Consider the following 72089-nt stretch of genomic DNA (forward strand, 5'->3'; position numbering starts at 1 on the left):
TTGAGGTTATTGGCAGCAGAAATTGTTTTCCTCTCCCTCCCGCCTGCCGCAGCCCTCCCCCGAGAGCCCCCCGAGAGCCCCGGGCCCCCCGTTTACCACCGCGCGACATATTGGCACTTGACGCCAGGCTAGCCGTGTACACTTGCCACTCACTCGCTCGCTCTTTATCGCCACCGACTACACGAGTACACAATTTTCTCTCGCTGGCTGCCATTGACGGGGGTGGACGATCAATTGCGGGATTTGAATTGATTTGTAAACTAGGAAAAATGTCCAATTGGAGCAAGGGTGTCAGACTCGGGTTGGTTCACGGGCCGCTTTAACGTCAACTTGATTTCATGTGGGCCGGACCATTTTAGATATATTATTTAGATTTTTTTTTAATAAATGGATTAAAAGAACTGGATCAAAAGCCCTGAATATTCCGTTTTTTAGACCATTTTAGATATAATATTTAGATTTTTTTTGTGTTAATGAATTAAAAGAACTGGATTAAAAGCCCTGAATATTCAGTTTTTTATAGATCTAAAACAATTTTTATTTGCGCTTTTTTAAAATATATTTTTAGATTTTACAAAATGATTTTCGAACTAAAAACAGAAAAAATGGATTAAAAAATGACAATGATTGATTTCAAAGGGGGAAAATCAGAATATTTAATATACATCTATACTCTTCATTTGAATTTGATCCTAAAACAGAAAGTCGCCACTCATCATTTACTTTCTCGGGCCGCACAAAATGATGCGGCGGGCCAGATTTGGCCCCCGGGCCGCCACTTTGACACATGTGGCGTAATGGTTTTTAAAGGCAAAAGCAGATTACCATAAATTCCAAACTATAGGTGGCTTTTTTTCATAGTTTGCAGATGATACTCAGGTGCGACTTGTGTTCAAAAATCATTTTGTAAAATCTAAAAATATATATAAAAAAAAGCTAAAATTAAACATTGTTTTATATCTATAAAAAACTGAATATTCAGGGCTTTTAATCCAGTTCTTTTAATCCATTTATATTTAAAAAATCTAAATATTATATCTAAAATGGTCCGGCCCACGTGAAATGGAGTTGACGTTAAAGCGACCCGCGAACCAACCCGAGTCTGACACCCTTGCAGTAGAGTATCATCTGCAAACTATGAAAAAAAAAACCTATAGTTCAGAATTTACGGTAATCTGCCTTTACCTTTAAAAACCATAACGCAGACTATGAAAAAAAAGCCACCTATCGTTCGGAATTTACGGTAATCTGCTTTTCCCTTTAAACCCCATAATGCAGTCTCATAATATTGTAAAATTGTGATTCCCAGTCATAGAACAGTCACATGATTAATACATGAGCCGAGTCGTCAAATCACGGAAGTCCCCCCCAAAAAATCGAGTGGACTATCAAAATAATGGTTAGTGGCGGAGCTGGCGGCCATCAAAAGCCACGCATCAGGTTTGTTTGGACAGACGTCCATAAACGCCTGCCTCTGGCGCTCTTTATCGCCGCCACGCACGCACGCACGCACGCACGCACGCACACACCGACGCTATACGTTAATCCCCCGCCGTGTGATGTTTCTCTGCCATCAGCATAATCTGCTTTTCAATTTGCGGGCCGGCTTTGTGTCGCCAAACACGGCCTCGCTTTTCAAAGCGGCGCCGTACGCTTAAATACGTTTCGTTGGCGCCCGCGCTTAAAATGACGAGGTGGGGGGGGGAGTTATACGAAAAAAAACTCATCACCTGTCACACGAGACGAACGCTTTCCGATTATACGGGAACGCTTTTGATTGGTCTGTGGACGGGTTTTCTTAAGCGTTTGGGGGAGAAAACCATTCGGCGTGGGTTTACGTGACAGCTTTTGTATTGTGGCGAGCACAATAGAGCAGCGGCCTTCATTTGCATGGCGATGGCGGGACGCCGCTACGCTAACCGCCGTGGAAATGGAAGATATTTGCACATTGATGTGTTCATAGCGTTGAAAAAGATCTCCGGACGGAAAGAACCGTATTGTGACGGGAAGTAGCGGATTTTCGGGAACTTTTACTTTCGTAAAAAACGAGGGTTGCGCCGATATCGGACGAAACGGCGTTGAGACAAGGGGGAGTGCGTCCTTTTTTTTAGATCTACCGTATTTGTGACTAAAAAGAATAAATGATGACTGAATCAAGGGTGCGGCTTGTATGCGTGCATGACTTGCTATACTCTTTTTCACCAGTAGATGTCAGCAAGGTAAGATTTACTATTTGTTGGTTGTTTTCCGTTTTGCAGTAGGAGGACAACCATTCATGGATGAATTATGATAATAATGTGCCGTGACCGGACGTTTGGTCGACGGACGTTTCGTGGATGGACGTTTCGTCGAACGGACGTTCCGGCGAACGGACGTTCCGGCGAACGGACGTTTCGTCGATCGAACGGACGTTTTATTAAGATTTTTTGTGGTGAGTGCGAGTGCGTGTGTTTTCTCCAGGTACTCTGGTTTCCTCCCCAAAACATGCATGCTAGGCTAATTGAAGGCTACAATGTCTCTAGGCATGAGCACCCTGAATTAGTGGCCAGCCAATTGCAGGGCAGGAGGAGACAAACAACCAATCACTTGTATGTAACTAGGCTAGAATTTGAAGCGTCCAATAAGCCTAGCGTGCACGTTTTTAGGACTTGGCAGTAAAGCGGAGAATACCCATCCAAATTCCAAACAGGAACTCACCGGGATTTGAACCCTCGATCTCCAAACTGCGAGGCGGACCTGCCCACTCAAACGCCCATCCACCGTACCTCCCTCGTAAACAAAAGTATTTTTCTTGTTGTTGTTTTTTTAATTGCTTGCGAAATAAAACAGTTATGACTTAATTTTAACGTCCTTCCATTAACTCTGATGGGATCGCCGCCCCTGCCAAGATGGCCGCCCCGGGGCCATTTTCCCCTAAGACCTCTCCATTCTTCCGCCACGAATGGTAACCAGCTCATTACCGGGGGAGGTCCAACCCGTCGGAAGCGGGAGATTTGGTAGCGAACGGATGAATGACGAATAGCGATCGCGGGACGGAATATGAATAAATTCATATCCATATAAGGCGGAGGGAGGGGAAGTGACTTTGTTCCAGGAGTGTTCTAAGTGTTTTTTATTTTCCTCCACGGCCCTGCAGGAGGTATTTGTGTCTAATGCGCTCTGCCAATGGTCTTATTAGAGCGCCTCTCCCGCGGAGGGGCCCATATATCAGGCGGAAAGTCGCCAAAGCCCGGCCGCCTCCTGATTGTTCTGGGGGCAACGGCGCTCATTACTCAGACGCTTCTTTCTTTTTTTCTTTTTCTTTTCATTGCCCCACCTGATCTCACCCTCGCCTCACCCTCGCCTCCTTCCTCTTCCTCCCCGTGAGTGAATCTTCAATGTAATGCAAGGGTGTCAAACTCGGGTTGGTTCGCGGGCCGCGTTAACGTCAACTCGATTTCATGTGGGCCGGACCATTTTAGATAGAATATTTAGATTTTTTTATTTATAAATGGATTAAAAGCCCTGAATATTCCGTTTTTATAGATCTAAAACAATGTTTATTTTAGCTTTTTAAATAATTTTTTATATATTTTTTGTTATTGGATTATAAGAACTGGATCAAATTTTTTATTTTTTATAGATATTAAACTGTTTATTTGAATTTTTTTCTTAGTAAGGGAAAACATCTAATAATCATTTGTTTTTCATTTCAAATGGAAATAATGTTTTTAAAAATTATATTCAATATTAAAGTGGAAAACTGAAAATATTTTTAGATATTTATTTTTAGATTTTACAAAATGCTTTTTGACCTAAAAACACCAAAAGAAAAAAACGCCGGACCATTTTAGATATAATATTTGTTTTAAAATTCTTAATTGGATTATAAGAACTGGATCAATTTTTGATCAGTTTTTTTATAGATATAAAACTGTTTATTGGAACTTTTTTTTCTTAGTAAGGGAAAACATCTAATAATCATTTTTTCCATATCAAATGGAAACATTTTTTAAAATTATATTCAATATTAAAGTGGAAAACCGAAAATATTTGTATATATTTATTTTTAAAATTTCCAAAATGCTTTTTGACCTAAACCAGGGGTCTCGAACTCAATTTACCTGGGGGCCGCTAGAGGCCGAGTCTGGGTGAGACTGGGCCGCATCAGGATTTCCACAAGAAAAGCACTGATAAAACTTTCCAACGTTATCAAATATCTTTATTTTTTAACAAAAAATAATGAATTAAATAAATTAACTTAAAGATGAATAAAAAATAAATCAATCAGTAATATAAAACCAAATAATACAAATGAGCATACAGTAGATATACACTGGCTGGCTAAGTAGAGAAAATGAATTATTTTTATTCCGTTTCAAATGTCTGTATTAACAGCTCTTTAACCTTTAACTTTCGGAACTTGAATGGAACATTGAACATGAAATATTCTGAACACGGCTTCTTTTGCCTACTCCTTGCTGCTAGAGACCTGGCAGCGCTTCTTCTCACATAGTCACATTTGGCTTGAGGGCGGAAGCAGTGGAGACCCTCAGTAGAGCTTGAAGATGCTCATCAGTAAGTCTGGACCTATACTTGGACTTATTGAAGTTCAAGGTGGAGAAGAGCTTCTCACACAAGTATGTGCTCCCAAAAAGGCACATGGTCCGCTTGAACCTTCGGGAAAGTTCAGGGAAGCTGGGGGTCAACTCTCTCAAAAATTGCCCAAGCTTGTCTGCTTCTCCACTCACCTCCCTGAACTTGGCTTTGAGTGCAGAGTTGCACTGCAGGTCAATGAGCTCCATTTGAAGCTCAGGAGGGGCATCTTGCACATCAAAGGAGAAGGGGTCCGCAAAAATTTGAAATGTGGCTTTGTGTGTCTTGAAGTCTGCAAATCTGTGATCAAATTCCTCCTGTAGCTTCGAAATGGCCTCAACATACTTCTCACCACTGAATGGTGTGCCTGCATCCACAAGAGCCTTGCATGCTGGGAAATGGCAAAGGTTTGTCTGAGAGAGCTGGGCTTTCCATAACACAAGTTTAGTGCAGAATGCTCTCACGTTGTCATAGGCAGCACTGACAAGTTGCCCCTGGCCTTGTAGCTTCTTGTTCAGTACATTAAGCTCATGTGTGATATCAACAAGAAAAGCCAAGTCCATGAGCCATTTGGGATCACTTAGCACAGGATCAATCAACTCACAAACGGCGTAGCTAGCTTTGACTGCTGCATTACTGTCTTTGGTAGCCTTCTTGAAGAGATCCTGTTGCCTCAGAAGACGTGTTTTAAGACTGGCAACCTGGTTGGCTCTCTCATCTCCCTGGTATTTTTCGTACTCCTCAGCATGTCTCGTAGTACAATTACGTTTCAAATTGTATTCCTTGTGCACCGCAACTTTTTCAGTGTAAATGAGACACGTCGGGGTGCCCCTGTGTTCAACAAAGAAATATTGCACTCCCCACTTTTCTTGAAACTGTCTGTGCTCATCACCGACCTTTCTCTTCACGGCAGGCTTTGAAAGAGACATCTCTGGGGCTCTGTAATATGTTTTTCCACTTGGAATGAGTCTCGGGTTGATCTTTCACATTCAGTCGCGCGGGTTTGTGGCGCATGTGCACTTTCGCTCTCCGTTTCAATCGCGGAGATGGCTACAGACACTGACACAGGCTGGATCACGGATCATAGCGCCTCATTCAGTTCTATGCTGAGAGCAGCGGAGGAGTGTGCGCGCCGAGCGGAGTGATCGGCCTCACGGCTTCTCCTCCGCCCAGCTGATTGGAGGAATGAATGAGTGAGTGAGCGAGGCACTGGACAGCCCGGCCGATGTCCCGCCCTCCAGAGCCGTATACCTCACCGTGATTGGTTCATTCAGCTCCGAACCAAAGTTCCCTCTAATTTTTTGTTGGTCTGAGCAGAAAGACAACCTCCCTGAGCGCACTGAGTACCAGTGTGAGCGACATCATCGGTACTCGGATGATTCGCTTAAAGACGTTTCGCCGACGGACGTTTGACAGACGGGCAGGTCGCCGAATGGACGTTCCACCGAACGTTCATTCGGCCGAACGGAGGTTTCGCCGAAACGGGATTCGAACGCTCGCCCCGCCGGATCGTGTGTGTACAAGTTTTTCAACCTCGGCCCGCGGGCCATATACGGCCCGTTAGGATTTTTAATCCGGCCCGCCGCCGGTGTTTTCCAAATTATAGTAAAAATCAATGTTCGTCTACCATCAATGGCAGTCCGGGAATAAGCACTCTTGGGCAGGCAGATGTAGCAGAACCGAGCCGTAAAATGACAGCAATCGGGTCAAATCCATCCTAAAACAGCATTTAATGATTAAATACAAATACTGGATGATATCGCGATGGAGGCAAAAAAACGTCTATAGACGTCCATTCGCCAAACGGCTCAAAATGCTCTCAAATTCGGTCAAATCCAGCTGAAAACAGCGTTTAATGATTAAATACAAATACTAGTATTTGTATTTAATCATTAAACTAACAAATACTAGTACGACCTGTCCGTCTGTCAAACGTCCGTCGGCGAAACGTCTTTAGGCGAATCATCCGGTCACGACATCATCATTGCTCGCTATCGGCACACCAGTATCACACCTGCCACAAGCAGGTGCATGTCAATGTTCCCTCTAATTTTTCATGTAAAACATGCTGTAAAACAAGAAAAACACGAGTGGACAGAGCTACTGCCATTGGCTGCCACTTAAACGGCGCCATCATGGGGAAAGGGGTAAAAAAAAAAAAAATAAAAAAAAAAATAAATAAAAAAAAAAAAAAAAAAAAAAATCGATATTTCATATTAAGACGGGGGCCGCAAATTATCGTCCCGCGGGCCGCAGTTGGCCCGCGGGCCGCACGTTTGAGACCCCTGACCTAAACACACCAAAAGAAAAAAATGGAGAAAAAATTGCAATGATTGCTTTAAAAAGGGTAAAATCAGGAAATATAATATACATCTATACTCTTCATTTTAATTTGATCCTAAAACAGAAAGTCGGCACTCATCATTTACGTACTCGGGCCGCACAAAATGATGTGGCGGGCCAGATTTGCCCCCCGGGCCGCCACTTTGACACCTGTGATGTAATGTTTATTTGAGGAGCCCGTGAGCGCCCAGGGATGATTGGCTCCAAGAAACAAAACAAAAAAAAACGGCCAGGATCCCGCGTTCTTCGGACCGCTGAACTCCGCTTGACCCCTGCGCCGGGTCAATGTTCCGCCGGAGGAGATGGATGGCGGAGGGAGACGGCACCCCTCCGGCCGGGAGCCTTGTTAGTGCGCTGATCAGTCTTTGTTACGGACCCCAGGCTTATCTGGCGCCGGTCGAAGCGCCACATTAGGTCCACCCGCGCAATCGCTCCGGATGAAAGCCCCGTAAAAACAACTCCGATGATCCGTCCGCCTGACTCGTCTACGGGGACGGAACACCTTGGCGGTCTTGGTCACGGTTTATCATCGATGTTTTGGCCACGCCCGCCGAAGCGACGGAACCGCGGGTAAAAAAAAAACGTTTGGCATCGTTGGCTGCGCTTACCTGAATAACAAGTCCATCGGGGAAGGTTTTAAGGACGCTAAACATCAGAATCAGATCAGGATTTTGGGGTCGCGCGCCTCACACTTTTGGCCAGAACATATGATTTGTAGCACGTGGGCCTCGCAGCTCTGGGGTCCTGGGTTCAAATCCAGGTCGGTCCACCTGTGTGGAGTTTGCTTGCTTCGAGTGGAAACGGGAAGACGTTTTTTTTTTCCGAAAAGTGTCAGACTCGGGTTGGTTCGCGGGCCGCGTTAACGTCAACATGATTTTATGTGGGCCGGACCATTTGAGATATAATATTTAGATTTTTTTTTGATAAATGGATTAAAAGAACTGCATTAAAAGCCCTGAATATTCCACTTTTTATAGATCTAAAACAATGTTTATTTTAGCTTTTTTATATATATTTTTAGATACAAAATGATTTTTGAACTAAAAGCAAAGAAAATATGGATTAAAAAAATAGCATTTATAGATTTAAGAGGGGGAAAATCAGGAAATTTAATATACAGCTATACCACGGCTGTCAAAGTGGCGGCCCGGGGGCCAAAACTGGCCCGCCGCCTCATTTTGTGCGGCCCGAGAAAGTAAATGAGTGCCAACTTTCTGTTTTCGGATCAAATTCAAATGAAGAGTATAGATATGTATATTATATTTCCTGATTTTCCCCTTTTTAAATAAATCATTGCAATTTTTTATCCATTTTTTACTTTGGTGTTTTTAGGTCAAAAATCATTTTGTAAAATCTAAAAATAAATATATAAAAATATTTTAGGTTTTCCACTTTAATATTGAATATAATTTTTTTTAAAAAAGTTTCCATTTGAAATAGAAAACAAATGAGTGTTAGATGTTTTCCCTTACTAAGAAAAAAAAGTTCAAATAAACAGTTTTATATCTATAAAAAAACTGAATATTTAGGGCTTCTGATCCAGTTATTATAATCTAATTTTAAAAAATCTAAATATTCTATCTAAAATGGTCCGGCCCACATGAAATCGAGTTGATGTTAACCCTATACTCTTCATTTGAATTTGATTCTTAAACAGAAAGTCGGCACTCATGATTTACTTTCCTGGGCCACACAAAATGATGCGGCGGGCCAGATTTGGCCCCCGGGCCGCCACTTTGACACACGTGCTCTAGCCAAAGAAACGGGCGGCGAGCGCGTCCCCATCTATCTGTGGGGTCACGCGACCCAGCCGGTGCTGCCACGTCCCGTGCGGCGTCAATCAATCACGGCACAGCCGGCGGGCGGCCGCTCGGCGCCCGATCGCGCGAGAAGGGCGTGCGGTCGCCGTAGACGCGCGGGAGTGTCAAGCGAATGTGAAAGCGGAACGTAGGAACAAATGCGCTGGCGTCACGGGAGCTTGCTCGCCATTGGGGGAACCGATCTGATTAGCGTTGTGGCAAATCGCTTCCGTCAAAAGCATCTTTACAGAGACGGTGGTGACGTGATCATCGCTTTGTTAGCCGAATAGAATTCTTGTCATATCTTGACATTTCGGGAAAAATGGAAAATTCACATTTTTAGAGTGTTGCGCTTTGTTTTCCACCCTCGCCAAGATGGCCGCCAACGGCGCACGCAGCCGTATAAAAAGCACTCGGCCTTGGCAGACGTCCAATCGTAAGGCGCCGTCTTTTTCTTCTTCTGTGAATTTTAATGAGTTTTTCGCTCGTAGATGTCCGATCCATTTCGATTATGTAACCAGTAAATGCTAAAAGTTTGTATTCAAGTCAAAAAATGTTTTGTTTACGATTTTATGCAACGATCTGATACTGTCATTTGTTCTAAAAAGAACCTCTATGTTAGCCTAGTGCACCGGTGTCTAAGTGCCGGCCCGGGGGCCAAATCTGGCCCGCTGCATCATTTTGTGCGGCCCGAGAAAGTAAGTCATGAGTGCTGACTTTCTGTTTTAGGATCAAATTCAAATGAAGATTATAGATGTATATTATATTTCCTGATTTTCCCCTTTTTACATCAATAATTGCAATTTTTTAATGCATTTTTTTTCTTTTGTGTTGTGTTTTTTGTTCAAAAAGCATTTTGTAAAACCTAAAAAAATATATACAAATATTTTCCGTTTTCCACTTTAAAAAATATTTTGTTTCCATTTGAAATAAACATGATTAAAAGACATTTTCCAATACTAAGGAAAAAAACCTCAAATTAACATTGCTTTAGATCTACAAAAATGGAATATTTAGGGCTTTTGATGCAGTTCTTTTAATCCAATTAAAAAAAAAAGAAAAAATCTAGATATTAGTTCTAAAATGGTCCGCCCCACATGAAATCGAGTTGACGTTAATGCAGCCCGCGAACCAACCCGATTTTGACACCCCTGGACTACAACATCGTTGTAGCATACGCAGGAATGCTATTCTTAAAAACTATGTAGCCTGCTCGACACAGCTATCGATTTAGCATATGGCTATGCTACTCTGATCAAATATGCTAGCCATAATAGAACTCCGGTCCGTAACCCTTAGTCGTAACTGACCTTTGACACTACCCAACCCCAAAGAAAACCCACACTAACTCCAGCGAGGACCCAACCTGGGCTCAAACCCTCGACCCCAGAACCGCGAGACCGACGCGCTAACCAGCCGTCTTCTCGGCGGAGTCGGTCGGCAATATAGGGCGCCGTATATTCCAATTAGCCGGCGATGTCCCGCCGCGGCGGATAGTGTATACAGAGAGAGTCACATTCAATTACGGCCGCTGTCCGCCATGGATTTGTGTGTTTTTTACCTGTCCTCGCGCATAAAGCAAGCGCGGCGGCGGCTCCTTCCGCGGGCGGGCGCCCGGCCAGCGTGTATTTATGTTCACGCGCGCCTTTAATGGCTTCCCATCACGGCAAACATCATTTACATTAAAAACAATGCGCGCGCGACGGCAGCGGCTTGTGAATGATGGTCAGCAAGCTGTCCTACATAACTCCAGCTTAAGGCAAATAAAAACACGCGGAATATGCTAATGCGCCGCCAAACAGAAAATAAAAACAAAAAAAACCCACCAACAAAACAATAAGTGCCATATTTGTGCCGATACATCATTATATGACTTCCCTTTTGATTCCCCCGCTTTACTCTTGACTTATTATCATATGAAAATAATCAGGAATTTATTTTTAAAGCCTACGCGCCGCCGTGGCGTTATTCTTTACATATCGCAATTCGTTTGATGTGTTGTTTTTCCTCCTTTTAAAAAAATGTGCTCCTTGAAGAAAACAAAGGCTCGCATAAATTAGCGGCGAGGACCGCAATTAGACAGTCACAGTGATTGCAAAGGAATAATTACTGAAGAGAAACAAGGCCAGTAAAAAAAAGGGAAAAAAAGAAATAGACGTATAAATAAAACATCCTTTTTTGGGCTGCGGTTGAACATAATTATCAATTACAAACGGCGCATTGTTTCAGCCGCTTCCTGTTGCATTGGGAGACAAATGAACACGTCTATAAAGGCTATAAATGTAATATGAGCGTATTAAAAAAAGAAAAAAAAGCTTACACATGACTGAGGGATGGCGGCAGAAGCACATTTTAATGAGGATAAGAGGCAGGACGTTCTTTTAAGATGATTTTATTGCCTTTTGTGGACGCCAAATGTACTCGCGCAAGTCGGAAGTGAAGAACAAAAGATGAGGGGAGATTCATAAAATACTTGGATCTGACACAGAACACTAAATATTGCGGCGCGTAAAATTTCTGAGGGGAATTTTATAAAAAAAACACCCGATGTCAGGCTTACGTTGCAGTTTTAAATTGACAGGCAACAAATCAAACCTCTTTGTCGTGTACTGTAGTTAGTGGAGAGACGTCAGGGCCTTCAAGGCCTTCTCTGCTGGCCTAAGAAATATCTGAATCATAAATTATATTTTTTTGTCCATCAATACTTATGAAATAATTCCAAATGGTCTGTTAGCTTCCTTTCATTGCCTTTCCCCCCCAAATGATGTCCACTTCTTGTTTTAACTCAGATTTTCTGCACTTTATTGGATATATTTCACTTTATTGGATATATTTCACTTGTTAATACTTTGGCTCAGGTTGATGGCGATAGATATCCACTCCATACAAAGTGGAACGTTCATACCCACTTAAAATGGACGTTTAACAGCCTAGAACTCATTTCAGTTCAGTTCCCTGATATTCTTGGAGGGAAAATCCGGCATTGCAATTGGCTGTCAGTGACAGGGCCAAACCATTTGACCCGGGGGGGAGGGGATGACAGCGAACTATTTGTTTTCTTGTTGCATGTCATCCCAGTTAAAATATTTTGAACATCTACTAGTGTTAAATTTTTATTGTTAGACATTTGTAGCCTAGCCAGGTTAGATTTAAGCAATCATATACACAGTTAGATATTCTTTTACTAAACTTTGGCACCTGCTAAGCAATCCGGTTACGCACGAAACCACGCCCCTTTAACATGACGGCCTTGGTGTATTCATACAAACAAAGATGTCCGGGAGCGATAAAACTGTGGCAAAAAAACAAGACGTAGCCCTTTTCAACAGTGTTCTGGACATTTGTTAGGTGAGTGAAAAACGTTCCTTCATTTTAAAAAGCGTTCATTATGTCGAAAAGTACTTACTTCGGGGGGTATGCTCAGCAGCCGTGCTAATCGCTAGGCCCAAACAATTGAAAACCAGCGTGTCTTATGCTAACATCGTTAGCAAAACGTCACCTTTCGAAAATGTAGGTATGTAATATATAGGCTGTGTTTTTTTCTATAGATTTCAGTTTTTCCTCCATGATGAAACTCGTACTTAAAATTGCCCCCCCATTCCCAGTCCTTTAATGACACCTCTGCTTAAGTTAGAGCAACAACAGTCTCTAATTCACCGGGCAAACTTTCCCTTTCTCCGATACGTTGATTTGATATACTCCGATAGAGCCGTTCTCTCAGACGCCATCAATTGTCTATGGATTTTCCTCAGCGCTTCTTGCCAGAGAAACAAAAGGCAAAGCCGAGAGGCTTTATTGATATGGATGTCGGCGGAATATTGTCTATTTTCAAGTGTAATCAATCACAACGTCAGCCTTTACGAGGGGTGGAAATTAGGGATGGTCCTGGGGGTTTCACCCGGGGTACATCCAGGACAGGTGTCGGGAACCTTTTTTTTTGACCGAGACAGCCATAATAAACTCATTCATTCATTTTTCTGACCTACCTATGCCCTGAGATCGAACCCTCGACCCTAGAACAGCGAGCCCGACGGGTTAACACTCGTTCGCTGGGCCCCCAAAGAGCCATAAACTATTCATATTTTTAAATGTAAATCCTTGAGAGGCCCAGTATTTCAATTGAATTGAATGCTTTTATTGTCATTATACATGTATAATGAGATTTTAAAGTAAAAATAAATGCGTGCATTGGTCATTTTTACACTTTTAAAGTATTCTAAGTCTCTAAATTTTTTTGATAACATTGTTACGCTGTTGCTAGTCAGAGTATATGCAAAGGAGTCTAATGAAAAGAAAATATGACTTCTTTTTATTCAATTTATTAAGTGATTTTTCTCATTTACTAGATTTAAAAAAAATCTGGGACTATTTGTTGATTTAAAGCAGATAAAAGCTACGCACGCTTTGGCTCTGATGCGCATAAAGTCCATTGTTATTTTTTCTTGCACATGCAAGGGATGCAGAATAATGCCCTCTCGCACACATACACGCACACACACCATTTTAATAACTATATTGTAACATATGAGCACATCCCATTCCTGTTTATTCATCCGGTTAAGCCTCCAACAAACACATGTTGTGTATCTCTGGCATTCAGGCTCACATGACACGTGCTATTCATTAAGCCTCGGTGTGTATTTCCATTATTCACACAAAAGGTGTGCGCTGGCTAATCACCCTCCGATCACCAGGTGTGCGTGTGTGCGCGGGTTGCCGCATCCATTACGTCAATTACGAATTAGAACTTCCACGCCATCACTCTGGCTGGCGGCCGCGTTCATTAGCCGGCAGAATGACGTTTTAGCGGGCGGCGACGTGAATCAAAACCAGGACGGGCCCTCGCTCGAGTGCTGCTCAAACACGGCCGCACATCACTTTTTACGGGCACGCCAAATTATCGCCAGTTTTGCTTAAAACGGCGTTCGCGTGGCATTTTTGTCACAATACTCGTACAGTTTTTGTCCCAGTACTGGTTGTGTATAAAGATTTATGCATACATTGCATATAAAAAGGCTGATATTGAAGAAAAGTACGGGAATAAAAAAACAAATAGTCAGCCAAAAGCACAGGTGTCAAAGTGGTGGCCCGGGGGCCAAATCTGGCCCGCCGCATCATTTTGTGTGGCCCGGGAAAGTCAATGATGAGTGCCGACTTTCTGTTTTAGGATCAAATTAAAAGGAAGAGTATAGATGTATATTACATTTCCGGATTTCCCCCTTTTAAATCCATAATTCTAATTTTATAATCCCTTTTTTCTGTGTTTTTAGTTTAAAAAAATCATGTTGTAAAATCTAAATATACATAAAAAAGCTAAAATAAACATTGTTTTAGATCTATAAAAAACGGAATATTCAGGGCTTTTGATCCAGTTCTTTTAATCCATTTTATAAAAAAAAATATCTAAATATTCTATCTAAAATGGTCCGGCCCACGTGAAATCAAGTTGACATTAAAGCGGCCCGCGAACCAACCCGAGTCTGACACCCTTGGCCTAAAGCTTTCCCCGATACGGCACTAAAATAACACCGTCGGTATCGGGGAGGACTAGAAAAATAGCGGGCCAAAAGTATGTTACAAGAAGCAGCTTTTAAGCGCTGCTCGCCCTACCCAAGATGTCCGCCAGCGACGCTCACCGCCATAAAAAAAGGGATTTGACTGCCTTTTCTGAGCCATTTAAGATGACGGGCAATAAATTCCACAAGGTTCAAATGCTGTTTATGTGTTTGCAGTCGCCCGTGGCGGAGGACGACTCCAAATGTCGAGGAGAACGGCGAGCGCCGTGGGCTACGTGAGACCACCTCGTCTCCATCGCGCCTTCCCGACATCATCGACACGCGGCTGGTGCAGACGCATGCACGCACGTACGTGCACGGACGCTTCATTGCAGGTAACAGTGATGATAGGAAATGAGTGGCGGTTAATAAGAGCAGCAGCTAAACGTCACATTTAATCTTTGCATGGCACAAATGTGGAAGTGCGTCCTGCTCACCCTCACGCTGCATTGCCTGATGTATAATAAATTCACTTAACGTGTCCCATGGAACACTTGGCGTACCGACCGGCCTTTGTAGGTATAAATATTTTTGCATGTGAGCTCGATTCGATACCCAGGAAATGCATTAAGTTGGGGGGAAAAAAGGATCGCAATATTCTAAGCCACGTGTCAAAGTGGCGGCGCGGGGGCCAAATCCGGCCCGCCGCATCATTTTGTGCGGCCCGGGAAAGTCAATGATGAGTGCCGACTTTCTGTTTTAGGATCAAATTCAAATGAAGAGTATAGATGTATATAAAATTTCCTGATTTTCCCCCTTTTAAATCAATAATTGTCATTTTAATCCATTTTTTTTGTTTTTAGTTCTGTTTTTAGTTCTCTTACTAAGAAAAAAGCTAAAATAAGCATTGTTTTAGGTCTATATAAAACTGAATATTGAGGGCTTTTAATCCAGTTCTTTTAATCGATTTATTAAAAAAAATCTAAATATTAGATCTAAAATGGTCCGGCCCACGTGAAATCAAGTTGACGTTAAAGCGGCGACCCAACCCGAGTCTGACACCCTTGTTCTAAGCATATAAAAGCATTATTTCAACGAGCAGAAAAAGGAAAAAATCATTTTTTTCAGTCACGCGGCAAATTATTTAATATATTTTACATAAACGTATACAGCGAATAAACCTGATCACCCAAAGCCAATTAATGTAACTATTTTAGTTGTTATTTGTTGGACATTGACTTTTTTTGTGTCAAAATAGTCTGTATTTCTAGATTTTTTTCATTTTCTGTCAATGACAGAATATTGCCATGAAGTATTTGTGAGGAAAAAAAACTGGAGAATCTCCATTGAAATGAAATGTATTTGAAATGGGAAGCCGGCTCGTGATGACCTCATTTCACAGCAGAAGGAGCAAAAGAGTCGCACGATTGGACATCTGAAATCCTCATTGGCAGTCGACCAGTCCAACTTTTACGTGGCTAACGTCGGCGAGTCCGTGTCGTGTCCTCCTTCCGTCAGTCCCGTTGCGGGAACTTTGATTGGCACTTTCCCCGTCTTCGGCGCTGTCACTTCTCATCCGATCGGAACATTCCGGGGCCGTGTAAATGAGCCGCCAGCCCCGGGCGTCGCCACCCCCGTTTGACTCGCCACCCTTTGGTCGCCACGGCGACGCCCAAACTCGGTCGGGGCCGCGAGCGGCGATCGATTTCCCTACGTCGAACTCGCCGCTCGTTTACCGTCGACCGAACCTGAGCAGGTGCTCCGATCGGCGCCCTTCCGAGAGTCCGTTTCCGAACGCTCGCCATTCGTGGACTCGGCGTGTCAAAACGTCAACGAGGGGAAGCGACAGGCGGGCCCGGCCCCGGGGGGACGGCGCCGTAGTCCGAGGCCGAGCGAGCCCGGCGAGCGTGCGCCCGCAAATTGATTTGGATTTTCCTCCAAATCACTCAAAGTGTTTAACGCTAATGGGAGGCGATCTCGGAGCGGCAGACGCAGACACGCCACGAAAAGTGACGTGCCGCCGTGCTGACACGCGGGACCAGAGAGGAAGAGCGCTTGTCAGTCGGCACGTCAGCGCACGTCACTGTCAAACGGAGAACTCACTTTCCTAATAAGCCGGAAGCGTCACCAGAAATACGACACCCCAGCGTGCCAGAATGACTTTTTTGTGCTCACCAAAGCGCTTTTGGGGATCGATTTGTAATTGTTTTTACGCCACCGATTCAGGTATGGCACCCCTCCTGGTGCCCCTGGTTAGCTGGGGTAGGCTCTAGCACACGGGTGTCAAAGTGGCGGCCCGGGGGCCAAATCTGGCCCGCTGCATCATTTTGTGCGGCCCGGGAAAGTAAATCATGAGTGCCGACTTTCCGTTTTAGGATCAAACTCAGATGAAATGGTATAGGCTCATACTCTATCGCACAGGTGTCAAAGTGGCGGCCCGGGGGCCAAATCTGGCCCACCGCATCATTTTCTGCGGCCCGGGAAAGTCAATCATGAGTGGCGACTTTCTGTTTTAGGATCAAATTCAAATGAAGAGTACAGATATATATTACATTTCCTGATGTTCCCCTTTTAAATCAATAATTGTCATTTTTTAATCCATTTTTTCTGTGTTTTTAGTTCAAAAATCATGTTGTAAAATCTAAAAATAGATTTAAACAGCTAAAATAAACATTGTTTTAGATCTATAAAAAACGGACTATTCAGGGCTTTTAATCCAGTTCTTTTAATCCATTTATATTAAAAAAATCTCAATATATCTAAAATGGTCCGGCCCACGTGAAATCAAGTTGACGTTAAAGCGGCCCGCGAACCAACCCGAGTATGACACCTGCTCTAGCACCCTCTACTACCCTTGTGAGGATAAGCGGTTTGGAAAACGAATGAATGAATATTTTCTCCCCTCCGGTAGATGGTTAAAAAAGAAGAGAAAAATCAAAGTAAACAAAACAATGAATCAAATCAAGTCAAAAAAATGATAATGTTACCGATAATAATCCGCTAAAAAGCAAAAAGGCTCAAGTGAATTTGAACACAATCTATATATGGTCATAGCATATCTCGAGAAAATGCTAGTCAAAGAATAATAGCAAGCTGATTTGAAAGGAAGCAAAATCCAATCAAAAGAAGTGTCTCCATATTTTAGGTCCACCCGAGCAGAATATTTGCATAAAAAGATCATATGTGGAGTATTTGCATACCAGGCCGCTGTGATGTCATCTTTGGCGTGAGCGATGACATCTTTCCTCCTCTACGCGCCCTCTGTGCACTTATCACTCCACACACTAACACACCCATCTCAAATAAGCATTAATAAGGGTTATTGTGGCTCAAATATCAACTTAATATTGAACTTGGGTCCCGTCATTGAGAACCATAGACATTAAATCCATTTCAGCTTTCTTTAATGGCTGGCGTCCAATCTGATTGGACTGTGGGGGCTGATCGTGGAATGTGTCAGTTATTTTCTATAGAGAGACCTAAAAAATCACTTCTTTCCCCTTTTTTTGTATTTTCTGTGAGTCTAAGTGGCGGCCCGAGGGCCAAATCTGGCCCGCCGCATCATTTTGTGCGGCCCGAGTAAGTAATCATAAGTGCCAACTTTCTTTTTTAGGATCAAATTCAAATGAAGATTATACATGTATATTATATTTCCTGATAGATGTATATTATATTTCCTGATTTTCCCCTTTTTAAATCAATAATTGCAATTTGTATCCATTTTTTTCTTTTGGTGTTTTTAGGTCAAAAAGCATTTTGTAAAATCTAAAAATAAATATAAAAATATTTTTGGTTTTCCACTTTAGTATTGAATATAATTTAAAAAAGTTTCCTATTAATCCCTGAATATTCCGTTTTTTATAGATCTAAAACAATGTTTATTTGAGCTTTTTTAAAATATATTTTTAGATTTTACAAAATGATTTTTGAACTAAAAACAGAGAAAAAATGGATTAAAAAATGACAATTATTGATGTCAAAGGGGCAAAATCAGGAAATTTAATATACATCTATACTCTTCATTTGAATTTGATCTTAAAACACAAAGTCGGCACTCATCATTTACTTTTCCGGGCCACACAAAATGATGCGGCGGGCCAGATTTGGCCCCCGGGCCGCTGATTTATTTTCATGTGATGTAAAGTTTGAAATTGCACCACACAAAGAAATGTTCCTGTCCTATTGTCGCCGCCGGCCACGAATCCACTTTCCTAAAACGTATTTATTTGTGTGTTTGCGCAGGTCCGCCGATTTGAAGACGACGCCTCCCGTCTTTGTGCGGCGTCTTGTACGGCTCGCCGTTATTTAGTCACGGCGGATGCTCCCATTGTGAGACGCCGCCTCGTATTCCCGCCGTGGCGCACCTGGGACGGAAAGCTATCTGGGTGAGCATATCGTCGGCCTTCTTTTTCCCACATCGCCATTGTGTGGCCACAAAGGCGAGCGCCGTCAAAAGCCAAAAAGAGACACCGTCACGATGTTCCTTCCGCATGTCCGTTAAACCCGACATTCTTCATCCCGTTTTTCCATGCTTTGGTCTGATTGGTTCGCCATTCCAAGTCGGAGTAGCACCAAATGAAGTACTTTCGTGTCATTTACGTTTATCGAATACAACTTTAGAGCTGCCAAGCGCCCAAAATCACATTTCTTGGTGGTTAAAGAGAATTTTCTGATTTTGTGAGCCTTTTTCCGACTACAAAAATGAAGCTAAATATGACCTAATGTTTTTCAAATATTTTCCTTTTTCAGTAGTTGATTCTTACAAGGAAATAATAACCACAAACAGAAAATCAACAAGTGCAGTAATCCCTCGATTATTGCGTCTTCACTTATCGCTAATGTATTACTTAGCGTTTTTTCCGCTATTCATTATTATTTTTTTTAATTGCTTTTTAAAATATTTTTTGGGGGGGAAGTTCCTAAAAATGCGAAAGCGTTAGCCACTTTGCCTAGTACGACTCAGCACCGAAAAAAAAGTTATAATACGGGTGACCCTACTTCACGATTTTTCGATTATTGCGGCCATATCTTGTCTACATTAACCACTTCATTTGAGCGATTACTGTTTTGGTTTTAGCTAATGCTACTTGAAACAACCGACGTGTCGTTGGACAGGAAGCGAGCGCGCTACTTTCAAAATAATGGAATGTTTTGTCAACAGAACGAAAATTATTTACGTTGCGTTTGGAAATGAATCGTAAGAGTAAGCTAATATAGTCAGCCAAAAATGGAAACTTGACATTAATATTTTTTTCGAGTAAATACATAAATATAAACAGATCTTTGAGATTGTGTCCTTTTTTTGCATTCATTTTCTGAGCCACACAGGAACGCACCGGGGATCGAACTCTCGATCTCAGGACTGCGAGGCGGATGTGCTGACCATGGTATCGCCTCACATGTGTCATTTTAGCATAATTGTTATTTTTTGAACCCAATAGAAGAGTACAGTAACAGATCATCGTGTCATAAAGGGATTTATCATTTACTGGTTCCAATATTTTTTGCATGATTTTTACTAGTCTAAAAAGTTGCCCATTAGATAGCTATGGGCAAAAGATATATTAAGAAAAATCGGAATTGATGGAAAGTCAAACAGTCTGTATCGGGACATCCCGACTATAAAAGTGCCAAATAAAAAGACCCACATAAATGGCATAAACCCTAAAATAGAATAAGTGAAAATGCTTGAAAGAATATGAATTCCGTTCTCAAAATGGATTGGACGTCTACTCACCATCAACTTCCACCTGCGTTTAACTCTTATTTGTTAAGACGCTCTCATTTTAGTGCTTGCTTTTTTAATTATTATTATTTTTCTAACATCGCCTTTCTTTTGACGTCCACAGCTTGAAAGGAAAAAGTGGGCTCCTCTTTTCTTTGAGGCTAACGAGAGCTTTAAATATGACGGCTGACATTTCCACGCACCGTGACACCTTGTCACCGCAAATGAAGTCCTCGCGCGCCGAGCGCCGCGGCGCCCGTCGACGACACGGGGAGGAGGCCCCGCCCCCACCGCTTGACGTTTGGGTCGAAGCACGGCACAAAAGCAAACGTCGCTGGAAAACACAGGTACCTTTTTTTCTTTTTTAATGTCGCAGTAAAAAACATGGTTATCATCGTAATAGTCGTGATCAGAAGAATAACAACAACATGAATGTTTTCATCGTCAAGTACAACAACATTAAGAGGGGGAAAAAGACAGCGCGTGTGCTCTTCACATGCTTCGTATTTTACACTTTATCATTTACACGTCACTTAACGAGGGGGGAGAAAAAAAAAACGTTGGGTAACCATGGTTACCGTTGAGACAGACCCCCCCAACACATAAAGATAAAGCTGCTTTGTGGCCGCATGGCCGAGTTTAAAACAAAAAAAATAGTGCTTATAAATAATAGGACATGTTTTTTATTTAAAATCATAAAAAAAATCTCTATTTATAATTTTCAACACTTTTTTTCTCGTTACCGCTTTTTCATATGATTAGATAACACGCATAGAAAAACAAAAAGTTGTGCAAAACAACGTCGTTAATGTCTCTGTGCACCAGCAGTCATTCTTCATTTTTAAATTAAAAAATATAGAAATGATGTATAATTTAGACAGGAATTATTTGTTGGTTTTTTTCACTTTACATATGATATGTACATATTTTACACAGACCTGAAGAAAAAGAGGCCCCTGAACAAACTTTTTTTTCCAGTCTTTTAACGGTAGAGACGAGAAATATGACACCATATGAAATATGAGGGGGGGAGGGGCTTGACTTATATTTTTTGCATTCAAAGAGCTTAAATGTTTGCATTTTAAGTGCTATCACTGACCTACGGCACCAGGGCAACACTGAAAACAAACAAACAAACAAACAAACTCCCCAAAAAGTTATATTTCATATCTGTTTTTTTGACATAATTTTACCTTGTTACTTTGTCTTTTTTTAACCCCCAAAATTCGAGAAAATATCAAAAGATCAATCAAGGTCATGTATATATTTCAAATAAATTATAACTACAATCGTAATCGGAATCATAATAGCATCTAAAAAAAAGTTTAAAGAAAAACATTTTAAAATATTCAAAAATTACTTCAAAATAATAATTGATGATGAATTTAAATAATAAGAATATACAACAACATACTAGTGTCACGTACTTTTTGAGATTTAGTTTCCAAACACTTGTTGCCCCACCCAAGATGGCCGCCAACTACGCGCACCCCTTTAAAAAAACAATGCCAGAGATTCACCAATGAGTTAATGACTATTGGACTAATTGTAGTGTTGCCAATGGCCGCCAGTAGGTGAACAGCACATTATCAGTTCGGAAATAAGCTCGTTATGACTTCATTTTAATGTCAATAGGAACGTCACCTCTATCAACATGGCTACTGTGAGGCCATATTGGTGTGGTCTTTTCATACTAGTTGATTCCTAGTAGCCATTTAAAGTGAGTGTGGCAGCGAATGAATGAATGAATGAATGAGTTCCTAAGCCTTGTCTGACTTAGCCATGTTAGCAATTACTTTACAGTCAAGTATACAGTCATTTAGTATTAAAAAATAACCAAACAAAACATAGGTGAAATAATAGGAACATTTTTTTTTCTTTCATTTGTATGTTTTTCAGTGCGGTCGTAAAGTGAGCGTTGATTTAAAAAAATAATAACAGAAAAACGGATGTAATTTTTTGGCGATGCATGCAGCTTTTCACGTGGTTCATGTCGAAAAAAAACTTCATTTACACGGAATCCCCAGCAGTTCGTTTGTAGTTTTTTTTTTCCTCTTTAAAACTTCGTCTTGCCCTCCGAAAAACTCGAGCGTCTTTTTTACTAGAGCTCTTTCGCGCTAATGCTAGTCCAGTTCGCAGACGTACAGGACGTGGTCCTCGGGGGATTTGCCGTGAGTCTTGCTCAGGTGCAGTTTGACGGCGTGCTTGCTGGCAAAAGTCCGGTTGCACAGTTTGCAGCGCCGGGCGGCCGCGCCGCCCCCCTCGTCCTCGTCGGGGGACGCGGCCGCCGAGTCCGGGGCGGGTAGGGACGAGGGCAGGGCCACGGGGAAGGACGGCAGCGACGAGGGTAGGGGACGCCCGGACGGGTGCAAGTGGGCCAGGAGTTTGTCGGACAGTCCTCGGTGGAGGCGCTGCTGGGACACGGGGCCCAGGAGACGCTCCCCCGATAGTTTGGCCAGGTCCCTCAGGCGGAAGCCCAGGTGGGCCTCCAGGTGGCCCACGTAGGTGGACGGGGAGCGGATCTGGGAAGCGCAATCGCTGCAGAAGAAGACCGGGTGTCCCGAGTCCAGGTTCTTGAGGAACTTGGTGCCGCCCGTCCGCCGCAGCTGATACTTGACGTTGGCCAGCCAGTGGGAGATGGTGGTCATGGAGAGGCCCGTGAAGCGCGAGACGTGCATGCGTTCCTGCGGGCTTAGGTCCGACATCATGAACTTGCCGTCCGCCGTCTGCCTCAGGCTGGAGGCGAACTGGGCCTGCAGGATCAGGAGGTGGCGCGGGTTCCAGTTGGACTGCCGGCCCTTGCGCTTCTGGGCCGGCGACACCTCTTCCGCCTCCTCCTGGGTGGCGCCCTCCACCTCTGAGCGCTCTGACAGGCCCCCGGTAGCGGGGGCCTTCTTGAGGGCCTGCTTCTCCGTCAGGTTCCTCAGCATGTCGGAGATGTCCGACAGGGCGTTCTCCTTGGGGGGCGACGAGGACATGAAGGAGGCCACGGCGGCCGAGGCTCTGGTCACGGCCACCGCCACGGCGGGCGGGGAGGAGGCGCTCTTCTCGCCGTGCTTGCCCTTGGTCAGATCCATGGGTTGGTCGTTCCCCATCAGGTTGGCCCGGTAGAAGTAGCGATCCGGGTGCTCGCTGCCGGCTTTCTTCAGGTGGGAGGAGGGCGGCGTGGAGGCTGCCACCGCCGCCTTCTCGGCCAGGCTGTTGCTCATCTTGAAGAGCATGCTCATGGGGTCCAGGGAGGGCAGGGCGGGCTTGGCCGCCTTGCCCAGGTGGGCGTTCATCACCGACTGCAAGGCGCTCAGAGGGTTGACGAAGGGCTGCTCCGGGGGCGGGTGGTCGGTGATGATGGCCGTGCCGCCGCCGAGGGAGCCGGACTGTGGCGACGCCGCCGATAACTCGGCGCCGCTCTCCGACGGTTCCTCTTCGGCGCCCCTGCCGTCCCCGTTGGCCCCGTCAGGAACGTCGGGGCTCCGCCGGTCCTTGCCGTCTTTGGGGGAATCCCCTCGCCTGGGGTCCCCCGCCTCGCTCGGGCACGGCGAGGGCGTGGTTCTGGCCGAGGACGGCCTGGCCCCGCCGCCCGGCTCCCTCATCTTCTCTTCCACTTTAGCCACCTTCTCTGTCACCTTCTTGACAAGCTCCTCCATGGCGTGGAAGTTGTTCTTGGACACGGGTGACGTTTGGCGACTGGGAGGGGACGCCAGCGTCTGGGTTTTGCCGCCGCCGGGCGACACCATCTCCGCCCCGGGGAAGGCGTACTTGAGGGTCGAGTTCTTTGCGGCATTCCCCAGGGAGAGCTTCATGATGTTGGGGAGCTGGTAGGCGGCGTGGATGCTGGGGTAGCCTCCCCAGCTGGGAGATCCGTTCTGGGCTTTGTGGATGGCAGAAGTCACCGTGTTCTCCAGGGACTTGAGGATGTCAAGACCTCCTTTGGGACTGGCGTCCAGATCCTCCTCGGTCAGATAGCTGTACTTGGACGAGACGTCAAACTTTTCCTCCGTCTCCTCTTCGCCGCCCGGCGTCCTGTTGCAGTTATTGTTGAGGAAGGATTCTTTCGTGCACTCCTCCTCCTTCTCCTCCTTTTTGATCTCCATCTCGCGGTGGCCGTCGGGCGAGACGCCGGTCGGGGGAGGGACGGGGGCAGGCGGCGGCGAGAAGGCGGTGGCGGCCAGGGGCACCGACTGGAACTTCTCCTCCATGCTGGGCGGGGGCGCCGGGCTGGGTGTCTCCACCATGGGTTTGCCCCTCTTGATGGCCGAGTTGGTGACCTTGATGAAGTGCCCGGTGACCATCATGTGGGCGGTGAGCTCCTGCAGCGTGTCGTGGGAGCTGCCGCACTCCATGCACTTGAGGATCTGCGACTTGCGCGACTCGAACTGCCAGGCGTAGCTGGCGCCGTTCTGGTGTCCGTAGCGGTTGTTGGGGGTGACGTACGGGTGGGCCGCCCTCTGCAGGAGCTCGTTGGCGTCGGCCGGGCACCCCGGCTTGGGCGTGGCCCCTCCGTTGGAGTCCGGCGAGCTGGGGACCTCCAGTTCCGCGGGGCCCCTCTTTCGAGCCGAGATGATCTTGGCCTCCACGGGGGTCACGGGTTCCTTCAGAGGCACTTTCTGGTAGTGTTTGGTCTTGATCATGTGTACGCTCAAGTCCTGCAGGGACTCGAAGGAGTGGCCACAGTACATGCACTTGAGGACCTTCTGGGCGTCCTCCTTGCCCTCCATCTCCAGCAGGGAGCGCTTCCTGGGCTTGGACCAGCGCCTGGCGCCCTCGCCGTCCACCTCGTGGTTGTCGTCCCGGTAGTGACCCGTCTCGTTCATGTGCACCGTCAGCTCCACCAGGGTGTCGTAGGCCCCGCTGCAGTCCTTGCAACGGAACTTGCTGGCGCCGGTGAAAATGGAGCCGTAGAGTTTGGAGCTCTGCCGGTAGAGCTGCACCGTGCTGAACAGGCCGGCCTCGCCCGACAGCGCCGGCGGGAGTCCGGCGGGGTGCTGGCCCAGGACCAGACGGTTCTGCGAGGCCTGCTGGAGGCTCTTGCTGACCGCCGTCTGGTGCCAGTCGTAGCCGGCGCTACCGCAGCTGCTGCTACTGCTACTGCTGCTGCTGCTACTACTGTGGCTGCGAGGGGGTTTCTCTTGAGGTGGCTGGCTTAGGTTCAGGTTCAACGTGGACCAGTAGGAGTTGCTCAAAAAGGAGGTGTAGATGGCCTTCATCTTCTCCAGGCTGTCGGCCACCGAGCCCGCGGGAAAGGCCGAGGCGGAGACCACCGCCTCGTCGCCGATCCCAGGGGTGGCCGCGTTGTCCCTGACCGCCCCGGACAGGGACAGACTGCCGTCGGGGTCCTTGAAAAGGAGAAGGTCCTCCTCCGCCTTGAGCGGGAGGCTCTCGAAATCCGACATTCTGTCGCTGGATTCGCTCAGGTGGGACTCGCTGTCCATCTCCTGGCCGGAGAAGTCGGCCACGTTGGGCGACTGGTGTAAGTCGGGAGCGGATCCTGACTCGTTTCCGTCCCGGCGGGGGAATTTGGTAGGTGTCTCCTCCCCTTCCTGCGCCGAGTCCTCGCCCTCCGGGTCCTCGTCCAGCAGCGCCGCGTCCTTCTCGTCTTCGGGGACGTACGCTAGGGGGGGAAAAAGAGAGGAACCGTTCTTAGAAGCCAAGCAAAGACCGTCAATAGATTTTCCGTACCGCTTAGACCACAGGTGTCAAAGTGGCGGCCCGGGGTTCAAATCTGGCCCGACGCATCATTTTGTGTGGCCCGGGAAAGTAAATGATGAGTGCCGACTTTCTGTTTTAGGATCAAATTAAAATGAAGATTATAGATTTATATTATATTTCCTGGTTTTCCCCCTTTTAAATCAATAATTGTCATTCTTTAATCATTTTTTCTGTGTTTTTAGTTCAAATATCATGTTGTAAAATCTAAAAATATATTTAAAAAAAGTTAAAATAAACATTGTTTTAGATCTATAAAAAAACTGAATATTCAGGGATTTTAATCGTTCTTTTAATCCATTTATATAAAAAAAATCTAATTTTTGTGTGTTTGTTTTTAATTCAAATATCATTTTGTAAAATCTAAAAATAGATAAAAATATTTCCTGTTTTCCACTGTAATATGGAACAAAATGATTAAGAGATTTTCCTTTACTAAGAAAAAAAAGCTCAAATAAACAGTTTTAGATCTATAAAAAATGGAATAGTTAAGGCTTTTGATCCAGTGCTTTTAATCCATTTATAAAAAAAAAAAAATCTAAATATTATATCTAATTACATCAAATCGAGTTGACGTTAATGCGGCCCGCGAACCAACATGAGTCTGACACCCTTGTCTTAGACCCATACACAAGGAGAGCCGTCAATCACGATACGAGAAACGACACGCCTTCTGGACGATTCTGACTCCTCCCCTTTATTTTTGCACATCCCACTTCCGCGTCCGCCACACTGTTTGTTCTGCGCCGGGGAACGTGAACGGCGGGGACGGATGGGGGTGCCGAAAGATAACTGGCCACCTTCTTCTTCCTCTCAAGGGGCAACAGCTTGAAATTAAAAGTAAATTTGAAATTAATGAAGCACGTTGCGGCGGCGCTTTCAGAAGTCATAAATTACTTGTATCAACCTCGGAGACGGCACTTCCTGTCTGTCAATTAATACGCCGGCCTCCTCTAATGCCTTCTCGAACAGACACCCTCGCCGTTTCAATTAAGCGTGCCTCCTCACTCATTACGCCGCTCAGCCCGCCTCGTAAATAAAAATGAATGTTACGTGCGACAAGTCTGCGCTGCCGCCACCGCCACCGCACGAAAAGCCATTTGCTTCAATTACCAGAGATTAGAAAAACTTTGCCGTTATTATTTACAGTTTAGCTAGCTTGCGCTCCGGGCTTTCAATTCAGATTCAAATCTCTCCCCCTCGCAGGCGGCGGCGTTACAAACCCGAGACCGAAGGGGATTCGAAATCACAACAGATGATGGTTTTTGGCCAAAAAGAACGATAAAAACCCCATTCTACGTGACGTTTTGTGGCGACGGGCCATCTGCCCGCGACAGCTGTTTACCCGAACGAGCGCGAAGCCGTCAAGGCCAAACGTGGCGACCGGTCGGCGCGCACCTGCCCACGGCTGGAATTAAATGACGAACGCGTGTCGTTTGACGGGGCGGCTTGTCGACAAACAGCTGCTCGGGTGTTGGGATAGGAAAAATCGGCGAGACGCGCGTTGACCTCTGTCCAAAAGTCAATGGGTCTTTTTTCCATTTTCGCTCACGCCGCACGATGGGTATCGATACTCTGTCATTTGGTTTTGTCGTGGGGTTATTTTGCTAGTAATTTTTCACTATTGAAAGTAATGGTAATGGCGGGTAACTCTAAAACGCATTTTCTGGTAACTCATATCATAACATAATTTTTACGTGTACCGTATTTTGCTGTTTAATATACCCGGGTATATGAAATGATTTTTGCTTTTTTGAGCCTCCCGTTTGTGCGCCATTTAATATACCCCTTCCGTTTAATATACCCGGGTATAGTAAACGGCAACTCCGCTTTTTTGACAAGATTTGTATGGTGTTCATGGGGGCATCATTATAGATACTTAAGTTCATTAAAATTCCAAATCAGACTTTATTCAGCAGTAGTTTTAGTCTGCAAAACATTGATGCACCCCGTCACGGCATAAAGACACCAAATAGTATCAATTCCCGAGTTGATTTCCAACTATTTTCTACGGGAAAAGTCCTTGAAAAGGAGAAAAACAGAGTGAGGAAGATACTAATGAAGACGGATGGCGGTCTTTGGAACAAAGTCAACTTTGAGGTCGACCGCAAACGTCCGCACAAAGTTGATCCCCGAGGCTGTTGGCCCGCTTCCACGTCGGAGCTTCGCCACGCCGTGACCTCGGACTCGGAGATAATGGCGCCCACCTCGGTCGGCGTGCCGGTTCGCTCTTAATTAATGGAAGGAAGTGCCACGCGGAGCTGAGGAGGACTCTCAGAGTTTAATCTACGCAAAAGGAGATCACTTTTTATGAAGTTGACCGAGTTCGGAAGCACGTTTCAAACAAGGAAATGATCAAAAATCTAATGGAAATGGCCAAAATGCACAGGAAGTGATCTAAAATGAACAGGAAACCACCTGGAAATACCTCAAAATATACGGGAATGGACAAATGGACAGAAAATGGTCTGAAGATGACCTGCCAGTACCCTCCAACAACGAGGAACTGACCCAAAACAAAAGTCAAACGACCCGGCCCTGGCGGGATTTCGTTCCCATTGTGGAGTTCCGCCAAACCAAATGAAACAGGAGGCCCCGCCCACCCTTATGTAATGGAAAAACCTCACCAAACGGGGTTCCCCACTGGACTTTTGGAGCACCTTAGCACCAAAACGCTTGAAGAGGAAGATAAACAGGAAGTGCAAGCGGAGTCCTCATCCGCGGTCGCCCTGATCCGTTTGGACGGCGCCCATCAAAAGATGTCACGGCACCAACAAGGTTTATTTCCCTGCCGACGCTCTCGTTTCAAACGGAGCTTGACTCTACTCCAAGGGTGTCAGACTCGGGTTGGTTCGCGGGCCGCGTTAACGTCAACTCGATTTTATGTGGGCCAGACCATTTTAGATAGAATATTTAGATTTTTTTATTTTAAAAATGGATTAAAAGAACTGGATTAAAAGCCCTGAATATTCCGTTTTTTATAGATCTAAAACAATGTTTATTTGAGCTTTTTTTCTTAGTAAGAGAAAATCATTTATTTAATAATTGGTTTTCATTTCAAAAGGAAACCATTTTCTTTAATTATGTTCAATATTAAAGTGGAAAACAGAAAATATTTTTATATATTTATTTTTAGATTTTATAAAATGATTTTTGAACTAAAAACACAGAAAAGATGGATTAAAAAATTACAACTATTGATTGAAAAAGGGGTAAATCAGGAAATATAATGTACATCTATAATCTTCATTTTAATTTATTTTTATATATTTTTAGATTTTATAAAATGATTTTTGAACTAAAAACACAGAAAAAATGGATTAAAAAAATTACAATTATTGATTTAAAAAGAGGAAAAATCGGGAAATATAATATACATCTATAATCTACATTGTAATTTATTTTTATATATTTATTTTTAGATTTTATAAAATGATTTTTGACCTAAAAACACAGAAAAAATGGATAAAAAAATTACAATTATTTAATTAAAAAGGGGAAAATCAGGAAATATAATATACATTTATAGTCCTCATTTTAATTTATTTTTAGATATTTATTTTTAGATTTTATAAAATGATTTTTGAACTAAAACACAGAAAAAAATGGATTACAAAATGACAATTATTGATTTCAAAAGGAGAAAATCAGGAAATATTAGTGACATCTATAATCTTCATTTTAATTTGATCCTAAAACACATGATTTACTTTCCCGGGCCGCACAAAATGATGCGGCGGGCCAGATTTGGCCCCGGGCCTCCCACTTTGACACCTGTGCTCTACTCCTTTCAATCCATCGCAAAATAACGATGGCTATCGTTGTCAATGGCACCGCGGGGGTTAATGAGGATTTGTGTTCCTCGCCAGAGATCTGAGATAGCCCCGCCCCCTTTTTTCTTTCTGCGTGCAATGAAGCCTCGCAGATGATCACCATCTAATCAAACATGCAATTACGTGCGTATATTACATTCATATATATGAATATATATATCGTAATGCGGCCATCGAGGCATCCGAGCGGAGATTGTGAGCAATAAAATGAGAAAAAAAGTGCAACGTTATGAAACGTTATAGGGGAAAAGAACCAAAAAAAAAAAGGCAATAAAGTCCGGGCGCTGGGAGGCAATTTAGAATGCAAAACACAAACCATTAAATTTGCGCATTATCTTTTAATTTAATCTGGAATGATTTATAATCCATCACGCCGGGCCTCAGCCGCATCCAATTATTCTCCGCCGCTTGATTGACAACAAAGGTGATTTATTAAGCTCATAAAAAAGACAAAAAAACTGCTAGCGTACCACACACACACACAAAAAGTGCTGTTTTGGGATCAATTTTGTCTTTTTTTAATGTGTTTGCCAGATTTTTACGTACAAGGTCGCCACCAACGACTCTTATCGCGTATCGTCTCAAACCTGGTAATTCAATAAAAAAATGAATACGCTTTCAATCAAACTAATAAAAAAGTTACGTGTGTTAAATTGGTAAAGAAAGAGTTCAATCAAAACTAATCGAATAAAAAGGCTCTAAATAAGACTTAAAAATTGGGTCAAGTTGGCGTAAATTGAGCTTTCATAAATAATAGAAATCCAAAGACATATAAAATCCATTCAAATGATAAAACATTAAAACAATAGATCATAAATAACGAAAATGGTCCAAACGCGTGTCCAAAAACGACACGAGGCCACACCGGTCGCCATGGCAACGCCCACGCGATTGACATTTAATACAGATCCCAACCTGACTAGCTTCATGCTAACACATCATGGGAAACACCATAGACAAGCTACCGAATAGCCACGACTATCAAAAGTAGGGCACAATTCAATTTGCCGTGAAACAACACATTTTAAAATAGTTTTACAGAGAAGAGAAAAAGAAAGTGGCATAAAATGTAGGCCTTGAACTCTATTAGAGATTATTTGAAATTATTCATGTTCTCTTTTGTAGCGTATTTATAGATGCTTTCATTTACATGTACCATAAATTAGCTCACAAGAGGAGTTCACAGTTTTTGCGATCAGTCATTGTTGTTTTTATTTCATTCTGACCGCTGACAGCTTAAGTTGTTTGTTTTGGAAAACTGCGATGCTAACAGATGCCTCTTCAGCCGGTTGTCCTCCGTTTGTCTATTGTTAACCATCTATCGCAAGGGTGTCAGACTCGGGTTGGTTCGCGGGCCGCTTTAACGTTAACTTGATTTCACGTGGGCCGGACCATTTTAGATATCATATTTAGATTTTTTTTAAATAAAAGAACTGGATTAAAAGCCCTGAATATACAGTTTTTTTATAGATCTAAAACAATGTTTATTTGAGCTTTTTTAAAATATATTTTTAGATTTTACAAAATGATTTTTGAACTAAAAACAAAAAAAAGATTAAAAAATGACAATGATTGATTTAAAAGGGGGAAAATCAGGAAATGTAATAGACATCTATACTCTTCATTTGAATTTGATCCTAAAACAGAACGTCGGCACTCATCATTTACTTTCCCGGGCCACACAACATGATGCGGCGGGCCAGATTTTTTTTTTTTTTTCATGATTTAATACTTTCTTTTATTTTCCCTGTCATGGTTTAGTCTCTTGTAAGCTAGCGCGCCTGTAAACTAGCGCGCATGTAAGCTAATGCGCCCAGTTTGAATCAGAATACGTGGCATGACATTGACTTGGAGCTTGAAGCCTTCAAAATAAAAAGAATGAAGTGGACGCACGCGCCAGTCCAAAAGCGAGAGCGGCACTTTGATGGAGTGGGCGGTCATCGGCGAACAAGCTCCGGCTCTTTTGCCCGCTTTTCTCTCTTGACGCGGCGCTAATGAAGGAGCGCCACCTTTTTTTCTTCTTTATCAGCTCGCGCCGTCCCCGCTCGCCGGCGTCTGCCGTCGTCAACATTTCCAGGCGCCAAGAGAGCGGCGACAGACCCAAACGTGGCCGCCTTAACCTGGCCCTATCTTTTTAATTATCTTCCTCCCGCCGTTTGATTAATTATCGGGTTGCAGGTGAAAAGCGCTGACTGACGGCCCCTTCCGTCGCCGTCAAAAAAAGCAAACAGCTGCCGCCGCCGCCGCCGCCATCGCCTAGCAACCCCCGGCTGATGGATGAGCGCCGGCCGACGGACCGGTCGCCGTAAATCAGAAGGGGGTTGGATATGTACGCAAAAAAAAGCGCCTAAACGCTATCTGCTGCGATATGCTAACGTGGCGCGGGCGTGTAATTGTAATATATGGCTAGCGTGCGTGCGTGCGTGCGTGCGTGCGTGCGTGCGTGCGTGCGTGCGTGCGTGCGTGCGTGCGTGCGTGCGTGCGTGCGTGCGTGCGTGCGTGCGCGAGTACCTCAATGTTTTATACTGGAATTGGAGCAACTTGCAGCCAAAACGCAAATTCCAGTTGGGATGCCATCATTAATCCGCTAATAATTGAAAAAAACACGTTTATCGATGTTGAACTAATAATTGCAGGATGTGGAAGAGGGGATTTAATTTTTTGGTGGGGGGTCATGAGGTCAAAGGTCACAGAGGTCAGAAGGCGATAGGTAGGTTGGATGTGTTTTTTATAAAAGCAGAACACAATGCATAACTGGATAAAGGGATAATGTTGATTAAATTTAATGTATACAGTAAGTGGAAAGGTCGCAGAGGTCAGAAAATGAACTTTTTAAGCTAAGCAACAAATGCATTGCTTCAATGCTACATTGAGTTCATATTTGCAGGACAGGTGATATGATTGATTTCAAGAGAAAAATTGATGATATTTTGGGACAGTTGGCTCGCATAAGGTCAAAGGTTATAAGGTCAAACTCAAAATCAGTGGAATCAAAACTGTTAGGCTAGGCTAGGATCAAGGGTGTCAGACTCGGGTTGGTTCGCGGGCCGCTTTAACGTTAACTTGATTTCACGTGGGCCGGACCATTTTAGATATAATATTTAGATTTTTTTAATTTTATAAATGGATTAAAAGAACTGGATTATAAGACCTAAATATTCCATTTTTTATAGATCTAAAACAATGTTTATTTGAGCTTTTTTTTCCTTAGTAAGGGAAAATCATTTATTCAATTTGTTTTTCATTGCAAAAGGAAACCAAATTTTAAGTGGAAAGCAGAAAATATTTTTATATATTTTTAGATTTTACAAAATTATTTTGAACTAAAAACAAAGAAAAAAAAGGGATTTAAAAAATTCAAATTATTGATTTAAAAAGGGGAAAATCAGGAAATGTAATATACATCTATACTCTTCATTTGAATTTTATCCTAAAACAGAAAGTCGGCACTCATCATTTACTTTCCCGGGCCGCACAAAATGATGCGGCGGGCCAGATTTGGCCCCCGGGCCGCCACTTTGACACCTGTGGGATAGATGGTTGACTGAAGCTGATTGGGCCAAGGTGTGCTTTTGCATAGACTTTTATAGTTTTAAAATTTCAAATCATTTTTTGTTTCAAGAACAAATTCTCAGTTTTTTATTCATTTATTTTCAGTGTATTTTAAACCATTGAAAAGTAGAATCCAGAACTTTTTTTGGCATTATCCCCGAGAGACATTTCCCGTTTTACCAGCCCGTCAAATCTATGGGATTTACAATCACGACCTGATTTACATACGTATCGCCATTTGACTTCTTGTAGTTTTTCCTCCGACCCGACCGAGTTCATCCCGAGCAGCCGTCAAATCTATAAATAAATCACGGCGGATAATAAATCGCCATCCACTTTTTGTAGCCGCCACGTAAATGTGCTGCCACCTGGGCTAAAAACATCGCTTGCTCTGTAAATCTTTTACTGAACGCCGTCAGTAAGATGCCGTTGCGCTCTCTCCTTAGAGCAAGGGTGTCAGACTCGGGTTGGTTCGCGGACCGCATTAATGTCCACTCGATTTTACGTGAGCCGGACCATTTTAAATAGATTATTTAGATTTATTTTTTTATAAATGAATTAAAAGAACTGGATTAAAAACCTTGAATATTCAGTTTTTTATAGATCGAAAACAATGTTCATTTTAGCTTTTTTAAATTATATTTTTAGATTTTACAAAATGATTTTTGAACTTAAAAACATAGAAAAAAATGATTAAAAAATGACTTGATTTCAAAGGTGGAAAATCAGGAAATTTAATATACATCTATACTCTTCATTTGAATTTGATCCTAAAACAGAAAGTCGCCACTCATCATTGACTTTCCCGGGCCGCACAAAATGATGCGGTGGGCCAGATTTGGCCCCCGGGCCGCCACTTTGACACCTGTGCCTTAGAATAACTGCAGCATGTCTTGCGTTCATAATTGGAGGAAAAGTTCCATTTGAAGCTTTATTCCGTCACCCTGGAAGTTGGCCTAGTGTTGGTCAAATGTCAAAATGGGTCAAAAACCCCTTATTTGTCTGAAAGTAGTCCCCCAAACGCCCGCCATTCGTTTATTGACCTTCACTTCCAAGTGACCGACTGAAGGAGAAGTTGGTCCCAGTGTTGCACGGGTGCCTCAATTGATCAAAATGTGAGGAAAACTTTGACATGGAGGTTCTGCGGTAGCGCTTTCCCTTGACTATTGGCGTGAGTCAGTCGCAATGACAAAGCTCCCCGATTCAAAAGGAGGCCTCACACAAGATGGATGCCCCAAAAAAATAAAAAAGCCTGTTGATGGATATGAATGTGGCCCTGCCATTCATCACCGAGCTATTATTTAGACTGGACGGCTACAGAGCTGTAACCCGAGCTAGCACACTTTGTGTGTGTGTGTGTGTGTGTATGTGTGTGTGTATGCAGAGGCAGGAAGCGTGGAAAGTCAGGGTCAGGACAAAGAGAGGAAATGAAAGATCAGAGTGGAGTGAGGAGAACAAGAAAAGCTAAAAAGTTAGCTTCCGGGCAGGCAAGCGGAGAAAAGAGTAAATCCGGATAAAATGGCCGCGTTCCAACAAGGTTTCCCCAAAAAGTGTCCCGTGTGTTCCCGTGCTCGTCTCCGATGTAGTCCGCATTGTTTTATGTCCGATGACGACCAATGAAAGCGCTTCCAGGTGAACAACGACCCCGACAAAATAGAGCAAAATGAAATCAATACGTAAAATGTATCATGTACACCACAGGTGTCAAAGTGGCGGCCCAGGGGCCAAATCTGCCCGCCGCATCATTTTGTATGGCCCGGGAAGGTAAATGATGAGTGCCGACTTTCTGTTTTAGGATCAAATTCAAATGATAGATATAGATGTATATTATATTTCCTGATTTTCCCCCTTTTTAAATCAATAATTGCAATTCTTTCATCATTTTTTTTCTGTATTTTTTGTTCAAAAATCATTTTGTAAAATCTAAAAAAAAAATATATAAAAAAAGCTTAAATAAACATTGTTTTAGATCTATAAAAAACTGAATATTCAGGGGTTTTAATCCAGTTCTTTTAATCCATTTATAAAAAAAAACAAATCTAAATGTTATAGCTAAAATGGTCCGATGTATATGAAATTTCCTGATTTCCCCCCTTTTAAATCAATAATTGCAATGTTTTTCTTTGTTTTTAGTTCAAAAATCATTTTGTAAAATCTAAAAATATATAAAAATATTTTCTGTTTTTCACTTTAATATTGAACATAATTAAAGAAAAATGTGGTTTCCTTTTGAAATGAAAAACAAATGACTAAATAAATGATTTTTCCCTTACTAAGAAAAAAAAGCTCAAATAAACATTGTTTTAGATCTATAAAAAATGGAATATTCAGGGCTTTTCATCCAGTTATTTTAATCTATTTATAAAAATAAAAAAAACTAAATATATCTAAAATGTCTGACACCCTTGATGTACACTAACTAGCAAAGAGTAGTCGTACTATGACAAGGTGTATACACATCACAAATTAGGGTGTTGGGCCTACACAAGTAGTATTAATTAAAAAAAAAAACAGATTAAATAGAAAAAAAATACAGGAAAAGTCTAAAACCAAATTAAAAAATAAGAAAGAAAGCTAAATGCCCTGTGATTGGGTGGTAAACAATTGCAGTGGTCCCCTGCCTATTGCCCAAAGTCAGCTGGGATAGACTCCAGCACCCCCCGCGACCCTTGTGACGATAAGCGATTCATAAAATGAAATTATTTAAGATTTTCCCCATTCTTAATTTTTTTCTTCCAATTCTATAGGTCTTTCCGTACTTACACATTCTCTCAATGCAAAAAAACTCAGGCATCAAGAGGTTAAAAATGCTCAAAATCCCTTCGAATCCGTTTAAAGCGAGACATCCGGCATGAAGTGATCATGTTTCAGCGCCCCAAGTCTAAATAAATTGGACGTCTACCGCCGTCAGTCCATCCAATAAGAGATTCCCGCAGTTTTGAAACATGCGCTTTAGCTCTGCGTCTTATTAGCCAGCTAGCTCGCTAGCTAGCTCGCTAGCACATGTTGTTAATAAAAGGTCCGTGGTGCAACGTGCTTAATTGTGTTACAATGTGACGGTCCAGAGGGGAAATGGAGCGCTGCCAACGGTGTAATCCCGCCTTTCCGTCTGCTTCACATCCTCTCACTCACACACACACACACACACACACACACACACACACACACACTCACACACACACGTGCATAATTACACACACTTTGATGAATGACACGTGTCAGCACGCGTCCGTGACGGACGACGGGAAGGAAACGGAGAGTTTTTGGCAACGTGGCGTTCGCCGCCGCCGCCCTCCCTTCTAAACTCGGGCCAATTGCGCCGAGTCATCCGGCTGGCCGACTTTGGCGCTCAGCGAGATTTCACGTGCGTCTTTTGCCATCGTTGCCACCCAAAAAAGACGTCTTTGGTCAACCAAAAACTGCCCCGTAAATCCCTTAACGCACCATTTCCACGCCTACAAAAATCTCAAAACAAGCGCGGACTTAACTTGTCGCCACGAAACCAACGGTCACCCCGCACTAACAGGAAGTGACCTGCCAATCCCCCAAAATCAACAGGAAGTGACCCGGGAAGTCCTCAAATTAACAAACGTATATCACCATTTGGAAACATCACCACATTGCCAATGATGATAAAAATGGTTAAACAGGACGCCAAAGGCTGGCGAGGGTGCTGGAGCCTACCCCCAATGGGCTTCCGGCCAATCATTAGCCGCAATGACGCATACCAACCAATCACGCTAGCCTGCCTATTGTTGGCGTGTAGCCCGAAAGCGGAGAACCCGAAGCAAAACCCACGCAGGAAGCGGAAGAGCGCAACCCGAAGCCATCCCTCCAAAGGCACACCCGCTAAAAGCCCCCCCGCTAAAAATCCCCCCGCCCCTGGTTTCCGAGAGCGCCCGTGGCTAATTAACGTAGCTCGGCGGGTGTGTGTGTGTGTGTGTGTGGAGGGCTGACTAATGTTTTTGATCTTTATGCCTGATAAGCGCATAGCTAATGAGCTTTCAAAGGCGGCGTCGGCGGCGTCGCCATTGCGCCTTCGCTCCCCCCCGCCCCGCCATTATTGACAGATGCCTTTTCCTCCTTTTCCTCCACCGCGCCATAAATCCTGGCCCGCTAATGAGCTTGAAAAGTGCCACCCTGCCAGTCAGCTAATGAAACTGAGCGGGGGGAAGGGAAGGGAAGGGAATGTGTGGTGTGGGTGGACTGGGGGGGGGACGCCACGTGTGTGTGTGTGTGCGTAAGTGTGAATGTGTGTGTCCTGACACCCCCCACCCCCCCCCCCCCCCCTTAACTGCTCACTGCAGATGTTAGCTTCGTCGACGAAAAAGTCCCAAAACGTGGGTCAACAATGGCGACCATTGGTCAATTATTTGGCTTTGCGGCTCATACGCCAGTGTAGAAATCAAATAGAAATATATTTAGTTGTGGTTACCATCACGTTAGAGCACAGGTGTCAAAGTGGCGGCCCGCGGGCCAAATCTGGCCCGCCGCATCATTTTGTGCGGCCCGAGAAAGTAAATGATGAGTGCCGATTTTCTGTTTTAGTATCAAATTAAAATGAAGAGTATAGATGTATATTATATTTCCTGATTTTCACTCTGATATCAATCATTATAATTTTTTTAATCATTTTTTCTGTGTTTTCAGTTCAAAAATCATTTTGTAAAATCTAAAAATATATAAATATTTTCTGTTTTCCACTTTAATATGGAACATAATGATTAATAGAGATTTTCCTTTACTAAGGAAAAAAAAGCTCAAATAAAATTGTTTTAGATGTATAAAAAACGGAATATTCAGGGCTTTTCATCCAGTTCCTTTAATCCATTTATTAAAAAAATCTTAATATATCTAAAATGGTCCGGCCCACATGAAATCAAGTTGACGTTAAAGCGACCCGAGTCTGACACCCTTTACCTCACTTCATTTTTATTGTATATGAATCTTTTTCAAACTACTTCTTTGCGTGTGTACTTTATGGTGAATCTTTAAATCTCATTTTACTTCTATTGTGACAATAAAGGCATTAAATTCAATTGAATAATTGGCGTATGGCAAAGGTGTCAGACTCGGGTTGGCTCGCGGGCTGCTTTAACGTCAACTTGATTTCACGTGGGCCGGACCATTTTAGATAATAAAATTTAGATTTTTTTAAATAAATTGATTAAAAGAACTGGATCAAAATTGCTGAATATTCCGTTTTTTATAGATCTAAAACAATGTTTATTTTAGCTTTTTTTATGTATCTTTAGATTTACAAAATGTTTTTTGAACTAAAAACACTGAAAAAATGGATTAAAAAATGACAATTTTTGATTTAAAAGGGGGAAAATCAAGAAAATTAAAATCTCTGAATATTCTGTTTTTATAGATCTAAAACAATGTTTATTTTAGCTTTTTTAAATATATGTTTAGATTTTACTAAATAATTTTTGAACTAAAAACACAGAAAATGGATTAAAAAATGACCATTATTGATTTAAAAGGGGGAACATCAGGAAATTTAATAGACATCTATACTCTTCATTTGAATTTGATCCTAAAGCAGAAAGTCGGCACTCATCATTGACTTTCCTGGGCCACACAAACTGATACTGCGGGCCAGATTTGGCCCCCAGGCCGCCACTTTGACACATGTGGTGTATGGTGAGCCTGGCAGCGTGAATGCTATCATACTGGGAGTTAGCCCAAGGTCCCCACCTTTTAATACCATCTAGATTTTCCGTCCAAATGTCAGGTGGCGTAATTTGCTAAATCCCCAAATAGCGCGTTGATGCAAAGGATCCGGCGGCGGCAATGTGACATTTTGCGAGGAAATCAAATGAGGACTTGAAAATGCTCCTCTCTCGTAGTACTAGAAAGTCCACTTCCTGCTGCTTAGTTTCCTCACAACAATATTGACGCTAGAAAGCATCTGAAAGTGATCACAACATAAAACCAGGAGGAGGCGGAGCTTTGTCAAGTGTGTGTGTGTGTGTGTGTGTGTGTGTGTGTGTGTGTGTGAGTAGGAAGCCGCTGTCATCTTGAGAAGGATGTCAGCCAAGGCGAGCTCTGATTACGCCATGTTATTCATCACAAAACACACACACACACACACACACACACACACACACACACACGGACGACGCAAACACACCCTAATCAACTCGTCGCCTGCTATTGACAGGGCTAGGCGTCCAAACCATTTGAAGTGAGAGGCTGGTAGCGATCAGTTTTTTTTTTTTTTTTTTTTTTTTTTTTTTTTTTAAATTCTTTTTTAATGATCACTTTTTTAAATATATAAGAATTTTTAGGTTGTTTCGCCCTTTGATGCCAGAATTTCTCTTTCACTAATTCACTGTTTTCGCTCATTTTGGACAGGGCAGTTTGTTCACAAAAGTCGAAATATTTTTAGAAAATTCATTTGAAAGATACAAAGCAATCCCCAAAAGATGAAATACATAGAAAAATTGGAAAATTATATTATTTAAAAATATATCAAAGGTAAACATTATTTTGAATGAATAATTAATTTCTTTTCAGGTCATAATATTTTTTGGAAACTTCATTGGAAAGATACAAAACAATCCCAAAAAGATGAAATACATAGAAAAATTGGAAAATTCTATTATTTAAAAATATATCACAAATGTAAACATTACTTTGAATTAATAATTAATTTCTCCTCAGGCTTTTCAGTTTTTTTTAAGGATTTAAAATTTTCTGGCCTCATCTTTCAATTGAATTTTCAAAACGTATTGCTACTATTTTTAATATACTTGTGTATTGCTCTTTTAATTACATTTGTAAAAAAAATACATGTAATAGTATCGTCTAATAGAACCGCATACCAGCCCTAATCACTATATCCAAAAATAAATATCATTAGTATTGATTAAAGCATCAACAGAAAGCAAAACAACTTTAACGTTATAATATTCAAACGACTCGTACATCAAGTCCTAAAAACCGTGGTGGCGCCCCCAACATGTTGGGGTGGTCAAACCACAAAGCATTTTTAATCAGGCACTTTAACGCACGCCCCTGTATTATCGATCCTAAGCCAATCATAGCGCCAATAGGGTGAAAACCCCAAATAGTTTGTTTACCTCCGACGCCATTTTCCAGTTTTCACTTGTTTACTCGACTATTCAATCCGTTCTTTTCACTTTCCTTATTTTACGGGTGGGTTAAGAGGGTTGGGGGTGGGGCGGGGGGTCCCCCAAGCCAATTTAAGGAATAAGTGCTGATGTGTCAGCTATTGACTTTTGGCAGAAGAGCAAATGACGGCATCAAGCGGCGGCGATAACGTGTAACCAAGGCGGACCCGGGCGCCTCTAATTGACAGCTGTCAACGTAATGGGTGCCGCCACGGAAGATTCCGCGCGGCGGGAGGGTGCGCGGGGGCGCCGGGGTGGGCGCGCTTCAAATTGGCAGCCACTTATCCTCCGGGAAAAAGAGAAGGGAAGACGGACGAGTACGGGGATGCGCCAAACGTGTCGGAGGCGCCCGTCATTCCCAAACCAAGCGGCCTCGTCCCGTTGGAAAGTTTCGCCTCGACTTGGGATGCTACGCTAACGCTGGGCGATATGAGTCAAAAAAAAGGAAATTGTCCTTATAGTATATGGGGCCTATCATATATCTGAGGAAAACATCCAATAACCTTTCACTTTACTTTGGAATTGACATTCAAGTAGCATCAAGTAGCGCTGCAAGCTAAAACTCTCCAGCGTACCGTACATCAAGGGTGTCAGACTCGGGTTGGTTCGCGGGCCGCTTTAACGTCAACTTGATTTCGCGTGGGCCGGACCATTTTAGATATTGTATTTAGATTTTTTTTTTTTTTTTACAAATGGATTAAAAGAACTGGATTAAAATCCCTGAATATTCCGTTTTTTATAGATCTAAAACACTGTTTATTTGAGCTTTTTTTAATATGTTTTTAGATTTTACTAAATGATTTTTGAACTAAAAACACAGAAAAAAATGATTAAAAAATGACTATTGATTTGAAAGGGGGAAAATCAGGAAATGTAATATACATTGGACCATTTTAGATATAATATTTAATTTTTTTTAAATAAATGGATTAAAAGAACTGGATTAAAAGCCCTGAATATTCCGTTTTTTTATAGATGTAAAACCAAGGTTTATTTGAGCTTTTTTAAAATATATTTTTAGATTTTACAAAATGATTTTTGAACTAAAAACACAGAAAAAATGGATTAAAAAATTACAATTATTGATTTCAAAGGTGGAAAATCTGGAAATTTAATATACATCTATACTCCATTTGAATTTGATCCTAAAACAGAAAGTCGGCACTCATGATTTACTTACTCGGGCCACACAAAATGATGCGGCGGGCCGCCACTTTGGCATTTTTGCTCCAATGTAAAGATGAGAGTTCAATTCCCTTTTTGTGTGGATTTACTGCTTGTGATGATATGAAGTGATAAAGATATCAAATGATCTATGAATACTAGCAGTTTTGACTTGTGTTGCATCGATACTATTTGTGTGTGATATAGGCTCATACTCTATTGCACAGGTGTCAAAGTGGCAGCCCGGGGGGCAAATCTGGCCCGCCGCATCATTTTGTGTGGCCCAGGAAAGTAAATGATGAGTGCCGACTTACTGTTTTAGGATCAAATTCAAATGAAGAGTATAGATATATATTTAATTTCCTGATTTTCCCCCTTTGAAATCAATAATTGTCATTTTTTTAATCCATATTTTCTTTGTTTTTAGTTCAAAAACAATTTTGTAAAATCTAAAAATATATATAAAAAGTTCAAATAAACATTGTTTTCGATCTATAAAAAACGGAATAATCAAGGTTTTTAATCCAGTTCTTTTAATCCATTTATTAAAAAAAAATCTAAATATTATATCTTAAATTGTCCGGCCCACATGAAATCGAGTTGCCGTTAAAGTCTGACACCCTTGCTCTATCGATACCGTATGTATTTATATATATATAATTTTAATGCTTTATAATATTGTTACCACAGTAGTATTAAACTCCAGCCTAAATATTCTTGGAAATCTAGTATGATGATATAGTTGCTTGACGAATATTAATCGCAATCGAAGCTACATTAGCACAAACGCACACACACACACACACACATGCGCACACGCAAAACATGCTTGTTATAATCAGAGGAAAATGACACGCGTGTGTTTTAATGACATCGCGGCGAATTGTAAAAGCGGCCGCGTTGCTCGTTAAACCAAAAAAAAAAAAAAGAAAAGAAAAAATAGGTGGTGCTTTTCAAGGCATTTTCACTCTGTTAATTAAGACAATAATTATCCCAAGCTGCTTTAAACAAGGTTAATTAGCTTCATTATGTTTACGTGTTTCATTAGCGGCCGCCGGCGCGGACGCGGGGCGCAAATTAAACAACACGTTGGCGCAACGGAGAGAGGGGAGGCCTTAATGTACTTCTACAAGGCACTATTTAAAGACAAACCGTGTGTGTGTGTGCGTGCATGTTTTTAAACGGGCCACTGCATTTCCGCTCCGATACGAGCGCTAACGCTAACGTGCATGCAGCGTGATTAATCTCTCGCTGCCGCGCTTTAGCGCACACGCAATCACAAATCACAGAAATCAGCTGCTTTCCCTTCGCCATCTATCTGGGCTCGGGACCGAACCCGAACCGGATCCGGCCGGTCGCCCACGTGGAAATTTGTGAGAAAAGTACTCTAGTTCAGTCGCTAACGTACGAGATATTCTGGTTCATTTTCAGTTAGAAAATCAAATTGTGAAAAATTCGAAATGTCCTCTTGTAGTATGCTGTATTTTATTTTGAAATTGCGGTCATGGAGTTGAGTTGCTCTTCGCCGGCCTCCCATTGGTTAGAACAAGGGTGTTCGTGAGCTGAACCATTTTAGATATAATATTTAGATTTTTTTTTTCATAAATGGATTAAAAGAACTGGATTAAAAGCCCTGAATATTCCGTTTTTATGGACCTAAAACAATGTTTATTTTAGATTTTTTAAATATATTTTTAGATTTTACAAAATGATTTTTGAACTAAAAACACAGAAAAATGATTAAAAAATGACAATGATTGATTTAAAAGGGGGAAAATCTGGAAATTTAATATACATATATACTCTTCATTTTAATTTGATCCTAAAACAGAAAGTCGACACTCATTTACTTTCTCGGGCCGCGCAAAATGATGCGGCGGGCCAGATTTGGCCCCCGGGCCACCACTTAGAAGGTGGGCTGCGTCTTGGTGACGCCTTAGCTTAAGGATGTCCTTGAACTCGGGAGCAAAAATATGTGATCGACTCATTTAAGAATACATAATAGACAAAAGATTTTCTAACCAAAAAAAAAAATATATGTACAGTAATCCCTCAAATATTGCGGTTAATGTAGACCAAACATGGCCGCGATCATTGAAAAACCGCCACGTAGGTTCACCCCTAGAAAAAAAAACTTATTTTTTCAGTGCTCAGTCCAAGTAAGAGTTTCAGAGTGGATTTTCACCTTTTTTGAACTTTAAAAAAAAATATATATATATATATATATATTTAATAGCTGAAAAAAATCACAAAAAAAGTGAATTTGCGATAATCGAGGGACGACTGTAATGGTGTGATATCAGCACCGATACTACACACCAGCCATCGAAATCCAAAAACGGCCGCACTAAAACGTCTCTTGAAAGTCCGAATCAAGCTAGGCTAACGTTTAGCTCGGCGTCTCTCTCCTTCTCCGACCACCGCTTGGACGGCGAGTTTGCTGATTTGTTTTGCGGTGACTAAGGGGAGGCGGCGGGGTTTCTGACGGTGTAGTTTTATGCCAACCTTTCACCTGATTTTCCAGCCCATCTCCATTTAAGCCGCTTGATGGTTGACTGGCGCCACACTGATCCTCCACAAGAGCGTTCAAATGCGCAATCAAGGACAATCACCTCGCCGTCCCTTCTCGTCCCGTCCCGTCCTGTCTTAACTCCTTTCCCTCGCAACGCAATCAACCTGTCGTCGCGCCGCACTTCCTGACCAAATATTTTTTTTTACCACCGCCAACTGCGGGACGGGAAAACCCAGGCGCACCAAAAAGAAAAAAAAAATGATATACTCAGAAATGGTCTAGTTCTACTTTGTAAACAAACACGAAGACGAAGACGAAGACGTCACCCATTCAATACTGGGTGTATACGGCTCTTTTGGGATTTTGTCACAAGATCGGGTATGACCCAATCATGGCATGTCTGACCCCTGACCCCGTCCATCTAGCCAACAGCCAATTATATCTTTGTAAACTGGTCATAGTCAGAGAGTATCGCGTCGTGTTTGTAAACGTAGCATTTCCAGCAGACTTCACTTGAAAATATGATTTGTCAATGAGTCATTCAACCGCTTATCCTCACCAGGGACATGGGGGGTGCTGGAGCCTATCCCAGCTAACTGTGAGCACTGAATTTGTAGCCAGCCAATGGCAGTTAATCACTCATCGCTAGGGCTAATTTACAATTAGCCTAGGAAGCATGTTTTGGGGATGTGAGGGGAAACCGTAGTATCAAGGACAATTTGGCATACAATTAGCCTAGCATGCATGTTTTTTGGGGATGTGAGAGGAAAGTGGAGTACCCGGAGAAAACCCACGCTAGCCCAGGGAGAACATGCTAACACCACATGGCAAGGCCTCGACCGCAGAACTTTGTTGACGTGCTAACCACTCGTCCGCCTCCATTATTTTTTTAAATTATTTTTACTTCTATCCTCACAAGGGTTGCCAAGGGTGCTGGAGCACATCTCAGCCAACTATGGGCACCAGGTGGGGAAGAGTGGCCAGCCAATCACGGGGCACGAGGAGTCAAAGGACAACCAATCATAGCTCACACTCACATCTAAGGTAAGGCAATTTATAGAGTTGTATTTTTACTGGTTTAAAAATCGGCCAAACGTATCGTAACATAAAAAAATTGTATCCTAAGTGACGAAATGGACATGGGGACATCCCTCAAAGCATACTTTATAAACGTAACTATTTAAATGGGTGCATATGGCTCTCCACTCACCCGCTAGCAACAACACCGAACTTGCAATGGCCGATAGAGGGCGCTGTTTACGCTAAAAGCGCATTTTAAACCGTAACAACCAACACACGAGAAACATTTTAGCCTAAGACTTTTTCCTCAACTGTTCAGAGAATCCTAATATGTCCGTCCGTCTGTCTCGCGGCGTCCATTAGCCCTAAAACGGCGCCATCGAGAGAGGCCAGCCCGGGGCTTTGCGTGCATGCGTGCGTGCGTGTGTACGTGAGTGCGTGCATGTGCGTGTGCGTGATTGACCATTAAGGCCACTGATGAATGTGGCTGTCAAAGGGCAGCCAATTAAATCAAAGATGAAACAAAGTCTCTCTAAAGCAAGCTTTAATACTCCATCCGCCGTCAAGTGCACGTCGTTCGCGTGTTTGTTTACGTTTGGCGTCAAGTCGCCGTCGTTGCGCATATGTAATGACGTGCGCCGTTGCGCGTGCGCTTCGAAGACGGGTGGAAAAAATATATGTATTTAAAAAAAAAAGAATGATGGCATTTTTCTATTGCAATCCGTGCATTCATTATTTTTAATTAACGGCAAAGCGTGAAAGCTACGGACAAAAAAAATGATTGGCGTGGTCGGAATAAAAGACAAAAATAGTGTGTTTGTGACCCAGTGATGATGTCATCACGCGGGTCCTTGTGAAATTGGAAATTGACATTTTTAAAAGATATAACGAGCGAGGATGCAAATGCTAGGAGAATTAGCAACTCGTTTTAAGAGTGAAATTGTGTGATACGTACACCCGCATTTTCCCAGCTTTACGACGGTGAGCCCCACTACGACGGCATCGCGTCTTTTACGAGCTCGGGGCTGACGTACGTGGGCCAAAGTTGACCGATCGGCGAGAACGTGAAAGATCTGCGTGATGTCAGCTTTAGGGGGAAATGGCATTTTTCAAATAAGGGACGCTACACTAAATCAGATGACGTGCTTTTATAGGCAATATGGCTCGCAAACCGGATTTTTTTTCTTGAGAAAAAGACCCTGAAAATGATGACTTCACCGGATTTGACCTTTCGTTTTGTCGCAAGTTGTCCAATGAATACAATATTTTATGAGGAAGACTTTAACTTTATTTTAAATGGCACGACTACCCACAGAAATACGCCTAACGCCGAAAAAAGAAGCCCGTTCAACTTCAAAACAAATAAGAAGGAAACCAAACTAAGTCATCTTTCATCTTTTTTGTGGAGCCACGACGCCTTATTCCTTTCCTCCGACATTTTGATCTTGTAAATCACACCAAAACCCTTAAGAAAATACACCAATGACCGCTCAATCTCAGACGAACGGTCACTGAGTCAATGGCAAAACGGCTCATCTTTGCGAACGGAGAAACTCCCCCCGTTAAAAGTCAAATTTGTCAACTTTTGGTGTTTTTTTTTTGGATGCTAAAGTTGGCCTGGAGGCTTTTTTTAACACGCCGCTGGAATTTGCAGCAAAAAGTTTGCCCCAAAAGTGAATCGTGTCGGCAAACGACGGCAGACGGCGTTCAGTGTTGCGAAGCCAATCGGATCATTTTTGGATCATTTGTCCGCTCCCAAATGCTCCTAAACTCCGAATCAGGGCTCGTTGTAGCGGAAACGGAAAGAAGACTCGACTCGCTCACTCGCTCGCTCCAATGAAGGAGATTTCAAGACAGATTCAAAGCCCTCGCTTGCTTTTTTTGTGTGTCGCCATCCCCGGACAGCCACGATTCCTCCGTCGTCTATTTAACGACATTCAAAGCTTTGCTCTTTGTGCCCCCATTTGGATTATTTTGAAGATGCTCACGTTTTCCCTTTTTCCGCCTGAACTGGACTCTTTCTTTGCCCGAGGCAAAAAGTTGAAGAAGCCAGGCTCCAAAATATAATATTCTCCTTCAAACAACATCCAAAACCTCTGGAAAAATGTCACTAAACAACAAAAAAAGAGCCGATTCTGGTAGAGGGAGACATCAAATCATCACATCATTTCAAATTCTCCTTCAAACAACACCTAAATGTTTCATTTTGCCACGCTACAATGCCGCTAAACTACGTCCCGGTCGACGGAGAAATCCAAACGGACGCAAGTTTTGTTCCGTCAACGCCAGCTTTCCCAAGAAATGACTAAAAAAAGTAGCGAAGAGGAAAATGAAGATCGTAAAGAAGAGAGAAAAGCCAAAGAGAGAGAGTGAGAGGCAGTTTGCCCGTTCGTACCTGCGGCGCGTCGCGGCGCTTGCTGCTTCCTCCGCGGCATGTCGGCGTCGGCGGCGGCGGCGGCGTTTCCTCTGCGGCCCCGCGGATGGGAGGCTTCCCGCGGGCAAACACCCCCAGGGCGTCGGCGCTCGCTCCCCGTTTCAGGACTCCCGCATCGGTGGAGCGTGTGCGTGTGTGTGTCGCCAAAAAAGAAGGAAAAAAAACACACACACGCTAGCGAAGAGACGCTGCCGCTGGAGGAGGAGGAGAACCGGCAGCGGCGTTGGCGAAATCGGCGTCCCCTTCCTTGGCTTCCCTTCCCCCGGACTGGCCGCGATGTCGCGGTCTCAGCGGCGGCGGTGGCGGCGGTGGCGGCGGCGAAGAAGCGCTTCCCCTCCCGCCCTTCCGCGATCTCCCGCAACAGGCCAAGCGTGCTTGAGGGGACACAATCAAAGGACGGGCGTCAGTCAAAAGTGCGCCAAAAAAGGGGAGAAAATAAACAGTAAACGGGGAGTAAAAAGGGGGGGAGGAGAGGGGGGAGGTGGAAGCGCCTCCACACTTGAACCTCCGCGAGGCTGATGATGGGCGGCACGTAACGCCGCTCTGTCTCTCCCCCCCCCCCCCCCTCTCGCTGTCACTCACCCCCCACCCCCCCACCTTTATCACAACGGCGCGCACGCGCACTTACTTGAAGCGAAGCCTTGAGCGTGCGCACGTGCGTGTGTGCGTCCGTCCAGGTGCGCCGATCCAACGCAACCCCGTAAAAATCCCAACGAGGAAGAAGAGGAGGAGGAAGAGGAGGGTTATGTGAGGAACGGGGGGTCCATCAAAGCACCCCCATGCGTGCCTATCTCTCCTTTTATTTCTTGATTTTTTTCAGTTCTTATGAATCGATGAGATGCGTGCTTGATCGGTTTGGATAGAAAGAAGGGAGGGAGGGGGGAGGCGGCGGGGTGACGCTTCTTCCAAGGGAATTCTTCTTCACTTTTTGGGGGGTGCAATTAGAGGAATATTAAAAAAAAAGTTTTTTTTGTCTTATGGCTCGCGATATTCCTGCTTTCCCCGCAGAGAGGAAAAAGTTGAGCGTGGTGGAAGTATAATCCGGTCAATGCGATGGCGAGTGGCGAGGTTCTCGCACTCGCTCGCTGGTCTTCTCCGGGAGCCTCCGCCGTTTTCCCCCCGCGGATCTCCGGGCGAGTGTGCATGCGGCGGCGTCTGCGGCGTTTAGATCCGCCCAAGCATCTGTCCGTCTCTCCATTGGCGCATCCATCATCGCTGCTTCACGTGCACGCGCATACACACACACACACACGCGCGCGCACACACACACACACCGGCGTGGGGCGGAGAGGACAATGCTCCCTCCCTCCCTCCCTTCCTCTCTCTCTCGCATCACGTGAACTCGCGCACGAACGCGTCCGCTTGCTCGTTGGCTCGTTGGGGCGCCGAGACTGACACGTCCACGCGCACCCGCACGCGCCCGCTTGCTCGTTCGCTCGCTCGTTTGCTCACCGTGACTGACACGTCCCACGCGCACGCGCAAGCGCAAGCGCGCCGGGAAAAGACTGGCTGATCAATGGGGAGGACAAGTTTTTGAGCGCTCGCAGGTAACATCGGAATGTCACGTTTTGACGCGGTTTTTTTTAGAAGGACGACTCACGTGACCCATCTTTGGTGGCATTTTACTCAGAAAGCGCTAAAGTAGACTGAAAACTGAGCTTTTTGTGCGGGTTAAAAATATACAGGTTCGTGCGTATTTTTGAATATTTAATTGAATCTTGCACGGCATTCTGAGGTGAGAAGGAACGTTACCTGACAAAAAATAAACAGACAGAAAAGTATGACATGGCGGACTTAAAGTTGCACACGGTTAAATCGGACCCAAGAAAAAGTTGATTAAATCTATTAAGCACTGCACTCTCACTTGTTCTTTATTTTCTATTTTCTGCTCTCCGACTGTCCGTTGCTTTTTTTAAGGAAGTGTGTGTGTGTGTGTGTTTGCTTTTTAAGAAAGTGTGTGTGTGTGTGTGTGTGTGTGTGTGTGTGTGTGTGTTTGGGAGGCGGCGATTTATTGGTACTAAACGCAAAGCTTTTGAAGGGACGGTGAAAATTAACATTTAAAATCCTGTGATCGCCGTTTTAGAATCTTTATCTTTTGACAATGACAGACAAAATGAAAATCATTTTGATCCAACATGATAAATATTCCACTTCAAAACAATGGCGCAAAGCCTTCTCATTTTTTTTCTTTCTGTTTGAGGAACATTAAATACAAAGTAACTGATTTGTTTTGCTAAAATGGCGTCAGTCTTTTGAATTTATCCTCTTGAGGAGGATTTTATTTTTTTGTATTGGTCAACTTTGAGCACGGTTTGCCGTTAAAATGAAGCACGGGGATTTTTGGGGTTGATGTTCGGCAGTCCGGAGAGGTCTTTTGGGGGGGGGGGGGGGGGGGGGGGGGGGGGCGGTCCGGTCTGTGTTTTTCTGGGGGTTCGAGGATGTCCACCCGGTAGTTTTACGAGAATAAAAAAGCTGCATTCACTTGCACTCTCCTCAGCGTCATCCCACTTTTGTGTGTGTGTGTCGTCAGTAATCAGATTGCTTTAAAAAGCCCCCCCCCCCCAAAGCAGTTTTTCTTAGAGATGGCATATTTTTGCATGTTAGTCCGAGCCACTTGATTTCAAGCACAGTCTCGATTGGATATCAATACTTCTTAAATGCATTAAGGGTGGAGGGGGGCGAGATGACATTCATTACTTTTCGAAGCACTTATCCTCACAAGGGTCACGGGGAAGATGATATGTCCTTTCTTCTGTTTGAACCAAAAGTACATTGTATCCGGATAAAAGATCATTATTACAGCAGTGGTTTTAACAAAGCGACAGAATGAACATAAAACTGTAGTATTTTTTTTAATTTTTTTTTGCAAATCAAATGCGCAGCACGAAACAAAACAAATTATTTTCTTTTACATGAACTTGTATATTAAAAAAAATCAAGTATAGTCATCCAATGGGATGAATTGAGCTATCTTGGTTGGGATTTTTTTGACGTTTTTAAAACGGTGGACATTTTTTATTCTCTTTAAAGCTTGTTTCAGTTGCGTCTTAGCATATACCTACATACTATATATTTATATATCATGTTATATATTATATAAAGCAACTGGAAGCAACCCAGAAATGATTCCGAATTTTCAGGAAGTGACCTTTGAGCGTGACCGGACGTTTCGCCGAAACGGGATTCGTGCGCTCGCCCCGCCCCCGGATCGTGTGTGTATGTTTTTCAACCTTGGCACAAAAAACAACACAATGAGAAACATCCCCACTTTTATTTGCTTAATAAAATAATAAATTAAACACAATTTTTTTCGGCGAAACGTCCGTTCGGCGAACTGTCCGTTCGGCGAACTGTCCGTTCGGCGAACTGTCCGTTCGGCGAAACGTTCATTCGGCGAACTGTCTGTTCAGCGAAACATCCATTCGGCGAAACGTCCGAGTTCCACCTTTGAGTACCCTAAAATGACAAGGAAATGACGCCTGAGGAACTCATTGCCTGCCATGGACAGAAATAGAAGTCCAATTGGCTTTTAATGCTCATCTTTGAGTGAAAATCAGCATTTGAAATCTATTGACGCCCCACAGACCAAACTGAGTTTGTCACATGCCATTTTTTGAGCCAGAAAATATGTCACCCGCAAAACATGTCCCCGTTTGGTGTCCCGCTGGCGACGGATGGCATTGATAAAAAAAAGGAGGCTCACTGGAGAAGATGGCGTCGCCGGGCGGGTCGCCGGGCCAAGTGCTGAGCGGACCGGCCCCCTTTCTTTCTTTCTCCTCCCGCTATTACTGGGTCATCACGCCGGCGCTTTTGATGCGGTCAGTGTTGCCACCGGGGAGCCGGGGGTCATTTAAGCCCTCCTTCCACGCGGCACATTCATCACTGTCTTGCCCGCCTCAAAATTAAAGGAGCATCTGCAAAGTTGGAGTGAAGGCCGAAAAATGTCGGCAGAGGTCGGCCCGGAGAGAGAGAAAAAAATGTTTTTGGGATGTGGGAGGAAAGCGGTGTACCCAGAGAAAATCCACGCAAGCCCAGGAGAACCTGCAGACTCCACATAGTCAGGACCCAGGTGGGATCGAACCCAGGACCCCAGAAGTGTGGGGCGGAGGTCGGCCCGGAGAGAGAGAGAGAGAAAAAAATTGTTTTTGGAATGTGGGAGGAAAGTGGACTGCCCAGAGAAAACCCACTTAAGCCCAGGAGAACATGCAAATTCCACGCAGTGAGGACCCAGGCGGGATCGAACCCAGGACCCCAGAAGTGTGGGGCGGAGGTCGGCCCGGAGAGAGAGAAAAAAAATGTTTTTGGAATTTGGGAGGAAAGCGGGGTACCCAGAGAAAACCCACGCAAGCCCAAGAGAACATGTGAGGACCCAAGCAGGATCGAACCCGGGACCCCAGAAGTGTGGGGCGGAGATTGGCCTGAAGAGAAAAAAATGTTTTGGGAATATGGGAGGAAAGCGGAGTACCCAGAGAAAACCCACACAAGCCCAGAAGAACATGCAGTGAGGACCCAGGCGGGATCGAACCCAGGACCCCAGACGTGTGGGGCAGAGAGATTGGCCCGAAGATAAAAAAAAAATGTTTTGGGAATGTGGGAGGAAAACAGAGTACCCAGAGAAAACCCACACAAGCCCAGGAGATCATGCAAATTCCACGCAGTGAGGACCCAGGCAGGATCGAACCCAGGAACCAAGTGTAGGGCCGACGTGCTAACTACTTAGCCGCTAGGACGAATAACAATTGGCCCAAATGGATCAGATGGCACCGAATTAGCATTTTTTAGCCATCATGTAAATTAGCCAGAGTCGGCTAAAAAGTACACGCTAATTCTAAAATATTGCACTCGATTATCGCGACTTGAATGATCACGAATTCACTACTTTGAGATTTTTTCTGCTATTAATTAGTATTTTTTTTTAAACATCAGTGCTGAGTTTTAATAGCAAGAGTGGCCTCGCCTTACGAGTTTTATCGTGGATTTTCACATTTTTATGAACTTAAATTTTAGTTTTTTGTTAATAGGAGTGACCCTACTTTGCGATTTTTCGATGATCGCGGCCATGTCTGGTCTACATTAACCGTGATATTCGAGGGATTACTGTACTTCCTCCTTAGCCGGATGACATTCGTGCGTTTTATGTTCCTGTCCTGTGTGTGTGTGTGTGAGAGTGTGTGTGTTGTGTGTTGTGTTCGCGTATGGAAAGATGCTGACAGCTGCAGCTCATTACGGCCACCATTACGGATGGCGACCGTCGGGGGAAATTCCTCCCGGCACGAAGCCTGTTTACCGCACGCACAAAGGCGGAGACGCCGCATCCGTAATGCAAACGAGGACCCGGCCCAACGTTGGGAAAAAAGAGGGGAAAAAAAGGGAAATAATCCGGACTTGTCCGCACGCGTAAAAAGGAAATGAGATCACTCAAAGTACAAATGGGCGTTGCGGGTCTTCTGGACGCCAAAACTGGGACGGTTTTCGCTATGGGTAATGTGGGAGATGGACCAGGGTGCCACTGATTTGGGGGACCGCAAGAATGAGTGGTTAGCGTGTCGGCCTAGCGGTTTTGGGGTCCTGTGTTTGATCCCAGGTTGGTTCTCATTGTGTGGAGGTTGCGTGAACGTTCTGAATTTCTCCGTGCTGAGTGTGATTGGTCGTTTGTGTCTTTGTACTCTACGATTGGTTGGTCACCCAATCAGGGTGTTCCCCGTCTGGTGCCTATAGTTAACTGGGATAGGCTTCAGCACCCCCTACAACCCTTGTGAGGATAGGTGGTTCAGAAAAATAAATAATGATGATAACACCGTATTTTTTAGCGTTTTTTTTGGGCCTCTGGGCGCATTTTGGGGTAATTTCCTGTTGATTTTGGTCACATTTTGTTGGTTTAGGTGATTTTGCTGTTCACTTTGTGTTGATTTTGAATCATTTAGGGCACTGGTGTCAAAGTGGTGTTCATTGGCCCCTCCCCTCCTAGTCAAAATAGATTGGACATCCGTTACTGTCAATAGCAGGTCTAAAATAACATACACATGAGCAAGAATGTTAAAAATTAACTTATTTTTTCAATTACTCACAAAATAAGACTATTAAAAAAAAAGAGGACTGAAAATAACCAAATCAAACCAACTCATTCATTTAAAAAAAAGATAGTGTCGTTTGGGGCGATGGGCGCAAAAACGTGAAGCGGCCGGCGCGTCGCCATGACGACATTGGGCAGGTTTGGAGGGTGTTTGCGCAGGCTTTTCCCTCTCAAGTGTCACTCATCCCCACTTGGTATCGGGAAGTGTTAAGCGGCGTGTGCGTAGGGATTGAGCCCGGAACGCATCCTTTTATCGCTTCTCAGGGATGACCAGCGGGCGCCCGCCAGGAAAAAATCCACTCGCTCAAATGACGGATAAGCGCATGCGTAGCGGCCAGCTTTTTATTTTTATTTTATTTTTATTTTATTCCCCCCTATTGGAAAGGTCAAACACGTACCGAGTACTAGGTTGACTAAGCGAGCTGAGCCAAGATGGCGCCTCTACTTACGAACGCTTCAACTTACCACATTTCCAGGTTATGAATCGGCTTCTAAATTTAGCGTTTTAACTTAACGATTGTGTTGATAATGACTTTTTCAAGCCAAGGTCGTTTTCATGGAAAGTCTAAAATGGGACTTTTTTGGGGTGGGGGGCGTGATTTTGTTCCAATATTCTTTCCAAAGAGTCACTATTGGTTTTGTGAAAGTGATGAATGATGCAATTTCACATTAAATGAGGCCAAACAGGAAATCAATATTTCCAGCCTTTCACTTTTCCTCCCTTCGATCAGCGGCAGCCGGAACGTCCTGGCAAATCGGAAATAACAATGACATCACGCTGTCCACCCAAAACTTTCAAACCGTTAAATACACGCAAATATTTAGCCTAGCATCTGCTACGTGATATCTACAAAGTCGTTTATATTCTGAAAATAACATTTGCGTGATTTTTCATGAGACCTGGTCGACCTAAAAGTTGTCCAAAACATTTTTAAATCTGCTTTAAAAAATTGTAAAAATAATTGCAATTTTTAAAATAATTTAATTTTTTTTAAATAATTATTTTTGATTCTTAAATGAAAAGAATATTAATTAAATACATGTACAGTCGTACCTCTACTTACAAAATTAATTGATTCCAATTCTTTTTTCGTAACTTGGATTGGATAACTTTATTCATCCCGTATTTGGGAAATTTCATTTCGTAAGTAGAGGTGAACTTTTTATGTAAATTCTCTAATTGGTTCCACGGTCCTCACACAACTACCAACTAAACCCTTTAAAAAGGGTCCAAATTTTGCATGAAAGACGTGAGGAAACACAAAAATGAGATAAAATTAGAAGTAAATGATTTATTAATGTCTTTTTAAAAAAAGCATATTAAAATGTGCCCTGCATTGCGGAAATATCTCCTTCGGCAGCCGTTATAGATATAATACCCGTTCTATCAGTGCTGAAAGCCGTCCACTTTGTAGTACATTTTAGACTTTTACGTGTGCTCGATGTGTGTGTGAAAATATGTGCCACGTTGCATTTGTAGTTTTTAATTGTTTTTGTAATTTTTAATTGTTTTAAATTAATAAGGGGAATTCAAAATAAACTAATGAATAAGGAAATGCATATACTTTTTGGGGGATTTCGTAACATGGATATTTTTCGTATCTCGAGTCACTCATTTGCATAGTAAAAAAAATCGTAATCTGAAACGTTCGTACCTAGAGGCATTTGTAAGTAGAGGTATGACTGTATATATATATACTTTTAAAGTACTTTATTACCTGTGACCCTTTCAGAAAATGAATGCCCCGACCGCGACAACTGGCGACCAAAAGACTGGCGACCAAAAGACTGGCGACCAAAAGACCGGCGACCAAAAGACCGACGACCAAAAGACCGGCGCCAAAACAAGGTAAAACAACAGTGTCTAGGCATGAATAAAAGCCAACAATGGCCATGAGCACTTTCACTGAGGCGACGTGTGAGTGTATAATAAGAGTTTGTATGTACATGCGCTGTCCCTTTAAGAAGCGACGTCCGTCAGGGTCAAGAACAAGTCCTCCAACAAAAAACAATAAAAGTACGGCAAATTTGGAGCTTTTCTTTAGCCTAATAATGACTAGGGCATTAAGTATGAATAAATAGTCATTCACAGTTTGTATTTAGGGAATTTGAGCTACGATTTAAATGGTCATTATCAATAACCTGCCGGGCGACCAAAAGACCGGCGAACAAACGGCCGTGTACCGCGTATCGGTAGTCTTTTAGACTACAAAGTAGTCATTCGGGATATGTCCCAATTTCAATATTTCGTCACACCCCCTGCGTTGACAGCTCATTTGCGGCAGTCAAACGGACCAAAGAGCGAACGGCCAATGAAAAGAGCGTCTTTCTCGTCGCCGCACGCCACGTCTTCTTCCGCCAAGGCGTTAAAAGCCAAAGCGTGTCTTTTGTTTTTCTCATTTTTTGGCCTCCTATTTTCACGAGCGTGTTCCAAATCAGAACAGGGGGCGCTTAAATATCCCGTGGAATCTTGTCTCAAGCGCCACCCTGCCCTCCGTCACCCCCGTCCCGTCCCGTTTTCATTCCCGCCAAGTTCGCTACACTTTGGGCCCGAAATGGCCGCCTCCCTCGCATTTAAACGTCAGTCAGCGCCGTAAAAGCGTCTGTTTCGCTCCGGCGTGGCGGCGACATCATCTGACAGTTTACGCGTACTCGATGGGGGGGGGTCTGCCACTTTGACAGGAGGCGAGGGGGAAGTACACAGGAAGTACATTAGTTCTCACTCTCCACCTTTTCGCTTCCCATCATGGCCACCTGACGCCCCCGACGCCGTCGTGTCTTCCGTGCTCGGCTTTGGCGTCGCCGCCACGCCGGGCGAGAGCCTCGCCACGGGCCCATGAAATATTTAAACGCCTCCCGCCGACCGCCGGCGTTCCCCCGATCCGTACGGCGCCCGCCGTTAGATTGAGTGCTCGTCGGTTAGGACGTCTGTCGGTCCATCCATCTGGAAGGATAGCTCCACGATCCGCTTGAATTCCATCACATCATCAACGGTCGTCGTAAACGTGGGCCTTCTTCTTATTTGGTGATGAGAAAAAAACCCACTGCCGTGTCTCCTAGGCTAGCTCAAATGAGACTTCAACGTATAAATGGACGTATAAATCGATGTTTACCAAGCTTTTGCGGCACACTTTTTGCTTTTAATCCAGTTCTTTTAATCCATTTATTGGATTGGATTGGATTGGATCACTTTATTCATCCTGTATTCGGGAAATTTTGCAGTTTTGCGCTCACGCAAACTTAAAAACGTTAAAGCCAATCAAGCCAAACAACTTCCAGCTCATGAAAATAAGCGACAAAATGACTTTCATCTCCTATTATGACAATTTGAATCTTGTAATAATACAATCTAGGATGTCACGTTTGTCCTATTTTCATCTAAACTTGGTGAGAGCTCAATTTTTATCTGGCAACCTTAAGATTTTTCTCTGGGAAAATTTCAACAGAATTGAATTGAATTGAATGCCTTTTATTTGTCACGACACAAGTACAATGAGATTTAAAGCTTCACCATCGAGTGCACACATAAGTAGTCATAAAAATGATTTATATTCAATAAAATTGAAGTGAGGTTAAAAAAAGTGACTTAAGTGGTGAGCAGTGTTTTAGTACAAGATGAAAATTTACATTGCCAAGACTGAAGTAAATGTCTGATAATTGATTTGCATCTGGCAGCGGTACGGCATTTGACGTAGAGTGCGCTAAGCGTACTCAATTGGGTCTGGGTTAGGTGCAAAACTCGTCGGCGTTGGCGGCCATTCTGTAGTGGGGCGTCAATTGAAGTAAATATGGCGTCTCCCGGCGCCGGCCCCCGCCAAAGAAAGTGGAAACGTCCAGGGGATCAGAGGCGTGTGATTGGGCGCAGATGTGGGTCCCCGTCTGGGTTTGTTTAACGGACCGCCGCCACCGCCGCTAGGAACATCCGGCGTACGCAGTACATAGAGACGTGTGGAAGCTTTCCTCTCGCCGGATGTTTTGCATTTTGACTGCTTTCACCCTCGTGTCGATGGGCGGCTGGCTTTTTTTTAACGATAGTCTTTGTCTGACAGTCGTTGCGTCACTTATGTTAGCCTTCAGCCTGTTGGTTGGTTAGCTAGCTAGCCCTTTATTGCCACTTAGGTTGCTTGGTTATTAGGCTTGTATATTCCGTTTAGAAGTCACTCACAAAAAACGTCTCCAAAGTATCTAGCGCTTTCTAGCAGCCAGTGCCACACGTTGATCAGCTTGTTAGCAACGTTAGCCACGCAACAGTTGAGTTAGGTGCTCTTGTTGTTGGTTTACGGGCCCATTTGGATCATGAGACCTGTCGCTCGGTTAGCTTGTTGCTCGGTTAGCTTGTCGGTGGTTAGCTTGTCGGTGGTTAGCTTGTCGGTGGTTAGCTTGTGGGTGGTTAGCTTGTGGGTGGTTAGCTTGTGGGTGGTTAGCTTGTGGGTGGTTAGCTTGTGGGTGGTTAGCTTGTGGGTGGTTAGCTTGTGGGTGGTTAGCTTGTGGGTGGTTAGCTTGTGGCCCGGTTAGCTTGTGGCCCGGTTAGCTTGTCGGTGGTTAGCTCGTCGGTGGTTAGCTTATCGCTTGGTCGGTTAGCTCGTCGGTGGTTAGCTTATCGCTTGGTCGGTTAGCTCGTCGGTGGTTAGCTTGTTGCTCGGTTAGCTCGTCGGTGGTTAGCTCGTCGCTCGATTAGCTCGTCGCACGGCTAGCTCGTCACTCGGTTAGCTCTTCACACAGTTAGCTCATGGCTCGGTTAGGTCGTCGCTCGGTTAGTCTGTCACTCGGTTAGCTTGTCGGTGGTTAGCTTGCCGCTCGGTTAGCTTGTCGCCCGGCTAGCTCGTCGCTCGGTTAGCTCTTCGCACGGTTAGCTCGTGGCTCGGTCAATCGGTCCATTGGATCATTTTTTGTTTAGTTTGAAAGTGTGAAATGCAGTCGGGTGTGGCAACGGCGCAAAGGTTCCACGCCATTGTGTCCGTTGGGACGGCGTTCCACACCTTTCCGCGGTCGCCCACCAACCGCCCCCCTCCCCTACCCGACAAGATGATCAAATCATCGTCCGGAGAAATCCGTAGCCGGCGTAAAGGTCACGGCGAGGAGTGCGTAAAAATGGATGAAGCCTAATGATTAGCTCAACCTTTAGCTAATCAATAATCATCCGCTCGCCCATTAACCTCGGCCTGGGCCGCCCGCTATTGTCTCCTCTGGCAGCTTTATGGCTCGCCTCATATGAGCACCCATACGTTGCTCTTATTAAGTCTTCTCGGCTTGGCTACGCTATCACGTTCATGGCGGATAAAAAACAAAAAAAAACAGTCGAACATACAGACAAAAACCAGGTTGCGTATTTTTCCAATACCTCAGAAATACATTAATTTGGGGGGAAAAACACATCCAAATGTCTTTTTCCCCCAATTTGAACAAAGCTATCCAATATATACGAGCGTTCTTATCAAAAGCATTTTTATAAACAAATCTTTGGCCCTTTTAAATAACCATAATGATAATTTAAGCCACAGGTGTCAAAGTGACGGCCCGGGGGCCAAATCTGGCCCGCCGCATCATTCTGTGTGGCCCGGGAAAGTAAATGATGAGTGCCGACTTTCTGTTTTAGGATCAAATTCAAATGAAGAGTATAGATGTATATTACATTTCCTGATTTTCCCCTTTTTAAATCAATAATTGCAATTTTTTAATCCATTTTTTCTAAAAATAAATATATAAAAATATTTTCGGTTCTCCACTTTAATATTCAATATAATAAAAGAAAATGTTTCCATTTGAAATGAAAAACAAATGAATATTCGATGTTTTCCCTTACTAAGAAAGAAAAAAGTTCAAATAAACAGTTTTATATCTATAAAAAAATGAATATTTAGGGCTTTTGATCCAGTTCTTATAATCCAATTAATAAAAAAAATCTAAATATTATATCTAAAATGGTCCGGCATTTTTTTGGGGTGTTTTTAGGTCAAAAAGCATTTTGTAGAATCTAAAAATAAATATATTAAAATATATTCGGTTTTCCACTTTAATATTGAATATAATTAAAAAAAAAATTCCATTAGAAATGAAAAACAAATGATTATTAGATGTTTTCCCTTACTAAGAAAAAAAAGTTCAAATAAACAGTTTTATATCTATAAAAAACGGAATATTTAGGGCTTTTGATCCAGTTCTTATAATCCAATTAAAAATTTAAAAATCTAAATATTATATCTAAAATGGTCCGGCCCACATAAAATCGAGTTGACGTTAAAGCGGCCCGCGAACAAACCCGAGTTTGACACCCTTGCTATAGGCCTTTATGATAATTTTTTTTTTACCCGTTTGCAATCCCGACTAAAAATGGGTCTCAATTTTTGAAAAGAAGCCACGACGGCGCTTTTGAACCGTACGTAGCGTCTCGTCACGACCAAAAGCAATCTGAAATGCATGCGGCGCGCATTAGTTCCTAATCTTATTGTAAATAAATATGAGTGGGCTCACCCGCATTTAAAAGAGCGAAGCCTCCCTCCCTTCCTTTTTGGCGCGTCCTCATCATAACGTGGCCCCCTTTATTGCCTTTAATGACGCCGCCTTCTCCTTTCATTAATTCTTTATTGATTCCTCCTGACGCCGCCTGAATTATTTTCCAATTACAGCCAATAAAACAAAAGAAGAAAGCGTCTTCAAAACACACAGCGAGCGAGCGGATGCTTTTGTTTTTACGTTTTTTGTTTTGTTTTTTTTCCTTTTCCCTTTCGGTCTTTGTTGCTTTTGTTCGACACGATCGGGGAAAGGTCAGCGGAGACGCTTTGGACAGGTGTCTGCTGCTCGCGCGCCGCTTTGCGAACGCGGGGGCGCCGTAAGAATTCCGCTCGGGAACGACGGACGCCCCCCGGTAGCGGGAAGCCCCCCCACCCCCCACCACCCCCGGGAGGCCCGCGGGTCGTTCATTACTACAATTATTCACCCTCAAATTGCGGACACGTATCGACTGGCGGGGCGCGCGGGGGGAACGTGAACTTAGGCAAATGAAGCCTGATTTTTCAAGGCGAAATTGATTTTTTTTTCGGTTCATATATTGCGTTATTGTCATTTTTTTGGGTCCTGGGACGTCAGATTGGCTTGAAGGTCCGTCTATTAAAGTATTTTCTGCACTATAAGTTGCATTTTTTTTCCTAGTTTGGCTGCGCCAACAAATTTTACTCAAAAATGATGTATTTTCAGCACTGTAAGGCGCATCTCCAGCAAATGGCTTTAATTTTTTCATATATAAGGCACACCAGGTGATTAGGCGCAGCAGTAGTTGGGGATTGTGTTATACATCCACTAGATGGAGCTGTAGTAGTGGTAGTAGTGGTAAAAGGGTTGTGTTAAACATCAAGTAGTTTAAGGGAATTTCATAAAATTGTTAACCAATGTTGATCTCTATATAGGGTGCATCAGTTTATAGTTTATATATATATATATAGGTGGACAGGAGGAAATTTTAGTCTTTTAGTTTTGCCTTATAGTGCGGAAAATGCGGTCTGTCACTTTTTTTTCCCACTCTGACCGACTTTTAACTTTTATGTTTTTTTTTAGGCTATCGTTTTTTCCAAAAACTCTTAATGTTTGTTACCTTAACACAAAGGTGTCATACTCGGTTCGTGGGTATGTGGGCCAGACCATTTTACGTATATTTTATTTTTAAATTTATTTTTATTGAATTGCTAGAACTGAATCAAAAGCCCTAAATATTCAGTTTTTTAATAGATATAATACAATGTTTATTTGAGCTTTTTTCATAGTAAAGGAAAACCGTCTTTTTATCATTTGTTTTTCACTTTAAAAGGTAATTTTTTTTTAAATTTAATAATTAAGTGGAAAACTGAAATATTTTTTAGATTTTACAAAATACATTTTGAACTACAAACACAAAAGAAAAAAATGTAACTTGAATTTGATCTTAAAATAGAAAGTTTACTTTCTCAGGCGGCACAAAATGATGCCCCCGGGCCGCCATTTTGTTTCTATTTTACTGATAAATTTTTTTCTCAGCTTTTGAAAAATGCCAAAAACTGCTCCCTAAAATGCAAATTCTACTCGGGTGCGACTTGTGCATTCTTTGGCTAGCGTGACAGGTGCGACTCGCCTTGAAAAGATCTTGTTTCAAAATCCAAAAGTCCAAAACTGGCGTAGCCGAGCCGTAATTCAGCGTCTCCTTACTAGCATACTCCCACCCCCCTCTGTTTCCCCCCGCAAACCTCGATGGGGAAAGCCGTCAGATCGATAAGCGCGGTCAAATAAGAGCGACGGGGGCGCCGGCGCCGCCGACTCTCCTCCTCCAAGCGGACGCGATAAGGCGGCGCTCAAAACGTCAGTCGTTTACGAGAGGAAACGCCGATCCGTATTCTGCCATTCGCCGTGGCCGTAATTTGCGCTTGTTAAAGTGACAGCGTGTCGGCGGGCCGGACGCCCGGGAACGCGGGAACGCGGGGGACGGACCTTGCGATTACAAGCGCGTATATCACGCGGCGGGCGCGCACTTAAAGACGAGTGCGCAAAAAAAAGAATGCCAATGCAAAATATGTATTTGGGGGGATGATTAACCTTAAAAAACTAATAAAAAATCTGATTAAAACAGTCATTTATGAACTTGAAATGCAACATCTGTAGTTATTTGATCCCAAAAGTACGATTTCATGCACCAATTATGATTTCTTAATTTTTACTCATTCAACTCATTGACAGCTTTTGACGTCCAATCCATTTAGGTCAAAGTTTATTCACTCCGGGGTCTGGCTCGCAGTACTAGGGTCGAGGGTTCCATTCCAGGTCGGTCCACACTCTGTGTGGAGTTTGCATGTTCTGCACAGGCTTGCGTGGGTTTTCTCCGGGTACTCCACTTTCCTCCCACATCCCCAAAACACGCAAGCTAGGCTAATGTTACGCTAAATCGCTACTAGCGATCAGCGATTGGTCGTTTGTCTCATTGTGCCCCGCGATTGGCTGGCCACCGACTCAAGGTGTCCCCCGGCCGTAGTTAGCTGGGATAGGCTCCGGCACCCCTGCGAGCCTTGAAAGGATAAGCGGTTTATATATATATATATATATATATATATATATATATTTATATATATGTATTACTTTGGTAGGTGGGGGACAGCCAATCAAAAGCAGGCATTCAATGACATGTGAATATGAGAAATTGTGGTCAAATTAGCAAGAAAAATCAACTTTGATCCTTTAATAGTTTGCTTGCAGTTTAACCGACGCGCGACCTGTTATTTATTTTAGCAAGCCGTCAATTGGCGCCGCCATTCAAACGTTGTTTTTTTCCCGCCAGCGTCATCATACGGTTCACCCAGAGGAAAAAAAACAAAAAACAAAAAACAAAAACGATCCCCGGCGCTCCATCGGATGCGGCCTAAGTAGTTCGGCATGTCCGTCTTTCCGTCCGTCCGTCCGTCCATTGGTCCGTGCGTCTTAAGTGTTTCAGCGTGTGGCGAGGGCGCAAAACGGAGCCGAAGCCACCGGGGCGACCGACCGCCGGAACCAACCGAGTTGCGCTTAATGAGAGACAGATTGAAAGCGGCCCAAGATTGATTTCCCGCATCTTGATTTGATATCCTCAATGAATCACGGGAACCTGAATAATAGATAAAGGAAGGGCCCAAATAAAAAAAGAAAAGAAAAGGGAGCACTCACTCACTCACTCACTCACTCTGCCGCCCCTCCTTCTCCACCACCGTCCTTTCTCAAGCCAATCCATATTCCCGTATACATTTATTTAGGCGATTGGCGTAAACAACGGCGCCATCTGCATGGAAATCATTTGTCGCCGCTCTCGAAGAAAGATGAACCCCAACCGATCCTCCGATTGGACGGCTCTGCCTTCCTGCCACATTTCCATAAAAAAAGAGGCGCCCGCGTGGGAGTTTCGGGACATCCGTCTGAAAAGTTGAGATTACCCGCCAAAAAGCGCTCATTCGCCCGCTTTAATCGCGGCGCCGACGTCAAAAGTCGGCACGCCGGCCCACTTTTTTTCCCCGCGTGGGGCGAAAGGACGCCGTTTTTTACGGATGACGCCCGCCTGGTGAAATTCACCTAATTATTTTTTTTATGGATGCGTGCGCTGGTTCGGGGGAAAAAAAATAGGATTCCAAATAAATATATTCGTCATCTGCGACCTCGTTTTCCAGCAGAAAATGTGTTTTTGGGACGCAGAAAATACGTGCAGAACTGTTTTTTTGCTTTAAACATAAAATGCATTTTTTTTGTCAATTCTGTCCACAAAGTTGCAGGCATTTTTCTTTTGTAAATTTACCGATTTTACGTAAATATTAAAGACAATTAGGTAGCTTTGTCAATGGCGTTAAAGTTCATTCTGCGGCAGTTCTTTGTTAGTTAGTAGTGGGTCACTTCCTGTTGACTTTGCTCACTTCCTGTCCATTTTGGATCTTGATTTTTAGGGCAATTCTAGGTCACTTTTTGTAGTTTTGCGGCTTTTCAGGTTACTTTCTGTTAATATCAATTAGAAATAAATGAGGCCATTGGAAATAAGTGAGGGTGTTTTTGTCAAATTTTGGTGCGCTTGTAGTATTTTTTTGGCCAATTTTAGCATACCTTCTTTTTCCGATATACACATTTTTAGTAATGTGAGGGAAGAAATCAAAATCAAAGGAGATTGGGTCCCCCAAAAAATTATCTAAATGTATGCTGTATTACAAATGGTCCTATTTTTGTCAAATTTTGGTGCGCTCATAGTATTTTTGGGGCAATTTTAGCGTACCTTCATTTTCCGATATATATTTTTTGTAATGTGAGGGAAGAAATCAAAAACAAAGGAGATTGGTCCAAAAAAAAAAAAATCTAAATGTATGTTGTATTACAAATGATCCTATTTTTGGCAAAAATTCCACTTGCATTGTTTTCCTGATTTAACTTATCGTATCGTAAATACTTATGATCAGATTTCGTCAAAGTTCTGGTGGAAATGGGGGAGCGTTTAACGTCCAAAAAACCTTAACGTCCCCCCGCTTAGAAGGATGGCCGAGTCCCGCCCTCGCCGACGGGCGTGGGAGGCGGCTCGGGAGGGAGGCGGGGTCGTGGGGCGGACCTGGCGGGTGGGCAGGGGGCACGCAACTCTCGGTATGGATGGCCTGCGGAGGTTTCCATCATTCATAACGGCCGGCGCCGCCATCGCCGCTGCCGCCGGCGAATTGATCTTGCAAAAGAAGCCGGGCGGCGACGGCGACGACGGTGCGACCGCTTCATTAGTCTCCACGGCAACAAATCAGCCGCTACGTACGCCGCATGGCTTCACGCTAGCCGCGACTTTGCACGTTTTGGGGGGGCGTGTTAACCCTTTCAGGGAGAGTGCTCCAAAGTCAGTCGCCGCCAAAGACGTCAATGGCAGCTAAAAATTGAAGATATTTGCTAAATATGAATACATTGCCAGAGCTAAATACACATTGATTTGAATCCATGTCTTTATTTTTCTTCTTCTCCTCCTCTTTTTCAACTTTTATTGAATTTCTTTGCATGTATTTTTGATTGAAAAACATTCTGTCATTTAGAATGAATTTCATTACTTATATTTAATGACATTTTATGCATCTTTTTATTTTTTTTTACAAAATTGATCGTTTAATTGTTTTCTTTCTATTTAAATTTTTTTTTTTTTCCTCCAAAATACATGCACTACAATCAGATGCCAAAATATGTCTGCATTTATAGAATGACTCCTCATTTAATTCAAATATATTCACGTAAGTAATACGCTAACACGATGATAACAAACGAGGGCCGGAAAAAAATATCATCCGGGGGCCCCCATTGGCCCCGGGGCAGCCAGTTTGAGACTCCCGTCGTACATACAGAAAACAAAAGGCCTGAAGCTAACTGTAGTTTTTGCTAGCCACGCCGCATCGCGCCAAATAGCGTCGGCGACAAACAGTAAGGGACGTATTTACGGCGTGGCGTCAGGCTAACCTTTGATTTTATTGTCTTTAACGCCATTTTTGCGGCGCACCTGACTATAAAAGTGAGTTAAAGCTGCTTTTTATGGCGTGTTTGATCACCGCGTTGTCCCAGCGCCATCTGTCTGCCCGGCCGTAGACAAATGCACATTATGACTCACGATTCACGTTCACGACTCACGACTCTTTTTAGCGCAAAGCCACCCCGACGTCCGATGGGTGGCCAATTGGCGGAAAAATTGCCGGCTGCTGGTGCTACTCTTTGGACGGAAAGGGCGAGACGCCGAACAAGGGCCAGCGAGAGATAAGAATAACAATGGAAGATAGGTCGGATAGGTCTTTTTTCCACGGCAACAGGCTTGTAACATAACATAAATAAATTTAAATGAACTTCGTTTACGATGCAGACACACTCAAAAATATGTTGAATCTAACCTTACACTAAACTTAATTGTAATTTTGTTTTAAATTTTGATACCTTTTTTGGCTCTATTGGCCCCGCCTCCACCCTGACTTTCAGATGCAACCTATCAAGGGTTGTTTGCTTTTGTCTTCCCTTCAAAATATTCCCAAAATGATGCACATAAATGTCCTCATAATAGGATAACGCACGACCACTTGCCAACGACAAGTAGTATATACTCCTCTCGTATTAGCGAACAAGCTCCGCCATTCGCACTGACTAACGGGAAAAAAAACAGTGAAAAAATGCAAGGCTCCGCCCAGTGCTCGTAGAGAGAAATTACATGAGGCTCAAATAAACATTGCTTTAGATCAGGGGTCGGGAACCTTTTTGATGGAAAGAGCCATAAACAATTCATATTTTTTAAATGTTAATCCTTGAGAGCCATGCTCCGAATCAAAAGTCAACATACATGAAAATGTGTGCCTTTTTTAGTCATTTCACCACTTTTAAAGTACAAAAAGTATTTGAATTCTTTTGACAACATTGTTGCGTCGTTGCTAATCAATGAATATCAATGAGAAAATCCATGCAAAAGAGTGTAATGAAAAAAATGTATGATTATAAGGCGCTGGGGTAGTGTCAATGCCATAATACCAACGTAACGCTCTTATTCCTGCGCTTTCTCACCAGCAGTTTCCATAGTTTACCTCACAGGTTAGTGGAGAGCCATATGCACCCATCAAAAGAGCCATATGTGGCTCCCGAGCCATAGGTTCCCTACCCCTGCTCTAGATCTATAAAAACGGACTATTTAGGGCTTTTGATCCAGTTCTTTTAATCCAATTTAAAAAAAATCTAGATATTATATCTAAAATGGTCCAGCCCACATGAAATGGAATTGACGTTAATGCGGCCCGCAAACCAACCCGAGTTTGACACGCTTGCGCTACGGTCACAAATAAAAATCCAGTTGAAATGGCCCAAACAATTGACCATCCATTTTTTTCCTCTTTTGGAAGCACGCCTGTTAGCCATCAGGCAATCCGCGGCACGTAACGTAGCCAATATGTTTTCGGCGGCGACCGTTGGGGAGGAAGATGAAGCACCCGGCCAGCAAGAGGAACAAAGTGGCCGGGCCGGTCGGCGCGCACAAATCTTGTCAATGGTAATTGATCGGCGGCGGTCAGCCGCGCGGGACCCGGGACCAAATCAAGTGGCTCCTCCGTAAAACAACGTCCAATATTGATGATGTTTCTCGGGGAGGGACGGCCTCGCGCGCCTCGGACTTTTGATGAATGTTTGCAGCGGCCACGCCAGGACTTTGTCTCTGGATTTTGATGGCCAGGTCGGCCGGACTCGCTGATGTGATTATAGCAAGAAAAACATCAGGTTGTCCCTTGGTTTTTCCCGTAGCCAATTTCTGGAAGAGCAAAACCACAAACTGGCGTTCACTCTCGTCGGCCGCTTTAAACCAATTGGATGCCTCCCGTCGTCAAACGCAGGTCATTTCAGAGCATTTTGACTTGCCGATATTGTTCTGCGATTCGTTTTTAATCAAAGCTAGCTAGCTTATGTAGCGCAGACTGAAAAGGGAGGGCCCTAAAAATATCGAAACAGCCATGCGTGTCAAGATCGAGTGGGGTCTTTCCAATGAGTGTTTGATTGATTTACACGGACCGGTTGTTTTTTTTCTGCCTGAGTGAAGAGAGGCCCGATTGACTTGGAACAGGTGTCAAAGTGGCGGCCCGGGGGCCTTATCTGGCCCGCCGCATCATTTTGTGTGGCCCGGGAATCATGAGTGCCGACTTTCTGTTTTAGGATCAAATTCAAATGAAGAGTATAGATGTATATTAAATTTCCTTAATTTCCCCCTTTTAAATCAATCATTGTCATTTTTTAATCTGTTTTTAGTTCAAAAATCATTTTGTGAAATCTAAAAATATATAAAAAAAGCTAAAATAAACATTGTTTTAGATCGATACAAAACTTAATATTCGGGGCTTTTAATGCAGTTCTTTTAATCCATTTATAAAAACAAAATCTAAATATTATATCTAAAATAGTCCGGCCCACGTGAAATCGAGTTCCTGATTTTCCCCCTTTTGAAATCAATAATTGTAATTTTTCAATCTTTTTTTTTCTGTGTTTTTAGTTCATGTCGCATCATAAAAAAATGCATATTGTGTGTGTGTATATATATATATATATATTTGTGTGTATATTAGCCCAAATTTTGTTTCATCATCCAAAGTCACTGTTTTCTCAGATGGGATGTCCTTTCTCGTCACCAAAAAATGGGTTGTCTCCAAAATAAACGAGCGTACTTGCTCTCTTGCCCTCAAACGAAGCTAACACCCGATGCTAGCTAGCGAGCTAGCACGCAACAACATTCCAAAAAACGGTTCAAGTCGCGTAGACTGTCACGGAACATGATATCTCACTAGGATGATGACATCGCTATAACGCCAAGTATTAGCGGTGCGTTAGCTAAAGTTGGCTAAGCTCACGTCGTCATTGGCAGCTCTTGAAAAAAAAAAGTTTGGACGTCAAGACACAAACAATTGAACTTGTTTGTGCGTCAAATCTCAAAGTGACTGCTTGATGTGTCCACATTGGCCCGTCATGGCCAAAAAACAAACAAACTCCTCTTTTTCATTGTCTCTTTAAACTTGGATGCCCCCTGAGGACCCATACCGACCCCCCCACCGACTCCCCCGACTCCCCCCCGACTCCCTCAAGTGTCTAAAAGCCGACGTGGTCGCGACGGCTTTGTGCGTTTGTCAGTCGCCGCTCTACCCGGGACCGCCAAACAAACTTGTGACGAATGTTGGAGAGGACAGGACACGTTTTCTCAGATGAAGGCCGGGGGGGAGGATTGGGATGGGGGGGGGCGGCGGCCTGGGTGGCCCCCCCTGATTACGACAAACACACACACATACACTCACAACGGTGACAGTTCTCGTCTGCCTCGTGCAGCGAAACAAACGCATCAGAAGGATCCGCATCAATTATTTAATACGCCGGCCGCACTAAAGTGTGTTTGTTTTTATGTGTGTGTGTGTGGGTAAGGGTTCGGGCGTATGGAGGGGGGGGGGGGGGGGGGGGGGTTGGATTGGCGCCGGTGCCGGCGGCGGTCAAACAAGTCCCTCAAGGTTAGGCCCATTTGGCGAGCCAAGCGGGGCTAAACATTACGACAGGCGATACAAGACCAGTGCCGGCCCCGGGAGAATTTGGACTCCGGGAATGTCTGGATTGGGGGGGGGGGGGGTGGGACTATAAAAAATGATGCAAATATTCTCTTGGCAAGTGTCTATACATGTGAAATACAGTGGTACCTCGTCATACGACCGCTCGTCATACAAAATTCTCGTCTTACGAGGGAAATTTCGATGGAATAATTGGCCCGTCATGCGATCAAAATTTCGTGATGCGACCAAGCCAGGTCTTTTTTGCATATCTTTCGTGTATAACAATATCTACGAGCACGGAACGATTAATTCAGACGAGTTTCTCCTAAGACCAGGAAACGCACAACGCGCATGCGCGGGCAAAAAGAGGGCTTTCTGGGTAATGAAGTACACTCGTGCACACAACACCAACCGATAGGCAATGGCAACCTTTCTCAGAATAAAACTTCATTACCCACAATCAATACGTGGGTAAGCTCAACTATTGTATTTCCTGTTATTCTTTCTAAGGAAAGAAGCTCCCGCGATCGTTCTTTAAAGACTATTTCTCGTTGGCAACTGGTCGTCGTGCGTTATCCTATTGTGAGGAGGACATTTGTATGCGACATTATCGAAATATTTTGAAGGGTAGACAAAAACAAATAACTCATGATGCGTTCGTTTTGAAGACTTGGGCGGAGCGGCCAGGTGGTGTCAACCCGTACAACTACGTAAGGTCAAAAAGATGACAACAAATTTAGAATTTAGTTTTGTTTGAAGTTACATTAAACGTTGAGTGTCTGTATATAGTTATCCAAGTTAATTTAAATTTGTTTGTTCATTTACGAGTGCATTGTTGCCGTGGATAAAGCCGTGGTTTCTTGACTTTTTCTTAATGTACCTTTCTTCTTTGTTTTTCATCACAGGCCCCGAAAAAGTGATTCCCAAAAACAAGTGCGCTGTTATCAAGTGTGGCTTTTGCCCCGCTTGTCGACTTCTAGGAAGATACAAAAAAATCAACAAAAGGTAATTAATGGTCGTTGGATATACAATTCTCCAAATGTGACCTCATTTTAATTAGTGTTTACATGTTTACTGAAATTGGGCAAAAATAACCTGTTGTAAGTATTAAGCAAGGTGCATCTTCCTATTAATACATTTGTATCACTAATAATGGGAAGATGGCACTGTCCCACAGTTAGTTTATGGAATAAAAATCACTACTGAAATAGAGCCCCCTATAAGCATGGTGACCTTTTAAACCCCGTGTCAAAGTGGCGGCCCGGGGGCCAAATCTGGCCCGCCGCATCATTTTGTGCGGCCCTAGAAAGTAAATAATGAGTGACACCTTTTCTGTTTTAGGATCAAATTCAAATGAAGAGTATAGACGTATATTAGATTTCTTGATTTCCCCCCTTTGAAATCAATAATTGTCATTTTTTAAATCAATTTTTTCTGTTTTTAGTTCAAAAATCATTTTGTAAAATCCAAAAATATATTTAAAAAAAGTTAATACAAACATTGTTGTAGATCTATAAAAAACGGAATATTCAGGGCTTTTAATCCAGTTCTTTTAATCCATTTATAAAAAAAACCCTGTATTTTCACGACTATAAGGCGCACTTAAAAGTCTTACATTTTCTCCAAAATAGACAGGGCGCCTTATAATCCAGTGTGCTTTATATATGGAAAAATAAAATAAAATGTATCATTCATTCAGGGTGCGCCTTATAATACGGTGCGCCTTATAGTCGTGAAAATGCAGTAAATATTATATCTAAAATGGTCCGGCCCACCTAAAATCAAGTTGACATTAAAGCGGCCCGCGAACCAACCCGAGTCTGACACCCTTGCTTTAAACTTTTCACACCACACCCAAAGAAAGGCAACAAATTGTGTATCTGTTTACACTACACGTGCGTGTGTGGCCACATGCTTGTGTGTATTGTTGTGTATTCATTGTGTGTGTGTGTGTGTGTGTGTGTGTAGGGCGACGAGATGAGCTGCCAAAGTGAGTGAGAAGAAGCAGCTAATGGACTCCAAACGGCCCAGTGCTTGTCACACAAACATTTCTGCTGTCACAGCATTTTATCACAGGTAACGCAACGCTACACACACACACACACACACATACACTTAAACACACACACTGGGACGCGTCCCAGAGCAGCCATTTGTCGTCCTTTCGCCGAAGCCGGGACGGCAGAGGGGAACAAAGCGGAAGAGACAGGCAGAGAGGACACTTGTGTTTTCGCTCTTGTTGCCGCAAACCTCATGTGACAAACTGGGAAAACACGCCGGCGCGCGCACACGCACACGCACGCCGACACGTACAAACAGGGGGGAGGGGATGAGGGTAAGGATGGGGCGCTGGGGTTGTAGTGGGCAGCTTCGGGAAAAGCGCCTTGGCGTGGTGGGATGTGGATTTGGGAGTCTTACATTATTGGAATGTTGAGTGGGGGGTTATTCCTTTTGAAATGTCAATTATTATTTTTTCTCTACTTGGAAAGCTTAGGTATAGTCATCATGTCTAAATGCCATTGATGCCAATAGACGTCCAATCCGGTACTCGGACGTTTCGTCGAAAGACGTTTGGTCGCCAGGTTGTTACTGTTGAAACCAGCTCTCAAAATTGTAATCATGAGAGAGAGTGAGTTTAGTATCTAAATATCTAATATCAAAATATCAACAGTGAACTCTCTGTCATAATTTGACAGCGAGCGAACCCGGCGACCAAACGTCCGGGGACCAAACGTCTTTCGACGAAACGTCCGGTCACGGTCCAATCCAATTTGACGGGGTCAGCCCACCCCTGAATCTGAATGGATTCATTCATTTTTCAAACCGCTTATCCTCTCAAGGGCCGTTGGAGGGGGTGCTGGAGCCTATCCCAGCTGGCAATATACAGCTTTTAACCCGTTAGCCTAGCCTAGCATTCATGTTTAGGGGATGTGGGAGGAAAGCCGAGTACCCGGAGAAAAACCACTCAGTGAAGACCTACTTTGATCGAACCCTCGACCCCAGAAATGACAATAAGTCAATACATAAATCTATATTTTAAAACTCAATCTTTTTTTTTTACCTGATTTTGATTGGCTATTTGACCAATAAAATTACCATGTTGGCCCTCGCACCCTAAGATTATTTTTCCCCCATCGGAGACAAAATTTTGATCATTTTAATATTTTTTTTGAATTAGGCCCCGCCCCTACTGAC

General features: G+C 43.6%; 3 protein-coding genes across 3 annotated transcripts in view; 2 read left to right on the forward strand and 1 right to left on the reverse strand.

Moving 5' to 3' along the window:
* Positions 1-12008: 12008 nt before the first annotated feature.
* Positions 12009-55381, forward strand: LOC144068650 (uncharacterized). Its single transcript, XM_077593279.1, has 6 exons — positions 12009-12065; positions 14450-14607; positions 18455-18597; positions 20062-20284; positions 55104-55145; positions 55176-55381. The coding sequence occupies exons 2-6, from the start codon at positions 14476-14478 to the stop codon at positions 55221-55223; spliced, it is 588 nt and encodes a 195-aa protein (XP_077449405.1). The 5' UTR covers positions 12009-12065; positions 14450-14475; the 3' UTR covers positions 55224-55381.
* tshz3b (teashirt zinc finger homeobox 3b) lies at positions 21176-48124 on the reverse strand. The gene is made up of 3 exons (XM_077593266.1): positions 47926-48124; positions 47259-47671; positions 21176-25545 (listed from the first exon to the last, which is right to left on the reverse strand). Exons 2-3 carry the CDS (start codon positions 47296-47298, stop codon positions 22061-22063), a joined length of 3525 nt encoding a protein of 1174 aa, XP_077449392.1. The 5' UTR covers positions 47299-47671; positions 47926-48124; the 3' UTR covers positions 21176-22060.
* A 15486-nt stretch (positions 55382-70867) lies between the features above and the next one.
* The window catches only part of znf507 (zinc finger protein 507), a 118516-nt gene continuing 117294 nt past the window's right edge, over positions 70868-72089 (forward strand). Inside the window, exon 1 of the mRNA XM_077594168.1 lies at positions 70868-70970. The gene's annotated coding sequence lies outside the window, so the exon portion shown is untranslated. The remainder of the gene's footprint in view (positions 70971-72089) is intronic.

Source organism: Stigmatopora argus, chromosome 2, assembly GCF_051989625.1.
Source record: "Stigmatopora argus isolate UIUO_Sarg chromosome 2, RoL_Sarg_1.0, whole genome shotgun sequence".
In the NCBI taxonomy this organism is placed as follows: domain Eukaryota; kingdom Metazoa; phylum Chordata; class Actinopteri; order Syngnathiformes; family Syngnathidae; genus Stigmatopora; species Stigmatopora argus.

Coding starts and splice junctions, on each gene's coding strand:
- LOC144068650 (XM_077593279.1), top strand. CDS start 14,476: ATGTCGAGGAGAACGGCGAGCGCCGTGGGCTACGTGAGACCACCTCGT. Junction 18,598..20,061: donor TGGGACGGAAAGCTATCTGG/GTGAGCATATCG, acceptor TGACGTCCACAG/CTTGAAAGGAAAAAGTGGGC. Junction 20,285..55,103: donor AACGTCGCTGGAAAACACAG/GTACCTTTTTTT, acceptor TGACCCTTTCAG/AAAATGAATGCCCCGACCGC.
- tshz3b (XM_077593266.1), bottom strand. CDS start 47,298: ATGCCGCGGAGGAAGCAGCAAGCGCCGCGACGCGCCGCAG. Junction 25,546..47,258: donor AGCGCCGCGACGCGCCGCAG/GTACGAACGGGC, acceptor TTCCCCCCCTAG/CGTACGTCCCCGAAGACGAG.